At 44.7% G+C, this 71,279-nt stretch overlaps 3 protein-coding genes across 3 annotated transcripts; 2 read left to right on the top strand and 1 right to left on the bottom strand.

The window, feature by feature from the left end:
- Positions 1-321: 321 nt before the first annotated feature.
- LOC131281718 (trafficking protein particle complex subunit 8) lies at positions 322-5,045 on the top strand. Its single transcript, XM_058311068.1, has 9 exons — positions 322-487; positions 562-1,015; positions 1,092-1,677; positions 1,748-2,710; positions 2,773-3,794; positions 3,865-4,082; positions 4,160-4,571; positions 4,659-4,799; positions 4,865-5,045. The coding sequence occupies exons 1-9, from the start codon at positions 322-324 to the stop codon at positions 4,923-4,925; spliced, it is 4,023 nt and encodes a 1,340-aa protein (XP_058167051.1). The 3' UTR covers positions 4,926-5,045.
- Positions 5,046-5,617: 572 nt separating this feature from the next.
- On the top strand, positions 5,618-9,273 carry LOC131285070 (4-aminobutyrate aminotransferase, mitochondrial). The gene is made up of 6 exons (XM_058313932.1): positions 5,618-5,909; positions 6,062-6,174; positions 7,145-7,316; positions 7,955-8,117; positions 8,190-9,040; positions 9,104-9,273. The coding sequence occupies exons 1-6, from the start codon at positions 5,837-5,839 to the stop codon at positions 9,223-9,225; spliced, it is 1,494 nt and encodes a 497-aa protein (XP_058169915.1). The 5' UTR covers positions 5,618-5,836; the 3' UTR covers positions 9,226-9,273.
- A 7,444-nt stretch (positions 9,274-16,717) lies between these two features.
- Positions 16,718-40,507, bottom strand: LOC131291167 (uncharacterized). The gene is made up of 3 exons (XM_058320361.1): positions 40,339-40,507; positions 22,724-22,882; positions 16,718-17,582 (listed from the first exon to the last, which is right to left on the bottom strand). Exons 1-3 carry the CDS (start codon positions 40,421-40,423, stop codon positions 16,801-16,803), a joined length of 1,026 nt encoding a protein of 341 aa, XP_058176344.1. The 5' UTR covers positions 40,424-40,507; the 3' UTR covers positions 16,718-16,800.
- Positions 40,508-71,279: the final 30,772 nt, after the last annotated feature.

The raw sequence follows: 71,279 nt of genomic DNA, 5'->3' as shown, positions 1-71,279 counted from the left end.
AACCGTCGACACGGGTTAGTAATTACTTTAGTCGGTACAAGGTAGGGTAATTTCTCGGATTGCAGTTCAAACCGCACCGTTGCAAAAAAGTACACACGAGAATTGATGGTAAAATATTCGTAGGCACCTTGGGCGTGATTCAAACTTCTTCGCCATGTGTCAAGTGCAATCAGCTGTCGTTCGTCAAAGGGCGGATGGTTTGTTTACGTAGAGCAAGAGAAATCGATTAATTTCTCGGACCGTGCTGAAATTCGTCTCTTGCCGCTAGTGGAACTTACTTATTTTAATGTGAAAAGTGCACCTCCGAAGAAAACCGTCACAATGATTCATTTAACTGGCCAAAATTACTCCTCGAAGGAGATACTGCAGAATATTTTCTCGCCGATGGTCGGTGCCATCGTTTCGCAGCAGGCGGAGGAATTGTGTCAGAAGAATAATCTCTCCTTTGTCGAAATGTTACAACCGTTCCTAAAGCTTTCCTCCGATGGTAAGATTTTCCACCATTTCAAACAATAATCGGTAATTTATTCTGACATCTTTATGATTTCGTGCTATCGACAGCTCATTTTCGCGATGTTGCTGGCACGAGCGTTTCTATCAAGGGGCTACGCATCAACGTGGTGGACGTTAACTGGCGCCCACCGCAAACGATACTGGCCAAAAAGATGTTGAATGAAGCAGTAACGTCCGCCGTTGGGGAGAAGATGAAACCGATCAAGCTGGACGATGGCACGTTCGTGGATATACCGGCCGCGGAACCTTGGTTCGAACAGTGGCGCGAAACGTTTCTAACGGTTCAGTTTCCGGCAGATCACGAGTTCACGCGCCACTTGCTATGCTCACTGATCGTAGTGTCTAGCATTGATCCGAACCCGATCGAGACGGCAAACCAGTTGACGAAGAAAATACAGATGATGCAAAGCATCACGCCTCCCCGGCTGCCGAAGTGGTTTTCCACTGATGCGCTGAACTGTTACGTTATGCTGCACGATGGATGCTCGGGAGATATCGGAAAGTGAGTTCAAAGAACCATTTGATCTTCATTTGTTGGAATTTAATTCTATTCGTTCAATCGCTCCATTGTTTTCCAGGGCACAACAAGCTTTCGATGGGCTCAAGTCGTCATACGGGGAACATAAATGCTTCCTGCTCCAAATAAATTCGCACAGTGGTGCGCCCGCGGATTGTCCCGACCCTTGGCTACGCTATCTGAAGAAACACCAGCGCTCGGAGGGAGCCACCACGAGCGACATCGACAGTGCACCGAAGACACCACAGGATATGGGCTCGGTGACGGGTATGCCATCGACCGTGGTGCAGTCGTCAAATTTGTTGGCCTCGCACGGTGGTGGTAGTGGTAGCAGTAGCACCTTGGACACACCACCATCCTCACAAGCCGGCGTTGTCCTGGGCGAAGTGATTGCACATCCGCTTAGTCCGGTGCAGGAAACGGGCATTGAGATACAGGAAACGTCGAGCCTAACGTCAAGCATCGATAGTCTGTCGCTGCAGACGATCAATCCGAACGTGTGGCCCATCGAGAGCGATATCGAGGTGGCGCACGGGTCATTCCTTACGGCCAGTGATTTGGATAACTTGAAGCACTTTGTGCAAGATTTTGCCGTGCGTGCATTGATTCCGTTTGTCGAGCGGTTGGTGGGAACTCTGAATGACTCTGTAAGTATAACTTAGAATGAATTCGTCGTTTAAGTCATTTGTTTTACGCTGTTTTCGATTCCATTTTTAGATATCGAACAAAAAAGGAGTCAGTCGATCGCTGCTGAGCGCCACCAAGCGCTGGTTCGTGACGAACAAACCGGGTGTAAACACGAACCAAAATGCCGTGGTGTACACGAACGAATCAACCGAGCTGCAGACGCGAAAGCTCGGCGATCTTTACTTCATGTTTGGCCACTACGCACTTGCCTTCCAGGCGTATCATCAAGCGAAGCGGGACTTTAACGCGGACTCCGCCTGGCAGTACTACGCCGGTGCCCTGGAGATGGCCGCCCTGGCTGCGCACATGCAAGGCACGGCCAACCGTAAAACGTACGACTACATGGAGGAAGCTATTTTGACCTACCTGAATAGCTGCAAGTTGCCACAGTTTGCTACCCGCGCTACCCTCCTCTCGATGGAGTGCCTACGGGCGGCGAAGCTATACAGCGAGGCGGCCAAGCAGTTGATTCGCATGACGAGCGAAGACTCGGACCTCCGGTCGGCACTCTTGCTCGAGCAGGCGTCCTATTGTTTCCTACTGGCCAACCCACCGCAGTATCGCAAGTATGCGCTACACTGTGTCCTCGCCGGACATCGGTTCTCGAAGGTCGGCCAGAGGAAGCACTCTTTCCGCACGTACAAACAGGCGTATCAGGTCTTCGATCGACGTGGCTGGAGCCTGGCGGAGGATCATATTCAGTACACGATCGGTCGGCAGGCGTCAAATCTGAAGAAGTTGGATGAGGCGGGCGCATGCCTGGCGCATTTGTTGCGCCCGTCGAGCATGCAAACGGCCGCTCAGCAAACCCTTTTCCTTCGCGAGTATCTCAGCACCAAGCGAGCGCTCCATGCGAAGGGAAGTGACGGAGCTAGCGACATTCCCTCAATTGCGCTCCCGAAGATTGTGCAGACGATGACGAAGGTTTTGGTGACCTCACCCCCGCCCGTCTCGAATCCTTTGCACGTAGCTGCGACAAACATCAGTATCACGGTAAGGTTTTGAAAATTTGCACAAATAACGTAATTAAAATGAAATTGTCTTTCGCTCCACAGTCCACACAAACTGGTGAACACATTTGGAACAAGATGGAGGAGATGCTGGTGCAGACGGCCTCCGAGCGGCCAGTGATGGTGTTCCGCCCATCCAGATCCTTGTTCTCCGTCGAAGCACCAGCCACCGAGAACCCTCGCTCGGTGCACGGAGAACCGATCGAGGTAGCGTTCAACCTGGAGAACACGATCAAGCCGGCGGTACTGTTTGAGAACATCAACCTGCTGTGGGAGTTCCGTAAGGAGGCGACGGGAGAAATCTTCACCAATCGATCCCTGTTTTTGGGCGAACTGAACCTGGAGGAGCGGTCCGAGATCGAGAATGTCGTCGCCACGAGCTTCGTCGGGCTGGTCGCTTTCGGCGAGCATGAAACGAAAACGCTGGTGCTGAAGCTAACACCGCGCTGTACCGGACAGCTGCGCATTCTGGGCATCGTTGGGAAGCTTTCGGCCGCACAGCCGACGTCGGGTGGCGCGCCGGGTGACGTACCCTCCCTGTGGGGCAAACAGTTGTTCGAAGCGCAACCGATCCGCGTTGCAAGCGCCAAAGACGGTTCGAAGGTGTTGCCGGTGGCACCGCAGCTGTTTGATCGTAAGCTCGAGATCGAAATTCTTCCCCCCGCACCGGCACTACATGTTAGCTTCAGTCGGGCACCGGCGGAGGTGCTGGCCGGAGAGGTGATTCCGTTGAAGATCAACATGACAAATGCGGGCGTCAGTGCCCTACGGGACATTTACGTGTGTATCGATAATCCCCGGTTCGTGCTGTTGAATCCGAGCGAGGGTGACATACCGCTATCGATCAGGCGCGATATGGCGGACCTGGCGATCGAAAGCGTGGGCCGTGATCGTGAGGCACGTAAACAGTACGTGTGCCGGGCATTCCGTGAAGCGGATGGTAACTTCATCGCGCCGAATGAGACGAAGACCGCCACCCTTTGGCTGCAGGCACCCTACACCAAGGGACAGAAGGATATAAGGATGATGATTTACTACGCCATGCCGCAGGATTATCCGAAGTTAAAGTGAGTATCTTATTGTATGTGCTTTTATGTTTGCTTTATTTTTCTCTCTTTTGTCATTATTCCTCAAAAGGCATCGGCTTGTACGGCATACGTGGAATTTCAACGTAAACGATTCGCTGCTTGTGGACGCCAACTGTAACATCAGCCATCCGGTGAAGCGTGAGCTTGGAGTTGATGTGAACGTAAGAAATCTGAACCAGGTGCATCATCCGCTCATGACAGAAATCACCGTCAACGATCTGTTCTTGTACTGTTCCACGTATGAATTATGCAAGAAAAAAGTGGTTTGTATGTATCGGAAAAGAAAGTTTTATCTGAAATGAAGTAGAGTGAAGTTAAAAATTACCGTTCTTCCATCCGGACAGATATTAAAACGCCCGGTCACACAAAGCTGCAATCTGGTGCCGGTTTGCGCACGAACGACACGCTCAGCTTGCGCTGCAATCTACAAAAACGCCCGCTGGACGTGGCGTTCGATGGAAACTTTCAGCGTTACGTAGAGCAAAAGCTGTCCTCCATTTCGGTCCGTGAATCGGATGCGGAAGCGAACGCTACCCTGCCACCGCTCGATGCGGTCGGCAGTTTTCTGATCAAGCACGAGACGAAATACATACGCGTGTACGAACCGAGCAGCAACGAGGAGTTCAATCAGATGTTGAATCAGCGCGATCGGCACATGACGCTGTGCGTGAACTGGTCGGCTACGATCAACGATAATGGAGCAACGCGGAAGGCGTACGGGCAGCATATGGTGCAGCTGCGAAATCTGTACGATTCGTAAGTTGCTCTCTTTTCAATATTTTTCATCCATCAAATGATCATGCCTGAGTGCTTCTATTGGTTGGCTCCCTTATTTGTTTGTAGTGTATTTTGTCCACCTTCTGAACGCCTGCAACAGATCACGTTCAGTGGCCAGTCGGATCTGCACGGAATTTTCGCCGATTTGGAGAAGGTATTTCCAGCGGAAAACAATGATATCGATAGTGGATGGGGTACAAATACTAGGTAAATGGTCAAGTGCGATATACTTTGATATGCAAGCTGCTTACTCTTTCCCATATACTTTTTAGCTACGTGGCGCAGAGATGTTTCCTGGAGGAAGGCTTCCAGTCTGTTGAACTAAGAGCATAAGAACACCCGCACTTATCCACGTATTCCAGAGTTTCGCTACAATAATATCTGTTTTTCATTGATATAGCTTGGCGGCGAATAATATTTAAGATAGTCAATAAATCATTTTAACTAAAGTTTGTGGTACTAAAACAAAACCCTGTCCGTTTTACTGAAACTCATGTAAAACTGAGTGTAATTTATTTTTGAATTACTGAAATTACTGTTATCAAGAACTGCTTTATTTTACTTTATATCCTGTACTGCATTCACGCTAAACGAACTAATGCCAAAACCGTTAGGGAACTAAAAAACATCGACATACAAGAAGCATTTTAATTTAACTTAATTTCATGACTATCGTAAACGTTATGAGGTAAGCTAATTAATCGAATATATTTTACAGTCCATCTTAGCTAATATGTTCTTTACCTACTTATCTAATTGTCCTTCGATTGCACAGAATACTACCGAGTGTTCATAGTGCACGGTGCAATTTAAGTGTCTACTCTCTTTTACTCTCCGTCTCTCTATTTTCAGATCGCTCTCTCAGTATTTCAAGATCTTTAATTTTTCTCATACCGTTCTAGTTCGAACCAGATGGAGTTTGCGTCTCTTTTCTGTACTCCCGCGCCGTCTACTAAACGCCGGTCGGGGAAGGATAAATTCAACATTTGCTCTTCCGGCGGCGCTCATACAGGAATCTGTTCCGACGGCGAACGGACGTGTGGCTTCGAAAGCGTGCCTGTGTATACGCGCCGGTCGCACTTGCAGGAGAGTATTGTGTGTGAAGTACCCCAGGTCGGGGTTCGCGCATGAGCGTTTAAACATCGGTTTGAAGTTTGTGCCGATTTGGGATTTCCGATCGATTTTTGAATCGAAAGTTTTCGTACAATTGCTGAAAGTGTATCACCTGCGGGGTTTGTGAAATAATGTTGCTCAAACAGCTTGGCGATGTGCTCCGGCGCACCGACAGCCAACGGTGCCACCGTGGGATGGTGCAGTGTAAGTGCAGAGTGTCAAAGGGCTAAGCGACCCTGTTTTTTTTTCTCCAAAAGGGTCCACCGAGTCTGTTCCACACACTTTTTGACCGAGGCACTGCAAAGCTGTGCTAATTAACGGCGTGTTGTTTACGTGTTGTTCGCTTTATTTTACAGTGAGTCGTCACTTTGCCGCCGTTCCGCAGGCCGAACCGGTTGCACCGTCGCTCAAAACAGAAGTACCCGGACCGAAGTCGAAGGCTTTGCTGCAGCAGCTGAATCAACTGCAGGTACGAAGATTATCAAAGGATGCTGTGTGCATATCGTTTTCAAAGAAGACGCAGTTCTGGAACAATCGCCCCGCAACCATCCGGATCGGTTTCGACCAGCACGAGCGATCGGTCCGTCTATTGCCCTGCAACACCCTTCGCATGAACCTTACCCAATTGAAACCAATTGAAGGGAATTGGTTTCAATCAGTTGTACGCTACTCGCCGGAACAAATCTGCGTCCGGATTCTGGTGGGGGCCCGTATCATGGTGTCAATGGACGACGGTTGCATCGCGAGAAACATATCTCTCGAGCGTTGCATCTCCGGAACGGCAATCGGAGGACGTAGTAATGTCAAGCACCAGAAAAAGGGAAAATTTAAAAGACCGTCTCCCATGCGAAGAAGATGAAACCAAAATTCAGTACCAAACGCCGACGATGAGGGTGTGTGCGCTGCCTCCAATTACGGTGGAGATCAAAAATGATATAAATAACTCTGGTACTATTTTTTTTGGTAGGTTCGTTCTTGACTCTTGCACGCGCCGGCTAATGACGATGGTTTGCGTTCCCTGACCTCTAGACATTAAGATGGAATTTATTGTGCCGCCACGAGCTTCGTCGACATCGTCATTTACCATAATGACGACGTTCTTTACACGCGTTTTTCTTCCTCTTCACGCACCGGTCTTGAACTTGAAAATGCGTTTCGTTACGATTTTTCCCGGTTCTCGAACGGTTTCCCGCCCGAACGCACCTAATATCTCCACACGGCGTTTTCATTCACCGCGTGGTAACTGACCACGTTTCACGCTGAGCTATTTTTAACGAACAATAACGCTTGTTTATATTGTCGCGAACTGATGAAATTTTTGGTGCTCTTGCATTGAGGAGACAATTTAAAGATATTGATGCCCGAGTAGATACAAAAAAATTTCTGAAGGACTTCAAGACATTAATAAGAATTTCAATCAAAATCACCTTTTATTCCAGAATGCCGGTTCGGTGCAGATGTTTGTCGATTACGACAAATCGTTCGGCAACTATGTGCAGGACGTCGATGGGAATGTACTGCTGGACATCTACACCCAAATTTCTTCCATTCCACTTGGCTACAATCACAAGGAGCTGCTGAAAGTGTTCCAGAACGATCACAATCTTTCCAGTAAGTACTTCATCGAACCCTTTCTGGTTAAAAGTAGTCAAACATTTCTCTTGTAAAGTTGTTAAGATTAGATAATCAACAAAGTTTTATCAAGTTTTATCAAGTTTAATCAACCCGCACTCCATCTGACCACCCGGTGTTGTTGTTTTGCAAAGCACTTATGTTACCAAGCTTTATGAAAGCAACAAAAATCTTATCAACGCATGGCCGGGACTGATGCATTTATTGTGCATTTCGCGCGGCACCACCAACCGTTCCTTATCAAACGTATTTTTATCAGTAAAACTGCGTGGCGCGTGGCAAGGGTGGTGTGATATGATAATTTGGCGTTGCCGTCAGCGCACATTGGTTAACTGCTTCGCTGTCTGGGCCTGGCATAATGAATGATGGCCTAAAATGGGTGGCCGGAGCGGAGGGAGGGATGGTCTGGTACAATGTGGAAATTGTTGCTCGTGGTTAGGGTTCATTGAGTGTCTGATTAGGTTGATTCAGTTTACCGAGTGAAGGTTGATGACTTTATTTGTAGTCATGTTATTATTTAATTTAAATTATATCCACCCCCCTTTTTTAATCTCATCGGGGGTTTAATACTATACAAACTTATTTATAATCGGGTTTTCTTTCTTTCCATTTCTTAGCGCTTATTAATCGCCCGGCTTTGGGCGTTTTCCCGGGCGAGGACTGGCCCAATCGGCTGCAGAGTGTATTGATGTCGGTAGCGCCTGTTGGGTTGGATCACGTGACGACGATGATGTGCGGTTCCTGTTCCAACGAAAATGCGTTCAAGAATATTTTTATTTGGTAAGGCATGTTTGTAGTATATTGTATTTGCCAGGTTTCTGTACTTATTATATCCTTCGCGTACGTTTGCAGGTACCAGAAGAAGCAACGTGGAGATGCGACCCCGTTCTCCGAGGCGGAAATTCAATCGTGCATGATTAACCAGGCTCCCGGTGCTCCGAAACTGAGCATCCTCAGCTTCCACGGTGCCTTCCATGGGCGCACACTCGGTTGCCTGTCGACGACGCACTCGAAGTATATCCACAAGATCGATGTGCCCTCGTTCGACTGGCCGATCGCCCCGTTTCCGCAGTATCGCTATCCGCTGGAGGAGAATGTACGCGAGAATGCACAAGAGGATGCCCGTTGTTTGGCCGAGGTGGAGCGATTGATCGAACAGTACGGCAAGCGTGGCGTTCCGGTGGCCGGCATCATAGTCGAGCCAATCCAGAGCGAGGGAGGTGATAATGAGGCATCGCCCGAGTTCTTCCAGCAACTGCAGCGCATCGCCAAGGCACACGGAAGCGCCCTGCTGATCGATGAGGTGCAGACGGGTGGCGGTCCGACCGGTAAGATCTGGTGCCACGAACATTTCAATCTGCCCAGCCCACCGGACGTGGTGACGTTCAGCAAGAAGATGCAGCTCGGTGGATACTACCATGGGGCACACATGAAACCGCCACAGCCGTACCGCGTGTTCAACACCTGGATGGGCGATCCGGGCAAGCTGCTGCTGCTCGAGGCGATCCTTCGTGTGATCAAGCAAGAGTCGCTGCTGGAGAACGTTCGCCGTACGGGTGACAAGCTGAAGCAGGGTCTGGTGCAAGCGGAACGCGACTTCCCACATTTGCTGAGTGCGACTCGCGGACGGGGCACTTTCTTGGCGATCAACTGTGCCACACCGAAGCTTCGTGACGACATCGTTGGCGCGCTGAAGCAGAAAGGTACTCTTGTTTAGTTGAAAACTCTATCATGCACCTATCACTGAACGATCCCTCTTTCCGCAGGTGTTCTGTCCGGTGGTTGCGGTGACCTGAGCATCCGTTTTCGGCCGGCTTTAATCTTCGGCGAGAAGCACGTGGACATCTTCCTGGACAAGTTCAACCAGGTGCTGAAGGAGGTGAAATAAACAACTACCGCTGCTGGGAAGATGAAGCGCACAAATTTTCGATATTTTTGGGATACACAAAAAAAACATCAGCACAAACGGAAGAAACAAGGAATGAACGAAAACTGCCATGGAGTAGCAGCGAGGCGTACAAACGGCTAGGCCATAACAAAATACAGGCGAATGACTGTGCGGGGCAAAAGTAAAGACACCATTTGTCATTCATTAGCATTCGCTATGCTTCGTACAAAAACTGAATGCACGTAAATCCCTACCCCCTTTGCACGCTCGCTATACCTGCCAGCTTAAAGGAGCTTGGAAATGAAAAACAAATTATCTAAAGCAGATGTTAATAATTATCTCGAAGCGTTAAACACACTTATTAACAAAAAAACCATATAAAACACACCAACACGTACCTTTAGCTACGTGCAATGAGAGAACATTTGTCTTCCATCGAAACAACAAGCAAGTGATGATTCCAATAATCGGTGTACAACGGGTCCCCAATCATTCCTTGCGGAGGATTGGTCCGTTTAAAAATAGTAAAATAGATAAATGTTGTCGCATAAAGTGAACGAACTGGTGTTTGATTTATCTTAAGTTGCATTCATACAGATGTTGGATTTATAAAATTTAAATTAAAAAATACACAATTAATTTATTTTTTCCTATATTGTATACAACCGTTTAAAACGTTTTCAATTTATTTGAAGTTTTATTCTATTATTTGTTTTGATTAATGCATTTAATACATGATATTATCGATTTATCATGTTAATAACGTATAGAAATGTCCACTACGTTTATAATACAAAGGTGAACAATTTTTTTTCTTAAAAAAATATACTTTTTTTTGAGGTTTTTAAATTATGTTAATCATCTCAATCTAATTTAAATAATTTTAAAAGTATCCGAAGCATGTACTTACACTAACAGTCTGTGAAGATACTTTCTATTTGTTCTCCTTGAAATTCGACGGTTTGCATAACATACAAATGGATGCGCCTTTTTTACAATCGAAACGTGCAAACCATCGAAGAAAAATACGGAGACTCCGGCGATGTTAACGATGACAAGTAACGAACCGTGACTTTGGTAAAAGGGATTCGCAAAGGGTCGGCCCTTTCAACTCTGGTCCACTTCAATTGCACCATCTTCTCTTGTTCCGGGTCTTGTTAGCATCTTGTTCGGGCTCCGTTTTCTATCTTTTCTTTTGCCTTTCATTGACTTGACCACCGTTGCCGTTGGCGAAAGGCAGCCAGGTCTGCGCAAATGGAGATGGGAGGAAAAACTAGGGCGTAGCGCAGAACTTAACGAATTTAGCCTAACGATGGCGGGCTCGATGATGATCTATGCAAATTTAGATTTTCTCAATTTGCAAATCCGGCCAGACTTGGAAGCAATGCCGGCGGAAAAGGTATACACCGAGATCAAATCTTTCAACGGGAAGAAATAAACAACGCACAGAAAGCGTGGAAGTGGAAGGGATTCTTGGATGGACGTGAAGCGGTACACGGCCAAATATGGCTTGTTAACCATTTCCGTATGCTAATGTATTCGAAGGAAACTTTGGGGAATGAAAGGAAAAAGAATGGGTAGACCAAGGCAAGGTAAACGAGTAAACATATTTAGAGCAATTGTGTTCCTTGCTTCCTTCACCTTCCGGGGGAAAGATTTCGATGGAGGTACAGTGCGGGAGTTTTGCCCTCTGGAGTAGCAGAAATAAGTTTTTTTTTTTATGATTTAACCATTTTTTTTCGTGTCTATTTATGCATATTTATTCACACCAAGGTTCTGAAAATATGGATATTTAGATACCATGTTTAAAATTTAAGAAAGCATTATTGTATTCGACGCATTTTCGTGAAGATCCTTTAGAAAATAACTTTTTACTCATTCTAGCAATCATCAAAACATTGAACCTACCTTAACGTGTCCGTCATTGCACTGTCCTAAGACCACTGTGCACTGAGTTTCTGATTTGTTGAACAAAGCAGGCCGTACTGGAAAGCGAAAGCCTATAGTGGCATCGTAAACCTTTGCCCCATTGCTTGTGGTGTTGAAGAAAATATACAAAATAAAGCTTGTTATCACCGAACTCACCATCAACATATTTATGAAAACAAACCGGCTACGCAACAGACCTTGCTTCGTGTGTGTTCAACAGCAAGCCCTTTCCCCCTCCTGGAGAAAGCGTACACATATGGCCGCTCATTATTGAAGGTCGGGGAAAACGGAACGAAAAACCAGAATGGGAAAAACTAACGCTAGAAAAAGTTTTCCTTCACGGTCGTCTACGGTAGCCGTTTAACCGTTTCGCCTTTCATTCGCCCGGAAGTACGTGGTAAAGTTGGCATGGGAAGTCTACTAGGATTATTTCTCTGCCCATTTTCTAGCGTGCGAACGTGTGTGTGTGTGAGAGAGAGAAAAAGGAAAAGTAGAAACGACGCACAGGGCGTTCGTCTCTTCGAAGGGTGAGGTATTTTTTAAACATGGTAATTTGCATTTGAAAAGCATGTCAGCATTGCGGTTAAATTTTGCCAACTTCATGCCAATAGAAGGCTGCTCGGATGGTTGAGACAAACTGTGGCGAAAAGCGGTGATGGAACGATGTTAACAGAACTAATTCTACCGATGGCCACAAGAAAGGAGAATAGTAGAGATAGAGTTTGGAGTTGTATGTTTTCGTAAGTTTTCGATTGTTTTTTTCTGTTTTCGTCAAGCAATGTGTCTTCTACCACTGAACAAGAACATAGGAGAATAGTTGCTGATGTTATGTAGCAGATTGACCCGATTAAAAAGCATATTGTGTCATAGGCAATGTATGTAAAAGAGCCACATGTCATGGCAAAATCACCTGTGAAGAAAAAGACAATCATTTCCACCGAAAAACGAACACGGCAAGTAAACACATTAAAATCCTAGCGGAAAACAACCAAACAATTCTGAAAAATAGTGTTATTTTTCAGTCGTCCCTCACTCGAAGAAACACAAACGAAAAGGTGTCGTGAAGGGTTGTTTTCGTGGTGCGATTAGCGTGCTGATGGATGACCATTTTTGCAGCGTTTTACAAAACCCCGGTGAGTATGAACCGTATCTTTTCCTATTGTTTTTCTTCCGTGCAAAGAAACGTCGTGCAGGACCTCAGCATAAGTATTGCCTTAAATGTTCCACCCAGTGCCATTGTTTTGGATGAAAAATGTTTTCTAATTTGTGGACCACTTCACGTTTTATAGCGCACCGTAATTAGCATGTGTAAGGGTTAAGGAAAACAAAGGTTGTATGCAGGAATATAAGGATCGGGTGAAAAAGGTCTCTGGAGAATGAACATTAACAATTTAAAATGTCGTGCTCAAAGTAACGCTAGGGATGGAAACTTTTTGGATTGATTGGAGAATATTTATGGTAAGGTGTTTTTCTTTGCAAACCTATTTCATCTTTGCATTTGCACATCTGGTGGAAATTTGTACATCTGGTGGAACTGAATTCCATTGTCTTAAACAATTGGATTTGAAAACTAGGAATGTTTAAAATTTTCAAAGATGCTATTTCAAAGATAATCACTATTTAGCTTCGTTACGCATATTTGCGCCATGAAAATGCAAAAATGAAATGCATTTGATTACAGCAAATGCTCAATTTTCGTTCTTTTCTTTTATATTTACTTCGATCTGATCATTCTAACCATTATCTACTATCAGCTCATGTTCCTGATTAAAGAGTATGGCAGCGCTCTGTGAACAGTCCAACAAACACGACAAACACGACACTGTCGGAGAGGTGCTCTGCGACTTGTCGTGAAGAACTGTCACTCATCCAAGCAGCAAGGTAGCAGAATACACAAGGTATAACAGTTTCACAGTGGGATACAGCCCTGCACGACAAAATCAAACTGTTTTGTTCTGTGTCGTGTTTGTCTGACATGTTCGATGCAGGTTGACAGAGCACCTCCATATGATTGCATGGGTTTGATCGTTTTTTTTTTGTCGTGTTTGTCGTGTTTGTCTTGTTCGATAGCTCACAGAGCGCTGCCTATATTGGAAAACCATTGTGTCTATGTTTCGATAAGTTTTTTTTTTCTTGAACTCGTGATAGTACTTTTAATGTAAATTAAAAACAAGCCAATAGTCAAACTTGAGCTCCTTTTCTATGAGCAAGAACGCTCTGAACACGTGCATAAAGACACTGTTTCCCTATTACATTAAACCGCTTTGACTACAACACTTTCACGTTTTAACTTGCCAAATCTCCCTCGCTGGAGACTTTCCCGACGAACAGTACCGAAAGGTTAATAGATCGTTTGTTCATCCATTTGTTCCTTTTCTTATTCCAGCTGGCCATTTAGCCACCGTTTGGGCCTTTGGTTGTTATGGAGAGTTGGTGCGGGAAAAAGTCTATTCACCCCATCAATACAGATGCCGTTCCGGTACTAGTTTTTCGCAGGAGCACAACTTTTGCCCTTGCGAAAAACCGATGAAACCGAACCAGACCCATCGTGGGGCTCGGAAGTTCGTTTATGGGCGAACTATTCTCAAGCTTGCAGGTGTGGCCACATCCTGTTTTGTGGAAATGTGTTTTCCCTCTTTTCCGCCCTTGGAACAGTGGAAGACGGTTGGCAGCAGTGTGGGACAAATAACCGAGGACCGAATAATACCTTGATTACAACTTTACACCACATCATTTCCGACATTCGGCCAAAGGGAAGGAAAATAATTCGCTCCCACCAGTTTTAACTTTGTTTACACGGTATAGTATATTTTATTGGTAACTTTTGGTAACAACACTTTCTTATTCTTTTAATTTCAAAATGATATTTTTACATTTTATATTTAATTTTGTTTGTCAAACACAGGTTGACGGCGAGAAGGTGAAATTATGTTCTTTTATTTGTTTCCAATACTGCCCATTATTTTAAACTCGTTTATTCCATCTGTTTCTCTTTGTTTTCACCCAATTTTTCTTCGTTTTGTACAACTCTATGGTCGATGTTGTTCGGGTGTGGCAATCCTCCGTTACCTTGTCCATGTGTGAGTTACTTGTTCTGGCAAACATAAGACACATCCTCGGAAGACCAGCCCACCAACATCAGGATGCCTTTCGCGTCCATTTTTCACTGTCGGCAAAACAGGAAATCATTTCTCTCCCGCCCGGTACGTTGCGGTACGATGTAAATTTCCTTCCATCTTCATCAAACCGTTTCAGGAGTTCCTCTAGAGGACACGATGGTGGACGGGATTGTAAGCCCGGCGTGGCCGAGGAACTGCTGTCCCCCTTTGGGTGGAGTGCATTTTCATTTCAAACTTTACCAACAAACCTCTTCGACCGTAAAGGAAAGCTGGAAAGTTTAATGAAAAGCATAGTTATGTTTTCCACAATGGCCGGGTGTCCACACTCTGTCCGGGTTGGATGACCACCACTCCAACTCCGGGTTGGGTGAGGACTAAATTATGAGTGACTCGATGCCAAAGCGGTCCTGGTGCGGAAAGAAAAACAAACAAATAACGGTGGGTGGAACCGCCGGGAACGTTTGCGCTAAAATAGTTTCGCCAGTCGAGGAGGATTCCTCGGTTCCTTTTTTTCTTCGGTCGCGGATGCATTCCTTCTGCATCGAAGGGGAGGCCGAAAAACGTGGCCGAACCGGCCGGAATGTCTCGAGCACACGGCGGCTCTGATGGACCCGATGTATTGCAATCGGAAAACTTTTAATTAATTCCAGCAGACAATTTTCGATTAAGTTGACGTACGACTCGGAACATCGCCCGGTTCTGGGCGGTACCGTGGGTGGGGAGAATGGGTAGTTGAATTGCGAAAGGGGGGGGACGGGGTAAAGTTTTTCGCCACTCCATCGTACTGCGGTACACCATCGCCCTTCGGGAGGTCCGAAGGGAACCGTCGGTAACGGTATGATGGAAAGTTGTGTCTAGCAAAAATGGCACAAATACCGCGTCACGAAACCGAAATGGATTTATTTCCCCTCCTTCATATGGGGAAGCGGTGGCACGGGGTGGGGTTGTTTTACCAGACACACGGCACGGGTTTTCTCGACTTGACCTCTGCCTCCCTCGGTTTTGGGGGGAAATGTTTATTGCGCCTAAGAGAACAAATAAAACTCTACATGCAGGAATGGATGCGAAATGCGGGAATAGGGAAAAAAGTGGAAATGTAGCTACAGAAACAGGCAAATATTTCCCCCCTTATCGGGCGTGTACCTGAGGGCGCTTTCCTTTTGACCTGATTCTGGTTGGTTGTTTGTTCTCTCCCCTACGAGTGCATGAAGAAAAGAATCATCTACAACAACATTGTCCAGCAGTTGAAAGTTTGTAAACTGCTTGAGGGAGGTGTTTTGGTTTTTATTTCGGCATGGGCAGCCCTCTACTTACCTAGGAGAGGTCGACGATGGCCAGAAGCGGGAGCAGCATGATGATGAGTAATTTGTTGACCTGTTCGTTTTGTGTGAGGTTGCAAGTTTTTAATTGACTTTTTTTCTGCTATGGGATTGTTAGTCACTGTATCAACAGTGTTTTTCCCCATTATATTCTGATTTGTTTCAAATGATCGATTAATTTTGTAAATCAATTCAAGAATAATGTTCTTTCCATTGGGTTATTTACTTCCTCTGATTTGTGAAGTACCGGGCGCCTCCATTTATTAAAAGAAGTAAATTAAAAGCATGATGGTGATATACCACGAGTTAGGAAATGTGCTTAGAAATAGTACAGGTTTCATGGTTGATGGTTCAATTGGCCAACTTACGAGCCAAAATAAAGTAATTACTAACGGACGGTCACTATGGTTTTAGTAAAAACCTACACTGTTGCAAATCAGAATGTTTTTTTTAATCATTTCAGTGACTTAAGATCACTTTCAATTCCCTCTTCGTTTCATTTTCGTTTTCATTTTTCAAGTCAAGTGTACTTGTTTTTACTCCATTTCGATGCCGCTTTCGAAACAGTTTTGTATTTTTTCTTAAAGCACCAGGCGCCTCCATCGAAAAAATATTGGTACAATAAAAATAAGATATTTGGTAGACATTTAAAAACAAATGGCAGACATTTAAAATAACAAATGTACCAAACTGGAAATATGCGAGTTAGTTTTGTATGTTTTGAAAAATTTGAAACATGTTACTTACCATTTCTTTTCTTCTTTCGATAAGTAAAATATTTTTGACACAAACATTACTGGAAACTTGAAGTTGCCAAACACGGTGCACAAATTAGTTTATTTTACCCATTCAGTGCTTTTGTGTTTTATTTTGTTTGATTAGTCACAGTTAAAGTATATAGATGCACAGAAAAACAATAGTTGTTGTAAAGAGCGATGCATTACCCGCTTCGAAAAATTGCTTAAAAACACACACAAAATTAGCGTGGAATGTTCCACCCGAATGAATTCTAGCCGAGGCAAGTGGCACTTTTACGCTATTGGAAGGCGGAGGACATTGTCGAGTGGAAATGGTTTGGCATGTTGTGTATACACTCGTTTGTTTCTTCATGTAGTGCCAAGTAATATCATATATGGAGGTTATAGGGTACGATATATAGCTGCCCTTGCGGTGGCGTTGGTGCGAGGTGAGTATTGGTGTGGGTAGAGTTAGTTCCACCCGTAGCCTGGGCGTGCCGTCGTACGGGTGCCGGCGTTGTACTGGCCGTACGATTGTTGCGGCTGGGCGTAGTAGTTCGAGGCCGACGTACGCTGATCGACGGTCACCGGATATCCGCCCGGTCCGGCAACGGGCGTACCACCGGAAGCTTGGCCACCACCGGCCGGTTTGTTCTCCGAGAACAGGCCACCAAATTTCTTGTTGTCGATGAGGTTGCGTGCGTCGAACAGGCCACCGAGTCCACCGGCTCCACCCGCGGCACCACCGGCCGCCGGTCCAATGCCGAGTCGCTGGTTGATGTACGTTCCGACCTGCTGCTTGACCGCGTTCGAGACGGCATTCTGGACACCGCTCAGGATTCCGCCGAAGAAGCCTCCGCTCGAGGCGGGCGGTTTCTGCGTCGGCACGACGATGTTTCCACCGGCGCCATCGAATTGTCCCGGTCGAGATCCACCACCACCACCTCCTCCGTAACCTCCACCACCTCCGTTGTAACTGTTTCCTCCAGAGCCTCCGTTATAGCCGTTGTTTCCTCCACCACCTCCGTTATAGCCGTTGTTTCCGCCACCGTAGCGATTGCCCGGATTGTTGTCGGTCGGAAGCAACGGATAAAGTCCACCGGACGAAGCTGGACGGGTTGGGGCCGGTGTCGGCCGCTGGCCGTACGGATTGTTCGGGTTGAGACCGAGCGTTCCAAGGACATCATCGTCCCCACCATTTCCGACCGGAGCCGACGGACGTGGACCGTTGTTGTACACGTTGCTTGCTCCCGCTGCAAGGAAGATCGGCCGGACATAGCAAAGGACGAGGAAGGGGTGATCGAAAAGCGTGAAGTTGAGGTTCAACATTAAAATATAAAAAATAAAATAAAATTTGGATCAAAGACTCACGAAATGAGGAGCTTAAAAAAATACAATGATACAAAAGCACAGAAACGAAACATTGCGACAGAAAGCGGGTACAAAGAAAGAAACAACACATACGGGTAAAAAGCAACAACGGAATCGGAATACAAACAAAAAACCTGCACTTGAAAACCAATTAAATGCGGGAAGGTTTTCCGAGCGCATTTCCAGTTTTAGATTTTCGCCAAAATGATTCATTGGTTTTTGATGATTTTTGAATGTTTGTGTGTGTGTGTGTGTGTGTTTGTGTTCCACCAATCGGTTTGTACTTAGCAACTACTGATTGACACACGCCAGAAGATGATTGTATTTTTGATTTTTGCGCACGAATAGTTCCGGGGGGCTAAAGATTTTAATAATAATTTCTTACAAAATGGAGCTCCAAGCTCGGGTGTTTTTTCCGTGCAGACAGATCCAAAAATACATCCCAACGAGGTGGCATTTCCAGGTTGTTTTTAGAACTTAAAAAACTACAAGAAATGAAACTGGACGTTCACAATGTGCAACATAGACGTAAACACAAAAGAAACATAAATATGAACAAGTCTTAAATAGTAGAGTATAAAGTACGATTCCCCTCTTAGAGACTATGTAAACAAGGAAACAGACAGGAAACGGGTGATTTCTTATGGTCAAATAATGAAAAACGCGTACGCTAGAATAATGACTGCAATGAAAATGTTTATGCATTTATGATTTCGTTTCTCTAACATTCTTCACATCGGTGCGCTCCGCTGTTTTATCGCTCTACGAAGGATTTATTTACATGATCGTTGCATTCGGTTGGATTTCTGGTTCACTCCGGGTAAAAGGAATATACTGGAACTGCGCCTGCTGTGTTTTCGGCCAATATTGTTTATGTTTCGACTGAATTTTTACATGATTCGATCGCTAGTTTGCATTGTGACCATGGATACTAAATTTAAACAGTCAATAATAATCCCAATTTAACCTTGCTTGTGGTTACGAACGAAGTTACGAACATTTCTTGCTTATACAGTATCAGAAAAGAAAAACGTTAATGACCGTATTTTCAATGATAACTGAGATAATCGTTTCTTCAATAATTCAGACTGAAAAACAACTTAGCAAGGGATATTGCTTCACGATATGAAGCTTAAAAAAGAAGGGCAAAAATTTACGGTTGGATTTACCTTTCGAAAGGAAGACACTACTCGTCCTAAAAAGGAAAAAAAGGGGCAAGAAAAAGCACACTGCTAGTATTTTGCTACCAACCGTCCGCCCGGGTTAACCGTTCTAACCCGGTCCTGCCAGTAAGTTAATTCACCGTGTTTACAGAGGACTTACGGAATTATGTCATCTGAACATCGGGGCCACAACCTGCCTCCCGGGCGCTCCGCACGGCTTTGATTCTCGACACGATGATCCTTTAGCATTAGGTTCCCATTCTGGTTTTTGGCCGTCGGCGCGGGATTATCGTCCTCCACGCTGGGGCAGCTTTTCCCGGAAACTCACCGTCGGATAAAACCGCACCATAAAGCATCGGTTTCGGTTCGGGGTGCACCTCGGTACGTGTGCCTGTCTGCGTTTGTGTTCCATTCTTGACCTACTCTCGGAGAAAGGTTATTCCTTCGGGGGGGTTTTTCCCTTCTTTGCTGCAACATCCGAAGCCATTCACCTGGAGCGACCAGAATTCCAACCGTGTTTGTTTCTTTTTCTATCAGTTCAGGTTTTTCGCTAGATTTCTTTTTTTTTCTTTAGTTTTGCTGTTGTCTGTTTTATTCATTCTTACTTTTCTCTCTCTTTTTCTCTTTCCATTGCTTTGCTTTATCGTTTTGTGTGCCTTGTGTTGCTTGTTTTTACTTTTCACATCCTCTTCTCTGTGCTGTGCTGGCTTGGCCATTTTTTCCTCCCTCTAGCTTTCTACTCCAAACCGATCAGATTCTATTTTCGTCAGCATTTGGCCCAGCCTGCGGCCTTGTTGCTTACTTTTTTCTACCTTTTTTCACACATTCACGATACGTTAGTTTTTTTGTCGGCCAGATACAGTATTTTTCTAGTTGCACCAGAAAATTGCTCACTTCAAATATTCCACATTCCTTTTCCGGTATTACTTTAGCCGTACACGGATCCCTTCTACATACTTGACACATATTTTCGCCCGTGATTCTCAGCGAAATTCGGATTGTGAAACTATGTGCTTTTCGTTGATCGGCCAGTCCGGGTTTGTGTCCGGTAGATTCCGGTCTACATAATCAGGTATAAGGCTGTTGGCGCTGCGCTCATTTGTTTTGCTGTTGCTGCTTGAGTTGCATATATTTCGGGGTTTGTTTCTTCAATGTTCCGTTCACTGGAGACAATTCTGCTTAACAATCGTTCTTGTTGCATTTTTCTCTGTTCTATTTCTATGGACACAAAGTTCTGTTTCGGGTTTTCACTTCACTTTTCTCCGACTGATTATTCTGATTCTAGAAGATAGTTTAGTTTATGGGCCATCGATTTTTCCATTTTTTTTTTCTATATACCTGCCAGCTGCAAATGTTTTTTTAAAGTATTCCTGTATTCCATTAATGTAAGTCACACCGTGGTGACCGTCTGTTGTGTTGTGTAGTGTCGAAGTACGTTCTGAATATGTTCGGTAATTTGAACTTTAGCTTCACGGTTTAGTGGAAGATATAATAGCTGTTTTGTTAAAGTTTTCCTCTTTCCTCCTTTTCTTACCATCAGTGTTAAATTCATCTGGTGTTTGTTTTTTTTCTTGTGTAAATTTTCTCCATTTTTTAATTAGAGTTTTCTACATTCTAACATTTTCCCTTCACCATTTATCTTAGTTAGTCACTGGGTTTTAGTAAAGTAATTTACCCTTTCTTCGTTCAATCGTCGGTTTTTTTTTGCAAATTTTATGGCATTGACTTGCTAAAATGGATTCATTTACGGATTTCCATCGGCTTGTGTTTATTTTGTGGTGTATGCTACAATTGGTGTTAGTTTATTTTGCTGTTTTTGTTTCTTTTTTTCTCCATTTCCTATGCTTCAGTGCTCTTACAATGTACCATTTTACTTGGTTTGCCGTTGGGCCACCTGGGGTTTGCTTGACGCAAAGTAACGATTGCAGTTTGTTTTTTTTTTTGCTTGTTTTTCAATTTTCCCTTACAGTGTTAAGATTGGTTCGGTGCGCTGATCAACTGTTGTTAGGACTCGGTGTGTGTGTTTTTTTTATTTTAAAGACAGTATATTTTCATATTTTTACAAATTTGCCACCCTAAACCCTCTCGCTGGTGAGATGCTCAGCGGCTTTAGTAGTAAGCTTCCACAAGCCGCTCCTCGTTCGTTGATTGCTAACAGATACGCTGCTTTTGGCCATACACGTCGGTTTTTCGTCCACCATGGGATGGGATGTGCTTCGTGATTAGACGGTGCCGTGTTACACACTGACCGGAAGTGCATCCTTTTTTTTTGTTCTGTGCTGTGTTTTAATAACATATGTTTTTTTCGCATTTCGTACCACTTTCGGTGCGAGTTTTCCCCCACTGCCGTGTACCGAATTTAGTTTCCACAGTCTAATAAATTGCTAGAGGGCTCTTTCCTGTATGTTAGAAAATGTACAAAAATGATGCAACGATAAAACAACGACTCCCGCGGTTTGGGAGCGGGTTTCGGTTTTTTTTGGTTACTCCACGGTTATTCACAAGATGAAGTTAATAATGGGCAGTGAACGGAGTGTGGTGTGGACGAGAAGAGAGCTGCAGTACGCAAACGGAAACGGGAGGGGAAGGGTGCCACGGAGGGAGAGGGAATTATAAGGCTCCAGGAGCGATCCTCTGCGTGCTAAGCCGCCAGAGGCTCCTCCCGGGGAGCAGCGGAAGGACGGTGGACAGGGTGGCCAACAGTAGAAGCAGCAGAGGACTGTGCGGTGCGCCGGCGGCTCGCGGGGAACCACTGCGCGGTCGCTTGTCCGGCTGCTTGTTGTAGAGGAACTGATTCCAGAGGCTCGGTTCGGTCGAGGTGGGATTCGGGTTGGGATTGTGCGGATAGAAGGGGTTGTGGGGCGACGCGCCGAAGTTGAACGGGGCCTGCGGGATGACCGGGGGCTGGTTGAGCGGGGGGTAGAGTGGCTGGAAGACGGCCGGACTGCCAGCGCCCGGCTGCGGGTAGTTGCTCATGAAGGGCGATCGCGTCGTCTGGACGCTGCCGAAGATGTAGTTCGGGTCGATCGGCATGTTCGGGTAGTTCGGGTCCTTGCCGCCCACCACCCGGGTGTTGTCCGGGGCCGGGTTGAGACTGAGCACGCCTGCAAGAGAAGGAAGGTCGGTGGGAAGGCCAGGGGAGTAGAGAAAGAGACGCTTGAGACACTGGTTCGGGAGTTCGCTTGGGGAAGAGGTAGAAACTCAGGGAACTTGGAAGGATACACCGTCGGTGACAATATTTACAACACTATTTAATGCCCTGTGATTAAGAAATTCCCCATCAGTTGCATGTGACTTAAGTAGTAGACCTAGAGATCATGCATGATTGGAGCAAGGAAAGACTCGTAACTCAATCCAGTTCCTTACTATCCCCAAACAAACCAGTCCTTAGGACACTGGTTCCATGTTTAATGTAAAGCATTCCATAAATTGCCTAAACTTTAAGACGACACATGAACTCTTATAAAGTATTTTTGGAACCATAAAAATATTAAATTCCATGCAATGCTATGGTGGTGAGAATGGCAACCATGAAAAACATGAAACCATGAAGAAATGTTTTCTCGAAATTGTGGCAAGGTTTCTTTCTTTCAGCTCGTGCCTTCGATCTTTGCCAAAACATTCTACCTTTCGTACGGTTTCTTTTGTTCCGCTTTCTGTCCTCAGTTTTGTTTCACGTTTTCCATGAGTTTTCTTTCGCGTTTCATCAACGACTCAGTGACGATCCTGTGGGACCGCCGTTCTACCTGCAGTCGAGATTTTCTTTTGAAGAGAAACACTCTTTTAAAGGGGGCTTTAGAAGAGAGAAGTGGATAGAACGAAGAGGAGCAGGAAAAAACAACAACGAAGTGTTCAATTACCACTCGGTCCGGCATTGACGCTGGGATCGGTGTTCTTTTTGCAGGTCGGGTACCGGCCACAATCGTTACCCTCGCGTTGCCCAAGCGAGCACGAGTCGTGGACCATCACGCACACCTGGCTGGACAGGCAACCGATATCGCTGCAGGTACGGCCATACTCTGGAAAAAGAATGATGCAAAAAACGCACGGGAAAGAAAGAAAGAAAGAAAATGCAAAATCAGGATACATGGAGGTGGTTATTTTCTTGCTGTTTTTTTCTCTTTTGTGGGGAGGGTGCATGAGGAATTGGCATGGGGAAGGCGGGAAGTGCAAGTGGATACAATATACGGGAGGGAGTGGGGGTGTGGAAACAATAAAATCTATGCACAGCGGATAAGCGGAAAGAACAAAAAAAAAACAAAACACAAAACGAAACAAAACGAAAAATCTGGGGTTTATGATACGGCCGTTTATGAAATGCAGTTCCGTCCGGCAGTTGGTTCAGGCGGTCAGTCACCTAAATCACCGAGGTCTGGCGTAACGGTGCGTAACGGTATAAATATTCACGTGATTAGCATTTCCACCGGGAGGGGCGGGAATTTTCGTCCGTCTGTCCGGTGCGTGGCCGAAGCGAAATAGAGACGGTGGCCATTATGTAAATGGCACTCTCGATGATTCATGTTTGAGGTACCCCAGTGCACATGGATAAAATTGTTTAACATGTGTTTCAATTGACTTGGAAATTACCACAGAAAGTTCCAACGAAATGGTAACATTTCATTTCAATGTTTAATGAAGCTATAGGTCGGTGAAACTTTGTAGCACGTTTGAATGATTCATAGTGTGAGTGTTATTTATTGTACCAAACCGTAAACAATTTCCACAGAACACAAACGATCGTTCTGTTTTTTTTTCACGGGTAAAATACACTTTTCGCAAAAAAACTACCCAAAGAACGAAAATAATTGATGTTAATTAATTATGTTCAAGTAAATATTGCCATGGAGGGCGGCGTTTGCGGCGGGAAGGAAAGGACCCTCAATTTGTAGCCAAAGTAAATTTATGCTAATGGATTTAAAATGGTGTGTCAATTGTCATAATTATGCCCCGGGGTAGGTCTTTTTTGCTTTTCATCCATTCCACCCAATTGGTTCGATTGGTTCGAACTATAAAGGGTTTTTATCGGATTTTTGTTAACCGCATCTGTCTGTTTATTTTATTCATTAGCAGCTCATCATAATTACCCGCATAGGATAGTGCTTCCGAGTTTGTGTCGGTCAATTTGTTGAAGGCCACTGAAGAAGTACCGATCAATTGCACTAATTGATACACCGTTTCCAACATGGCGTCCGGTACGTTTTTGGAGTAACGAGGGAGGTAAAGCAAGCTAGTAGAAAGAACAAGGACAGCTCTACAACGTTGTTGTTAACGTTGATTGTGGCGCTGTTTTTGGGAGCTTCGCCTGGCCCACTTTTCGGTTCGGTTCCGTTCCGCCATCGATCGTGGGCAATTAGTACGGAATGCAATGCCGGGGGCCGATGCAATGGCCGGTCGCAAAACCACACCAACGTCCGATGTCGATGAATTTTAATTCAATTATCCGACCGAAGAAACAACATCCTGTATCGATCCGAATGCACCCAAGCCCGCTTTTGATGCCCGGAGAACGCCTGCTTGTGGGCAGTTAAGATAAAGCCAAGGGAAGACCGGTTGGGAGGAGGCTGAAACAAACGTACACAAACTCGGTGGAATGCTTTCCCGTTCAGGGTGACCTCACCCGATGGTCGAAATTCGGTCGGCCATTTTTAAGGGCACGTTTTTTAATCACAAACACGACCGAGCGTCGAGCTACGAGAGCAAAAAAAGGGAAGGATGAAAAAGGATGAAGGATGTGGAAAAAATGTGTCCGGTAAAGTGGATCACGGGAACTCATAACGAAAACACGGTGACACAGAGGTCCGGAAAGGGGGATTTTCCGCCACCAGCGGCCATACTATTTGCTTCGGAGGAAAATTCCGATGGCAAAAGACAGCGGCGTTATTTGGCAATGTTTTTTTTTCGAACGTTGTTTTTACGCTGGCAGGAGGAAAAAAAACTTGGTAGGCCGTGTGTATGTGTGCGGTTTTGCTTTTGATGTGTGTTTGTTGATGTGATGTTTTTTTTCCCCACAGCCTCCTCTTTTGCACGAAAAACTTCCACATGAAAAATCCATCTTTCGGTAATCAATCAAACCAGATGAATTCGGGATCGCTGATTTGCTGCGCGCATAGAAAACATAGATCCTGCACCGAATTGGGGTCGCGAAAGAGAACAGTAAAAACGAATACATTTTCCCTAATACTGAGCTAAAAACCTTCCCCCACCAAAACCTAGTGGTTGGCCAATTTTTGTGTGTTTTCACTTGTTCTCGTTCGTGGTAAAGGTCGCCTGCGATGGGGAAGGAAAAGCCTGCCACAATTCTGCACCGGCACGGGACGCGGATGATGTGCGATGAATAATGAGCAGCATAATGTCGGTCCCAGGCGGAATTGAATTCTTCTGCGGGATGGATCGTTGAAATTTAAATTCATCCACGTACAACGCTGATTTGGGGTGGACTAATTTAATGTCAAAGAGTTGAGATTTTGATGAACAAATCCATTCTACGGGAAGAATTTTCTTTACAAAAAAGTATGTGGGAAAATTTTTAACGAAATTTCCTTTAATGTCATTCCAAAGATAATACTTCAATCTGTTAAAACTCTTCTTCTATCTACCGTTTTTGGTTCCGTAGTGAGTCGACCGAATCTACCTTGACACAAATATGACTGGACTTTTGTTCCGGCACGTTCGGATGCACATCGCCGGAAGCTCGAATACCCGGCAACTGTCGGACAATCACGGACCGTATTAAAGTCATCGAAGCGGCACACGAACGCCACGATGCACACGAAGGTGCGATGCTCGGCAGGTCAGCAGCTTTTGTTTATCATTGGCAAGTCAGCAAATGTTTCGGCAAATGACTTTTTTTTCGACGGAGGAAGGGAGATGCTATCCAATTGGGGAAGCTCCACTGAACCGAGCACAATAACACGCAGCCCAACCAATTCCTCCCCCGGGAGACAAGGGAGTGAAAATTTGTGGAAGTGGAAGTCCTTCCGTTTGAATTCAAATTATAACCCGCAACCCATGTACGTGGTCAGAGTAACTAATCAACTGCGGAAAATCCCATCGACTTCTATCCCTTTGGAAGCGAGGAGGCAATCGAGAGAGAGAAAGAGAGGAAGAGAAGATGTACTGTTTCTTGGTCTTTCTTCTCCAATCGGAACAAATTCGTTAAGGCTTCCAGTTCGAATGGAACACACACGAGCAAATTGGAAAGGCGTCACGGTGCATGCGACGTGTCGGCACGTACGGAATGTACTCCCGTGGAAGCATATTTCCACGTGATTCGACCGGCTGGCTCGATGGCCATATGGAAAGGTCAGATGTGCTTCTTTTGCGAAGGAGTTTGCATTAAAAATAATTTCACAATTTATCTGTTTCAAAAATCAAAAACTCTATAAACAAAAAGGAACAAGAGTGCTGTAACATTTAAAATATGCTTTTGCGCTTTAAATCTTCCATACTGGCGTTGTTTAAAATGATTGGAAAACTAAGCCAAAAACGAAATAGGGTTTTTCTTGCCCCGGTGGACCGAAAGGTCACGCTAATTCACGTACAACCTCGGCTGGCTCTCACCGGTACGTAATCGATTGCGATGCAATTTTATTTACCGCTCACCGGGGAATTTCACGAGCTGAACGAAAATTATTATGTTCTCGCACATGCCTGTGCGGAAAATAGGCATGAAAGAAAAAAAGGCAAATTCCGATGCGATGCGAAAAATGGAAAAGACCAGCCAGTGGAAGTGATGAATATTTATTTTCTCCTGCCCCCTCCAATCCAGGTGCAAAGATGCTGCATCATGCCGGTGGCGCGCCAAGAAGTTGATCGACCGGAGAAGTTTTTCATCCGTTCACCGTTCGTCTCCAGTGAACCGGAAGTGCCCAATATCCCATTCGGGACGGGAACAACGTTCCATTCCCCCCCCTCCCAAAATCCCGGGGATTGATGTCGGAATGGTTTGGTGCGGTATGATATCTGTTTCACCTTTTGGTTTTGGGATTGGAAAGAATGATGTGGGTTTCCTTTGCACATCGAAAAAAACATGGGAAAACTATAGACCTTACACCTGTGACTGGAAGGGGCATCAAAGGGGTTAGGAACTCAAAAAACCCCTCTTACCAACACAAACACCCGTAGGATGGAATCAGTTTTTATTCGATTATAAACTTCCTCCACGGGCAGGTGGAAAGTAATTTAAGCGGGCATTATTAATTTTTAAGTGAAAATTTAAACCACTCCGCGATAGCCGGGAAAAGCCTCCTGTCTGATGGGCAGAAGGAGGAGGAGGAGGAAGGACATTTTATCGAAAACGGTTATTGCTTCATCCGCTAAGCCTTAAGTGGCTGTCCCGCACCGTGTGGAAGTGGCTTCGAACGATAACTTCATTCCGGGGACCGTACGATGATGGTGCTTTCGGAAAATACGCGCGTGTTTCCTTTCGTTGTCGTGGAAGGGCAACAGAAATAACCTGCTTGGTCGGGAAAATTTGTCGTCGAATGAAGTCCTTGTGGTGCGGTTAGTAAGAAGCCGGTGGCCGAGCGGTAAGTCCTAGGTGAACTTACGAGTCCGTATTTCTCAGCCCGAGGGGGAAATTCGTCGAACAGCACCGGAAGTCGTATTGTCCACAAGCGTGTGGCCTTTTCCCTCACTCCGGGTTTCCTTCCTTCACAGCAAGTGTGCTTGAGATTATGATTGCCTTATTATTATTAGCTTGCATTAGCATATCAATTTGTAGGTCGTTCCTCTTACGCTACCCCACAACGGACGGCTCCCCAACTCCTAGTGGGAGTTTGTCCCCGGGACAAACGGAAAAGCCATTGCATTCTTTGCTATTAGAAATAGCTCAAACCGAGCCATCGGGATGGGGCAGGGAAACGTCGGCAGGTGCCGATGGCAAAGCAAGAACCACAAACAGATTCAAGCAGACACACGCACACAAAAGACGGGAAAGTTCCAAATATCTGTGTGGCGTGTTTGGTAGGGAAAATGGATGAAAAAGATCTCTCATCCCCCCCTCTTTTGGTCGTTCCACGAGGCATCTCGGTTTTCTTGCTTTCAGTGTCGGTTGGCGTCGTGATCCGATTAAGAAATGGAATCTATGGAATGTTTGTTAAACCACTCGAGCATCCTGTTCGGTGCCCCCCTCCCTCCTCTCCCCATCTGCCTGTTGGCTTTCCCTACGAGGGGACGCAACACGCAAGACTCTTGCCAACGCTCTCCTAGCGTGCCAAGTACGAGCCAGTGCGTACTACCTCGCAAAAGGCGAATAAAAGAACGGAAGAGAAAAATCATTTTCCAAAGTTTGATAGAAAAGAAGAAAAAAAAATTAGATGTCGTCTGCGCCATCGTGTAGGAGTGGAGCAGTTTTTCACGACGGATACCGTGCCCTAAAGTGGTTTTGTCACAGTGCGGGGGTGAGATGAATCAATTTTAATAACCAGCAGGTGCTTCGGTTAGGGAATGAAAGGCTGGCGCCTCAAGTGGGTGGAAAATTGACTTAGCAATTAATTCCAGCGTGAAGTTAATCAACTTTTTCCTTACCCTCGTTGGTTGATGGCGTGATTGTTGAATTTTAATTCTTTTTCAATCCATCCGAACGCGGAAGTTCGTTTCTTTTTATAAGGTTTAATTTACATACCAAAAAGGTCGAAAGTGAAAGCCCGTAAAATATGAACGTTATTTAAATGGGAAATCGGGCGGCGGGGACGAAATCAACGGAATCAAATTAAGATCCCTTTATCTGCCTCCTGTATGGAGCTTTTTGTTTTTCCGGCTCGCTTACGTTGTTCGCTAGAGGAAAAGGAAAAATGACGATGGAAAACAAAACAAAACTCTACAAACACTCCATCATCGGGCACCGGGGAAAATCTTCGGGCAAATCTTCCATTCGGTAGCACATATTTTCCCGCGAGCAGCTTTCCGTCCTCCCCCTTCCATCCCTCCACCCGCCACTCCTTTCGTTTTGTCGGATCGTTTTAAGAAGTCGTGAGTTAAACCAATGATGGTGCGAGAAGCCAAAGCCCCGCAGAAGGGGGAGGAGGCGAAATGTTTTGTCGTTAATTGGTTGAATCAATCAAAATCACACTTTTGCCGTTGCTCGTTAGCAGTAAACGCTTTTCGCGCCGATGTTAGGCGCCGTGCGGCGGTAGATTGATGGCATTTTACTCGGAAGGGATGTCTTTAAATAATGGCCCTACACGATCCATGGCGGATAATGTCCTGCGGCGTGTGACGGTAGAAGGCAGTTCATAAAATGCGCTCTTTTGGGGGAAACGTTATTTTTATGGAAGGTTTGTAATATTTAATACGAACGGGATTATTTGGAATAAATACATGTTTTAATTATTTATTCAATATAGGTTAACCTAGGTCTTTTTTGATCGTTGTTATATTTTCGAAAACCATCTAACCAACCATTTAATCAGTTTATGGCAATTGTGTTGAATCTTTTGCTTCCGCGTATCCAGGGAAACAGTAGTTAAACTTTCCTATAAAATTAATTTCACACCCCCAAACTGTCTAATTACAATATTAATTAAAGTTTAGTGTGAATTGTTTCACAGCAACGCTCCATTGTCGTACGTGAAGCCAAACTTTTTCCCTTTTCCACCAGAGATTTGCCTTTCGGTAGGAATTTTCCTCGAGCAACTTTTCACAAAATGTGGCCATGCACAAAATTTAAAACAAATTAACCCTAATGATTATATGCGCGCCCGAAACCATTCGCCAACCAAACAGTTCGTTCCGCCAGCACGAGCATGTGATAGTCCGCAGCAGGGAAAATTGCATTAGCCGCTTTTCTGGCTGGCGTTGGCGGTTGCGATGTATGGATGCCGGAGTATAATGTGCACCCACTTCGGGCTGCCGGAGCTAAATAAAAGGTTAAAAACTATGCACTAACCATAATCGCACACGCTTCGCCGTGTCCTCAGATGTGGGAGAAAACCCTGGAAAATATACACAAGGGAAGGGGAAAAAAGAACTAAACCCAGTGAAGCCGGTTTGGAGAGCCGGAAAAATTTAAAACACTTCCCTTCAGGATGCACAAACCCGCACCGTGGCCACTGGCTTCGTATTGACAAAAGCTCGAACTTAAGCGAAGGGAAGGAGCATTTCCCTCTTGGTCGGTGTGGCGAAACTTTCAAGACGTTTTTTTTTTCGTCCGCAAGCCTCCAGGCAAGACAGTATAACCTTGGCCGGCCGGTTCTCTTTGGCGCATGTGGCGCCGTTCCCCGGCCAATACACGTATGATCTTCACCGCCGAGGCCGAGTGGAGGAGTGTTTCTTGTTGTTGAATAATCGTTTGCTTCCTCATTTTATTTGCACAAACATGTGCACTCGCACGTGAGATTTGGAGTGCCGGAACCAAATGGATGCCCGCCGAGGCAACTTTTTGGGTAAATACTACTCAATTTCTTTGCGCGAGTGCTACGTGTGCCGCTTAGGTATACCCCCGGAACAGCTGTGTCCTTCGTACGTGGGTTGTTGCTTGCGATTGCCGATGGGTGTGGGGGTTTGTGTTTCAATCCCGAAAGCCACTGTACTAACATAATCTGACCCATTTCTTCAAGCAAGGACAAATTCTGCAGAAGTTTTCCATGATGGAGAGTAGGACAGGTTAGTTTGGAAGGGCTTGGAAAATACTCGGTGTTTAATAAAGTTATACTAAAAGCAAACTGCAATGCATGTGTTCGAATAAACATGGAAAAAAATATTTAACTTTGCCATGACAAAAGTACAACTTTTAGAAGTAGTATGTGTTTGATTACAAGTACTTATAACAAACTACTGTAGTTGTAATTCTACTTTTGAAATTATAATTTCTACTTAAAATGTATAATTTTTCGTTATTTTATGATGAATTGAATCTTAGGAGGAGAACTTTTTGAAAAGAATCCAATTAAAAGTTCTGCTAGGAATCAATCAAAGTATGCAAAAATAAGACTGAAGACAACTGTTTATTTCTAAAATTATAAAAAAAAGTTAACAGGTAGTTTTTCGTGAAATTTTTATGTAATAGTCTACCATTTGCTCAAAAATGGATAATAACAGGCCACAAAATCTTAAAAAAAGCATTTTTATTGATGATTGAGTAGTTTGAGCACTGTATCATCATTTCATTCATTTTTAAGACACGATAAATGAACTGTTTAGAGTCTTAAGCCTTTAAAAGAGTTGCCAACATTATTTGCAATAAATGTCGTTTATAAATGTCAGCAAAATGCATGACGCTTCTTTTTATACTCCGGAAAATCCTTACAAAATAAGGAAATTTAGCATTAATGCACATTCTTTACAAATTAAGTTTGCTCGAAAATGTATCATCAAATAGCTGTTTTGCATTAACTCCTACCTTGATTTCTGCCCGCTATGAATGAACAGTCTTTAAATAGAGTTTCACCGAGAAAGGCACTACACCGCATCCGGAAGCAAAAAAAAAGGGTCAAAGGGAAATTTAGTACTCCTAGATGAACCTAGTTTATTTGCACCCGAAACCAGATACGTCCTTCGCTTTTGCTACCCTTCAACCAACTACAAATCTCGCTTGTTGACCTTAGGACCTATTTCCATCCTCCCACTTCCACCATGCTCAAAACCACATTTAAGGAAAAGTGCCTCAACCGGGCCTGTCGGTAGCGCATCACCTTCATTACCGGCGCCGTCGGCGTAGCATCCGGCCTGGCTGCCGTTATTAATGTTGATTCAGGTTAGTTAGGCGACCGTGTTTGCTAGTGGGCTAAGCCGTTTTAAAAGCTGAAACTACATCAGATAGCGCGAACAAATGGGCTCCACTTTCGTGGTACCACGGAACCACGGAACGTCACACGAAGCCGGGTCGGTTTTGGGGGAGGGAAGTGGGACATTTGAGGCCACTAATGGCCGGCGGGCGAGTGACTTCCGTGACACGCCATCATCGCGTCGGCTAAAGAGTCGTGCGAGTGGACGGTTCGGATTTGGATTGACTCGAGCTGACCGACTGTTTGTGGAGGTGTGTGTGTGTGTGTGTGTGTGGTTTGTGGTGTCAGTTTAGTGGGTTACCAGAGGAACCACTTCCTGGTGGAAAAAAAACTAATAAAGCCCTGCAAATTAAATGCTATAAAATATTTGGTCTTTCAAGTGATATTCCCTGTTCTGCATCGTGGGAATTTTGAGTCCGACAGCGATGTTTTCCACGCCAAAATAATAATGTGTTCGTTGCAAGGTTGTGTTCGGTTCGGGTTCGGATTTTCGGGTTTCCTTTCAAACAGTTCAGAAAAACCTTTCCCACAAAACGATCGACAAGCTAAGCTCGGAGAATGTCCCGAAAGGTGCGAGGCTAGATTAGGGGGCAATATTTTATAATTGTACTGCACGTGGTCGCTGTGGCTTCGGTGGTGCTATCTAAATTGAAATCTTACCGAGCCATGGGCGAAAACCTAAAAAAAAATAACATACACTCCCTTTTCACCCAACGCTACGAGACCGCAAACACCGCAAGCGAAGGAAAAGCTAGACTAATGGTTGACGGGCACCGCAGCGGAGTTCGGCGGGATGATCCTTTTTCACTCCGGCTTGTGGCGAACGGTGATGGAACGTAGGATAATTCGATAGTTTAGAGGTTATGTAAGAGATCCTAGATATATGGGCTCGGCGTTTTTCGTCCCGTCTCGTACGTGCAGTGACTGGCCGGAAAAAAGGGGCCCACGTACGTTCGTCTTTGGGTAAAACACTGTGCACACGATACACGAGGAGTCCGTTGTTTCGGTTTGGAGCCTGCTTTTTTTAACATCAACCCAACGTACATGACGTTGCCTTTGGCCAAAAAATTGATGCAGTACATCAAGTAAAACATGCACGAGCGTAGTAATAATGACCCTGTGCTTGGGCGTTGGAAAAATGGCGCCCACAAACGTGCTCTCAGGGGGAAACTGGAAGAAAACAAAAAGAACACTGCACACGGGAGGCAAACTAAACTGAAGAGGCCGTAATCGACGAGAAAAGTGTCCGTGTCGGTAACTACTGCATCAATCTACCTAGAGGCCAGTTTAGGCCACACACACACACATACCACTACGATAGGGGCATCTGCAAGGGATATTTATGTTGGGGCTTGTACAACATTTTTGGGAAGACGAGAGAAGGTGTGTATCGTAATGGGAAGGGAACGATAAATTGTGCTGCATTATCGGAACGCTCGGGAAGCTTCTTTCGCTCATCAATTTGTCCGTGTCTTGCCGAAAAACCTCGTCATCGGGACGAGCAAGCTATAGTGGACGGTGGAAAAATGTGAGAAAATTAACGATGTGCAGATAGGAAGGTATTTTTATCGAACAGATTTACTTAACTGATCTTCATTGGAGATACTATAACAATAGTTTTGCAAAATAATACTTGAAAAAAGTATTTGTCAAAACGACACTCTTTCAATCTGATTTTGATAAAAACAAACTTTTTAATATGAAATTGAAATAACAATGGTATCTCAAATTAATGTTGTTCCTTTTCGACAGATTATTTTGTTGAAAAATGTTCAAATAAAAATGTAATAGCTTTTGAATTCCCAGGATTCCTAGAAAACACGAAAGCAACCCATTTTCGGTTGGGTGTTCATGCTGCAAATCAAAGTTCGACAACTTTCCCAACGGTCTTAAACACACAAACACACACAAGCACAAAGATAGAGGTGGATAATAGTACCCTGGAAGGTGTTCGGGTGGCAAAAAAACCCCCGGAGGTGGTGTGAATAAGTGATGGCGTGTTGAAGACGTAACGGGTGTTACAAAATGTAACAAAATGGTTGAAAGGGTTTCCATCGGTGCGACCCTTGGGAGGCCCGGTACCACCATCGTCTATTTGGTCGGAAATAGTGCTAAGTGCTAAGAGATAATGTGAATAAGTGACGAAGGGGAAGAAGGATACGGTTGGATGAGTCGGAAGGATGAAAGTTTTCCTTACGTCACCCGAAATCGGGAACGGTAGTTACATTTTCCTCCCTTGCGGGGAAAAAGTTTGACGTAACTAACGAGCGATGGTAGTGTTCTCAATCGTGTGAATTCATGTGCGTGCATTGGTTTGGAGGGGTGGAAAAGTTGGCGTTTCTGTCGCTAAGCCGACAGTCACATGAAGAGCCGGTGAAAAATAACGATTCTCCAGCGAACAATCGCATCACACGTGCCGATGCATCGGGAAAATCCACGCCTACCCGGTTTTCCCTCCGGCGTGAGCATAATGTGAACAACTTTTACCGACACTCTCCCCTCTTCCTGCACAAACCACTCCAACTTTCGGCATTCGCCCAGCGGTGGAAGAGTTTCGTGGAACATTTTCGTGAGTGAAAAAGTTTCGACGTTTCGCACAAGCTTTTCGGCCGCGCGTTCGTGAGAAAGTTGGTGTACGAAACAGAAAAAAAAAAATACAAGCCCATTCTCTCCGTAACGGAAAGTCCCAGACCCCAGTAGCATCCCGGAACATTAAGCACGGCACACACACACGCAGACACACAAAATGCAGGAGGAAAACTGCAACCAAAGCCATCTGGCTGGAAGGATGAAGCGTTACGGCGAAAGGGGAATGCGAACAAGATACCAGACGAAGGTAAGGTGGGAAGGGGAAGGGTCGGTGACGACGGACAGATAAGCTGAAATTTAAATTTACGAACATTAAACATATTTTCCATCCAAGCAACCTCGGCCGTCGAAGCAAGCAACCCTTCGGTAGCAATGGCTTCTGTTTTGGTTCGGTGAGACTTTTTTTGGGCGTTGGAAAACCATCTGTTTGCTTGGATTGGTAGATTTAAGATTTTTTCACATGTCTGTTGGATGCACTAACAGAAAAAATATTTTTTCATATTTTCAGAAGGACAGTCTGTTATTTTTACCACAAAGTATTTACTTCAATTACTTCAGGTAAACCAGAAAAATTCCCTCTCAAATTCCAAAAAATTCTCAAAAAAAACAGATAGCCTTCTGTTAAATTTTTTTTCTTTTTTAGGCAAAGAAAGCAAATAGCTAAAAATTTACTACTACCACTTCAAGGGTTGGGCAGTATTTTGTATAATGACGAGCCAACGAAGAAACAATGTATCTAGGACAAAGGCACAACAAAACAGCCACGTTTCTTTCGCCGGACGCTTTTCTCATTTAGTACAAATTGCAACCACATCCAGTTGAGATGTTTCTTTTTGCCGCTCGAGCTGGTTTTCTTTCGGGCAGGTTTTTGGGGCTCCCAAAAAAAACAAGGAGAAGTGTGTACTGGTTCGTCAAATCGATTTAAGATTGCACGACTGATCTTGAGACGAGTGCCAGTGAGCGTTCTGTTTGTCTTGTTTGAGCGGTCCTGTATGTAATTCTGTATGTGTGTTTGTGTGTGTGTGTTAATCTTTTTTCCAGAACGTTTTTCTTTCCTTTTTGCGGTAGCACTTTGGTGCAGAGTCGACACTGCAGGGATGCTGTGGATGAAACGTGCTCCAATTTCTTGTTGCAATCCGAGCATTGTTTTGTCGTGTAAAAATGCCGGCGCTCAACATTGGTGAGGGACGGGCGGGGTTTGCACCGTCCGGTCACGTTTTCTTGTGTGTTCTTTTTCCACATCCCCACCCAAACTGGACTGCGTTTAAATATTCCACTTGGACAATTCTGTGTGGAACACAATTTCTTGAGAAATTGTAAAGCACGTGCGCGGCTAAGTGAGAAGAAAGTTTCCACTTACAGTTCCGAAGCACGTTTCCGCTCAACTGAATTCGGATAGTACGGTATTTTTTTCTTCAAATCTTTTTTTAACCTACTCCACGTAGCGAAGGTGCGGGGCAATATCGAATCGAGAAAAGAATTAATTACTTAACGGTCTTGAGCTTGTGGGGGGATTTAGTTAATGCTAATTAAGTAACGAATCTACGCGAAAGAATGATTCACCGTGGCTCTTAAAGCCACTGTCTCAAATAGACCTAAATTTTAATGTCAAGATTGAAAATATTTAATTATTTAAAAGGATACATAATTGAAGACTTACTTTATCAATGACTCATATACCCTTACCAATGAAACAACCTACATTCGTGTTTGTACGAGTTTATCGTAAATACTTTTTACCACAACAAACAGGCCAAAGCGTTGCAATATGTAGAGACGAGCTTGACGTCCCCAAAAAGGGCAGGAGATAAACTTTGACAGTGCGTGGTAAATAAAAAAAAACACTCTTTTCCACTCATCCAATATTCAGCAACATCCCGCACATATTATCCGAGCGGAAATGAGTCAACCGGACGAAAAATCCACCAGTACGGAGCGAAATTAATTATAAGTAGCGCGATTTTTATTCGCTTTTATTTTAACCGGCGACAGTAGGAATTTTCACGTGATGCACAAATTCCTTCGGGTCACGCAGCTTTTTTTCGTTCACTTCGAAAAAAAAGGACACAGAGAGATGGTTTAATTTAAATTTTTCATTTGCAAGCTCATTGGGGGGTAAATTATTCCCGAACGAGCAACGCAGCATTGGGCCGGCTTTGTGCGATGAGGATTAAATATTTGACGAATAGGCCGGCTGAAAAAAGGGCCTCCGTTGCGAAGGGCGGGAAAGCAAATATTATGACGGTTTGGGTTTGGCTTTTCAATGTATGTTTTGTTCAATTATGCAAAAGTAACACAAATCGCCATAAAGAGAACATTGTATGCTTCGTTTTGCATAAAATTTTGTGCTGCATTGGTATTAGATGGAGGCTTTAATTTTGGTTTTCCACGTTTCAGATTTCGATATATCTTAATAGAGAAGCTTAGGACAATTATAAAATGGGAAAAAATGATATGTCATCGTAAAATCCTGCATCAGCTAGAAATATTGGCTCGTATGCAAAAACACATCTATTGTGATTTGCAAATTGCCAGGGCTTTACGAGCGCCTTCGAACGCCATTAAGTGGGATTGAAGAGGATCTTACGGTGGTCGTGCTCCAATTTAGAATGTACCAGCAATTACGGCACTGACCGGACGATCAGCAATGCTATCTACCCCGGCATGGCAGCACACTTCTCTATTTCTTTGCACGACCAGCAATTTGCGTTACAATGTGTTTTCTTCCAGGGCGTACGTGAGCTGCTGTGGTGTGTCCGTCTGTGTGCTGCTAATGGAATAGATAATTTTCATGTATAGCATCCCCGTGCCGAGACCGGAACCGGATATGAAACTCCTTCTGCTAACGGGGAGGGAGAGGTGGAGTAGATTACAAAAACCCCAATCGACAGCATCGAAGGGAAATTTAAACCGAACCGGACTTCCCGATTGGACCGCACTCCGATCGCTTCAGAGAGTCGTAGCGTAGTGTGCCCTCCGAGGCTGACCGCAGCACTTTCTGGCAGGAACGTTAAATGAAAACGAACTCCCCTCTCAAGCTTTGCGAAGGGATTACGGAAGTGTTGTTTGTTGTCAACGATGCTGCTGACCAACTGCTAGCTTCCGCCAGTTCGGATGAACTGGTTCCGATCGATGTGACAAGCTTATGGTTTGGGAATGGAGGAGGAGAACTGGTGCTGATTTCGCATTTTATCAGCGGTGGCTCTTGGCTGCACCATGACGCTCTCAGTAACGATGAGCAATTTCGAGCAGACTGGTTTTCTAATGAAGCTTAGAAAAACGATACCGCCAGTGCGTGCGGGAAGATAAGCGTTGCAGGAAGTGCCAATTTAAATTTACATTTTGACAGAAAGTCTAAATAATGGCAGAACTGGAAGTATCTGAAAATTTAATTCTATTCAATGGGATTAAAGCTTGTAGTTTATTGTTTCATTGTGCGATTTTTGAATGGACAAATTTCCGTGTGTTTGTTAAGTTTAATTTTATTTTTCCTTCTCTATTTTGTCAAAACTTTGGTGTTAAATCTTTTATTTTTCCAACTAATGCACTTTTTGGTATCAGTTTTGTTTGAGAAATGTGTTTTTTCGAAGTTGATTAAAATTCTTCACACATCTCAAACTCCTTCCTTCGCTTTCAAATTGTATGCTGTCGGCTCACTCCATGATTACCCTTTTTCCTCCCAATAACGCACATCTTTTCCTTGTTTCGAGCTCATTTTAATTTCAATTCAAATCCATAGCCGCTCTGGGATCCATGCAAAGTCCGCCGGATTCCATTGGCACAAATAAACCCAACGGTTTGTGTTCCGCCCCCCAGTTTGGTGGTGTTGGTGGCAGCAGCACAAACAGATGTCATGTCAAAAGCCATAACCGTAAATTATCACTTGTCCACGGGTTTCGGTGGATACATTCTCCGACCCCCTTCTCCGTCGTCCTCCAAAGCGAGTGGATAACCGAAGCGTCGGTTGTTTTCGGGAGGGCCGAAAAAGAAAATGTATGCCATTGTATCTCCATACTTAATTATACAGCAGCGCGCACTCGGCATGTGTTGGCCAAAACGAATGGCTCGAAGAGACCCCTACACCAACGCGCTATATATATTTACGAGGGCACATCGTTGTCCGCTACTCGGAAGCCGCCGAAAGCCTGGACGGCCAGGGGATAAAAAGGCCAATTCTTTCCACCACCAGCAGGTTCGCAGAACGCAACAACACCACATGCACACTTACAACAGTTCTCTAGCCCAATCCGAAGCTATTCAAAGCTACCGAAAAAAACCCAACTAGGAACCAGCATTCCTTCCAATCTTAAACGGTTCGTAACGATCCCGGTCTGGCTGAACCTTCCTTGTTGTGGCTGTGTGTGAGTTGATACCCAAGCGACCCGCTGTTTCGGAACTAAAGATCCTATTGCTTTCACTGACTATGTGTGTGTGTGTGTGTGTGTCACCCTGTTGCACATCGATGTGCATACAAATTTTGGCCACATATTTCTGGTTGCTTTTTCTTCGGCATTTCCTTCCGAGCTGAATGTCGATTTCCTATTTGAATCCTTTGCATTCTCGGATTTGCTCCTTCCGTTCACTGGCAATTTTGGGTCGGGCTTTGAGCCAACGTTTGCGATTGCTTCCCACGAACACACACACACACACACACACACACACACACACAGACACACTAAACGCCTGTCAGTCAGTCTACCCAGTCCCGCTGTCCCCTCGATGCCGGTCCGTACTCTCGTGGGTGATCGTTAGCCGACCGGCTTTGGCTGGTTGTAACCACTAGGATATTCCTTTGCAATTTTTGCCTCCATCGAAAACGACGATACGGAAGGCGAATATTGGCTGGCAAACCGTACGTACAGACCGTACTTTCCTCCATGCTGCACGATCATGGGTGTGGGAAAAAGCACAAATAGATGCCATTGACGCTCAATTGCGGCTCGAGAGTGCGTTGCCAAATATTCTAGGAATGCTATTTTGTGCTACAGCAACTAATTGACACTGGCATCATCGCCCGCTTGGAAGGGGAAGATGACAGAAAGTTGGTCAAATGTAATTAAACATTCCAGTGGAAAACAATCGTCCATTAGTTGGTTATTTTTATGAGAGCTTCTAGATAAAGCAATACAAGCTAGTTGATTTGTTGACTACTCAGTTACATTATATTATATTCATTGTGTGTAAAATTATATGTTTGAGCTTAATATTTTGTGGATTCACATTTATCAATAGAACTATCATTGGTTTTAAAACATAAAAGAGGGGTAATTTGAACTCTTTTCAATCATCAAATATTGTTTAGAATAAATAACTTACTGTAAATTAAATTAAATTTCTTTGTTCAAATTTAAATTTGTTCATTATTTACTCATTTTTTATCGTTATGTTTACTGGTTTGAAATTCATCAGTAGAGTTATGATGGGTTTTCAAACATAAACGAGGGATGATATAAATTACTTTCAATTCAAGAATTAATAACGGAACCTTGCGTTCATCAAATTTCTACTTAAATTATAACAACATTCAATTCACCACGTGAGTTTTCCCACAAATAAACCAACACAACTCTGCTGGGTGCCTCATTTTCGTGCTATAAAAATCAAGAAACCCCCTCTCTTCCGGATATGACCTCCGACCGATCACGGAAATGGATCAAACTGGGCCGTCCGATTGTCTGCTATGCCAATGGAGGGGAGGGAGGCGAAAAACTCCCCTCCACCCCCAACCCCAACCCGCCCGTCTCGCTCACACGAAAAGCTCATTTCATGGATCATTAGAAGGCAATAAATAAAAGTGGCAAATTTCTGTCAACCTTCCGGCCACGCGAGGTAAATCGTGTTACAAAGTAACTTTCACAACGCTTCCCCAAGGAATTTCACTTCTACCGCCGTTTGTAGTTCCTTTTTCCTCATTTTTGTTGTTTTCCGCACGTGGAAAATTGTTCATTCGTGTTTTTCGTGGTTGTGGAACGGGAATGTTCGGTATCGGTTTGGATCGGTTGCTGGTGGGTTCAATCAATCAACCGACACGTAGGGAGGATTGGGATTTTTGTGTTCTGGTCTGCTTTCTGATAAGCAACCGGAAAAGTAGTTCAGTTGGAGGAGAAAGGAATGGGAAGGAACACAGGCAAACAGACAGACAGACCGAGGGCGATACTCACTTGTGTAGGGCAGCGGTAGAGCGAGGGTAAACAGCAGCTGAAATATGATGCCACAGTAAAGGGCTTTTATCCGCGAGAGTTCCATCCTTCCCGGGGGGTCGTGAGGGGGTGACAGGGCCGCAGTCACCTGGTGTTGGTGGTATTTCGGGAAATGCTTTTCGGCGGCTAGGAAACCGGGAAAAAAAAAGTACGAACTGATCCCCTAACGGAGCGGTTTTTCTGATTGACGCCGCTGTTGGGTTTAAGGGACGAGAGTTTTCAAAGTCCCGGTCTTTTTTATGTCTCAAATCACTGTGTTTCTCTTTGACGAGTCCTTGACGGTGTGCCACTGGATTACGAAACGCACGTGGAACTGTGGAAGAGAAGAAACGGAAGAACAGAGAGATAAAAAAACACGTCCATTAGAAGAGCAAGAAAGAAAAAGCTTCCTTCCCATAGCAAGAAGAGCGGGCTAAGAGTAATAAAATATAATTAATTAAATTATGTCGGAAATCCGGCCCGTTTTTATGGCGCACTAGCTGGCGGGCGCGTTGTTTGCTGTACGAGCCGGCGTGATTCCGGGCGGGGTCGGATGTATCGTAAAGCATACGAGAGCCACCAAGAAGAGCAGCGGCGTTATTATCCGTGCCACGCGAGTCAAACGTCGAAGTTTTAGTAACGTTCGGTTGGACGGTTGACTGGAGGGACCCACTGTCACTTGCTGGCCAGCTCGTTTTTCAACAAGTTGATACAAAAGTTCTAGCGAAAAGATTGGCTTGATTTCTTTTATCGATCTGACCCGTGATGTGTGTGTGTATATATGTTTTACGTTGTGATTTTTTCTTCTTCCTTCCACTTGCATGATAAAGTTTGGGATAGCACATTTTGCAACAGCTATTCCGGAAGATTTATGATGAACTTTTAACAATGCAGCAACAGCGCTGATGATGTATAGATTTTTGCTGTCGAGTTGGTTTTATGTGATAGCTTGTGAACCCGGCTAGCTGTTACTCGGTTCAGAAAGCATGCAACTTTTTTCGTGAAGTTTTCTTTTAGTGCAGGATTTTTTATTTTTATACAAACGAAATGCTTTTTTTTATTAGAAAAAAATTGGTTATGGTTAATGACAGCTAAAATTTAACATTCGTTTCGCAAAGTTGTTTTTAAATAAAGACGATCGTCGTAATTCAATCATACCTTAGGCTCGTAAACCCAAAGCGACTCCCAATTGAAGGTAATTGGGCAAACATTGAGCACATCAAAGGGATACGAAGAAATTCCTTCCGACAAGTAGGGGTTGAGTATTGTGATGATTTGTTTTGTTTCTCCATTGTCTTCCAGTTCACCTCGTTATGGTTTAGCGCGGTTAGGGTTTCGTTATATTTTATTCCTGATAAATACGAGACAATGTCCCAGGACGGTACGCGGTGACGGAAACGCTCGGGCCCGGAAAGTTTACGATTTCAAATGCGGTTTTATGCGCAGAAGAGGAACAATGCGGTCCGCGGACAAAAGGACGTGACAAAGTTATGATCATGAGTTATGGCGGTGTGTTTTTTATTTTTGTTAGCCGTTTTCCTTCGCCCTTTTGGGAGACACGACTTTTTTCTACACTTGGTAGGGAAAATTCGAGGGTTGAGAAAAAAATATACTGCGAGAAGGTAAAGAGTGGTCGACAATTGAATAGTAATTGTAAATTATCCGCATTATCCTCTTACATGTTAAGTTGTGAAAGGCAAATAAATAATAAGCGAGAAACCCGGGTAGAAGAACGTTTCCTAGATTTATTTTTCCCCTGACATCGAAAACTATTATGAAACCCGTTACACGAGCAGGGAGACTTCTATTTTCGTTAACTAATTTTTATGATCAAACGATACCACTGAAACCGGGTGCCGCAAATGGGAATCGATAACATTATGGCGATGACTAAATGGGACACCATGCACCATCGTTCGCCTGTCACGTCATAGTTTTCTTCCCGCGGTGCTACCACGATTTTGGGGTGGTGATGGTATTTCGGAGATTGATGCGTCACGATTCGATTCGTCCGATCCCCCTTCCGAAGGGTGGACATAATTGATATTTGATAAGAAATAATTTGTGCCACCGCGGAATGGCGCAGACGCCTCCCATCTGGTGGCCATTTTCCGACACCCTACGATGGAAAGAGCATATTTTGTGATCGTGATAGAAAAAAGAATCGTGATGAGCTGCGGTTTCTGGCTGTGTCATCGTCCTGCGGGCGTAAAACGTGTTCGATCGGTTTCGCATTCTTTCTTTCCCTCCAGCTCGTTTTCCACAAACACCACTGATTCCTTCCCCATAAAAGTTGGTGGCCAGGGTATACCTTGATTGTATTGGTGGTTTTCTTACTGTTTTATTGCAACCAACACGATCAAATGCACGCCTCCCTATCCGGGTGCCCCGTTTGGACAAGGAACAGGGAAAAGAAACCCCACAAAAATGGCGTAATAAAAGCGATTACTTTGTCCGGGGTATTATGTTTAGGGATGCTATATTTTCTGCCTGCCGCTGATCGATGAGTGATATCGTTTTATCCAAACCTTCTGGCTCGAGGACGAACGAGGAAAAAAGTTACCTATAAAAACCGCGCATCAGTCACACGATGTACCTTTTTTTCCGCCTGCCGATGGAGACGCCTGGTCTTTGTTTCGATTCGATTTGGCTGCGGTAGCCAAGTGAAAGAAAGGTGACACGTTTCCATGCGGCATGCGTGCGTTATGTCTCATTTTTCACTAAAAGGTCTTAAACAAGACTCCGTGCGGCACGTTGGAAAGGGTAGAGTTGGAACGGTGGACGGACGACAAACCCCTTTTAGTGCCACGATGTTCGGTGGCGTTACTTCTTTCCGCGTTTCCGCGAAGAATCGAAACGAGCGAGCGTGGAATTGATTTCCTGCCGACCGGACCGAGGGAACCGATTTGCGATCGAATTCGGAAGCCTAATGACCGGAATTGGCAGGATTCGACGGGGTTTCACGTACGGTCGCGTACGGGTTGCCCCGAGCTCGCTGGTGGGCTGTCCCGCTCGCAGTGATTTGTGCTAGCTCGACCGGAAATTGGTGGTAATAATTTTTGCCCGCTGACAAAAGGGAAACGATCGGAGGCCCAAGTTGGTGGCCGCCGGTCGGAAAAGGGACGTGTTTCTTTTACGAGACCACGCGCGGTACAAGCGCTAGGTCTTTGTGTTTTGTGAGCTTCTAGGAGCGGTAAAGCGACCCCGCACTGTCCCTTCGTGCGGAGGGTAAAGTGCATGTATATTGAGAGCTCGCGCCGGGCTCGTTGCGTGCCACCAGTTGTAGCGCCTATTGATAAGCTGTTTTATGGGGTCCATAAATTGATAAAGAATTTTATTAAGCACGCAGCTGGCAGTTTCTTTGGCCGGTCCATTCGTTAGCGTCGGATGGAAATACGACAACGTACAGAAAATGGATGTGCGATTAAAATGGGAATGCAGCAACAAATGAGAGACTTCGGGTTATTTATGTAATTAATCTACGCAATCGATATGTGGCTAGTTTGGGAATTCATTCGATTTCGGAGCGGGCGATAGTGGGAAGAAGTGAACATGTGTAGTAATTTGCTACCTTTTATGTTGTTTGAATCGTGTTTAGTATGGAGGATAGTGGAAGATTCATGAAAGTTTTGATGATGATATAAAATTATTAAAATTGTTCACTTTCTGTTGTATGACGGTCAATAATTTATCTAGTTTTTATAACCTTATTATTGTGTATGAACAAGTGCTCGTTTTCATCCTTCAAAAAGATAATGACTTAAATTACATTTTGATAAGCGCCATTCTACAAGAAATTAGTTCAAATGTATCCTCTTCGTCCCATTTCCTCCTGAGCGGATTATATTTTAACGCAAAGTCTGCAATTTATTGACTGTCCACAATTCGCACACCATTGAAGACGCTCAAATCGAAATACAATTTCCACCATTTGACCGGTAGGACGCTTCCCGATCCGATTGTGCACTTTTCATTTCACAAATTTTCCGACACCGAATGCCACCGAGCGACCACGTACGCCACGTAGCATGCATATTTTATCCGACCCACAATCAAACTGTCCGAATTCTGCACAAATAGTATTAACTGTAGTCAGCTGAAAACGGGTTTCGAACTGGGGCTTCCTCCCCATTCCTCGCCATTCCTGCCCGATGCGTTTCATGCGAGTGAAATATTTGTCACCACTGGTTCGGGTCATCTCGATGGGAAAATAATGAAATTAGTGCAGTATAATGGAGCAGCGGTCGTGGTGTAGGATTTCACATCGAACTAAAAAAACACACCCAAACCCATACTATTTCAATTGAACTGTAAAATTGTAAATTGAACCAGGGGAACGGGATCCGAAGCGAAACGTGATGATCGATTTTTGTTAGAGTATGTGTGTGTGTATGTTTGTATGTGTCCGGACGTGGTGAGTAAAATCCATCACACGGCTAGCCCGAGGCTGGACCGAGTCAATGGAGGCGCCCGGTTGTTGACAAATGAGGCCGAAAGTTCGGCAAAAGGGAGGCCGAAGCGGATGAAGTTGATAAATTGGAAAATTATGCTTCCGTTGCCGCCGATGCGGGTGAGAGGGGGGGGGGGGGGGGGCAGATAAGGGACGACCACAACTGGTTACGGAACGGTTTCTTACGGGACAGAGTTTTACGAAAAGCTGTCACGTTTAGAGCGGTTGGTTAGCTGTCTGTGGTGATTTTGAGGCGTAAATAGGAAGCTGAGAAGAATTTCATTATTGTCAATATTTCTTGTATGGAAGACAAAAATTGATTGATTTTTTCTTTTAACTAGTTTACTGAAATATATTAATTTATGCTAAAAAAATAATTATTTAGAAGCCCGTTAGCAAACCGTTTTTTACATGAGATTAAACAATTTGTTTTCGAATGTTTGAGCTATAAAAATTCTCTTTCTCCGTTCATATTAGATGACGAAGCAAAGTTTTTGTTTAGAGCTTTTATGTATTGAAATTAAGTCATCTTTAAGTGGCTCTAAAACGAGTTAAAGGATTAAAGCAAATAATTAACAACAGTGTATAATTTTATTGGAGTTTTTATCTCTTCTCACCCGCTTATTTTTTCCCTTCCTATTTAATGCTTTTTACGCGAGGTGTCTTTTTGGTATTTGCCAAACACTATTCTTCACGCCGCTCTGGTCGTTGAATCTGATTAATTAATCAAGTGCCTCGCCACAAAACTAGTCTTCTTTAGTGCCGTGCGAAAAAGCGCCACAGTTTCTGAATGGACACAGCATTCGTGCTGTATACAATCCATTTGGCCGCTATAGCGTTAGCGAACGTGATAAAACGAAACCACAGCCAGAGTTCGAGGTACGTTGGAAAGTTGGGGGGCACTATGGATTATTTATTTTCCAACTGTCAAACGTCAACTGACACTCCTTCCAGGCCGTTACCCCCGGTACGCGAGGGCATTCATTTTAATTCGGTTCCATCGGTAGACTCGGTCGGCGCGTGCAATTGTCTCTCTGTCCGAGGATACCCGACCGCCCCGGAGGGGAGGGTTTTTGTCGTGATAGTTTTTCCGGGGTTTTTTTTTGACATTTTCATGTCCCCTTTTTCTTCCGCTCAAATTTGCCGCAAGCGTTCGATGGCAATTGTGTCTCGCGGTTTTGTGACACCATTGGCGCTACTAGATCATTGTTCGCCGTTCCCTTTTTCCCCTCTCTTTCGCTATCAAACACTAGCGAACTGATGTGCTCATTTGCAAAGGAAAAAAAAGGAAGCGATTTCCGTGAAACCACATAGTTTTTCAGGACAGAATACAGGGCCGTGGGCTGGCACATCGTGGTGACATCGTGTGACATTCGACGACTGCACATTGTTCATTCATCTTTCGTGTGCCAAAGAGTTGAAGAAAGGACGAATAAAAAAACCCAGTGATAGTGGTTTAGGACAGATAAGAAAAAATGCTCTCATAATATTTAGTTCAACACTCAACGGCCTGTGCTTGAGTGGGGTTCTCTTTTCGCCCCACACCCCACCACCACTTTCGCGGGATGACTGCTCCACAAATTTCCCAAATATTAATGTCATTATTTCCGCCAACACTTCTCGGGATGGGACATTCTTGCAGTGCCATTGTGCGCACGGAACAAAGCGATGGCGATCAATGTCTTTTTCCCCCCTCCCTCAGACGGAAGCTATGAGAAGCATAAAAATATATATTATGATGACCGAAAGGATGAGGCATGTTTTATTGTTCCAGTGAGTGGCCGTTGGAATTTTTAGAGAGCAGCCATTCGTTTTTCGGGAAGGGAATGTTTATGGCGATGTAATTTGGGGAAATTTTGACCTCCGAAACTGGTTTAAGTATGGATATTAAAGTTAAAATGAACGGTTTAAGTGCGTTATAAATCAAAAAGTAAAACAAAGTAGATATAATTACCTTGAAGAATTGTTTATTGGAATTGAAAAATTGTCAAAACAATTATGTGAGACGATAAAAATGAAACCAAACAGTTTTAACTTACCAAACAAGCTTAGAAAAAACTCTTTCATGAAATAAGTAAATAAATCAACTAAGTGTATAAAATACGCCTTCAAAACACTTCCGGGTACGAAGAATTTTATTCAAAATAATGCATGACCATCCAGGGAAACTTCTTGGAGACAGTTTCGACCTCGGTGTGGCCTTTCAAGTTTACCACCAGAGAAGCACTAAGTTTACCTAAGAAGCTAACGAGCTTAGCTCAGCTTACCGTCTCAACGGTAGCTCGATGGCACGGTAGTAAAATGGTGCACAGAAGAAAACTTGGTCGGACACACGGAACGGTAAACCGGCAGGAATCTGCCACAGGAAGGTGAAAGTTGGAACGCCGAACGACGCTGGCCGGTGGTAACTTTTACGCTTCCTCAACAATGAAACCGTAACGGAGCGTAAAATCCTAAACAAATAGTGTACCACCGTGGCGCGTGGTGGAACGCAAGGCGAGCGAGTTTTTCCGGGTATAATTTTTTCCTTAAGGCGCTAGGTAACGGTTCATCAGTTCTTCGGGCGTCTTGGCGACCAAACAAAAACCCTGTGCTCCCGAAGATTTTGCAGCCGGCGAAAAACTTTCACCACCGGCGCTGGGAAATTTCGGTAGCCGAGGAAAAATGGGAATTTCTGCCTTTCCTTTTCCTCATTACGTTCGAGTGCGTCGCATTATTCTTACTCGGGTGGAATTTTCCTTTGTTCCGGAGTGGCGTTCTCGTGCGGTGTCATCCTTCCCGCTGGCGCTTGGTGGTGTTTGTGTGTTTGCGTCTGTGTTTGCGTGCGGATTTTCTATGCCATTTTCCCGTTCGGTCATCATGCACGCACCACCACCACAATCATGCGCAGTCTTGTTTCGGCCAAGCGGGGTTTTTTGTTTTCTCATGTTTTTCATCGAAGAAAAGCCGGACGGACGGGACACCGGGAGTGAAAGTTTTTGCTCGAGTGAAGGATTTGATCGTTCGATTCGTTTGTGTGAGTGTCGAATGTCGACTAAATGAACCGGAGGAAAATATGGAATTTCATTTCGTTCTCCCTTTCGTTCCTTCGTATCGCGCCACTCCGATGGAAAGTGGAGGGTTTTTGATAAATTCATATCTTTACTCCGGTACCTTTTCCTCCACGCTGTTTCCGAAACGTCCCGGTCACGGTGGGGAAAGTTTTTATCTCTGGTTAAGCGACAAAACCCCCCGGTGTTGTCCCGCTGCTCGGTGTGGCTTTTTACTTCCCGGAGCTTTGTCCGAGCGAACGCAGTTGAGGCGCCTTTCTTGTGGGTAATTCTCTTTTGCCGCTCGAGAAGACGAAATTTAACCGAACGACTTTATTCGGGTATTAGCTTTACGTGTGCTTTTCATAAAAGCAGTCAACCGACCCCGAGGTGATCCCCAGGACGTTGAAGCCGCAGGTATCGCATCCTGCCCGAGGCCAAGGATAAAGGAATGGCGACGACTTTACCGTACCGGGTGACGTTTCTTCTCGCTTTTGCCTTACTCAGTACGTCCGACCAACTGATACGGATAAACGATACTTTATCTCCGGGCGCTCCGGCGGAACGATGGGAAGATCCTTTCGATGAAAATTCGTTCTCCAAACCGGCAAACCGGCCCCAAGATAAACCGTTGCATCTGCACGATAAAGCCCACCACCGGTGGATTGTGGCAGTACGCTTTCCTTCCAGTCGGTTGAATGACATTCGATGCGACGGAGGGAAGGAAAATTTCCTCCGAAACTACGCCAGCTGCTGCGAGACCGGGCTGACTTTTCACAGGCAGGATTTCCGAACCCACAAACTTCTCCAAGCCGGTTTGTTGGATCAGAGACATTTGCTTCTTGTCGAGCTGAGTCATGGCGGGGGGGAAAAAGAAGAAGCTGACAGCGATTTGAAGCAGTTCCCCGTGGTGTATATATTTCGCACGATAGCTGCCACGAAGCTCTCGAACATGTTGTCATTAGCTGTCGACGGCAGATATGCCCAAAACCGCCGGGGGAAAGTTTTCCGTCGCGGGATCGAAAAGAAAGCAAGTGATTCCTTCGAACTTCAACGGAGCGATGATCTGGACGGGTTGGAAAATCAATCATCACACATGCATATCACATCGTCCGCTCGATGAGTCAAACGAAATCGCTTGTCGTATCCCCCTAACATCCCATTTTCCCCACACCGTCCCCCGGTTCGGGTCGCTTTTCCTCGACATCTATACAAGCATAAGGGAGCGCGGCAGAAAATATTGGATAATTGGGTCAGAATAAAATCGATACTCTACAACTGGCTCTTCTTTGTTCGGCCAGCGGTTCTTTGCGCTTCTGCCGTTTCGGTTTGGATGGTGTTTTTCCCGTTTCCCGTTCGATTTTGCCTTTCTTTCGCATGGGTTGAAATGTATGCATCCCGTTGAGTATGGGGTTGGGAAGTTCGATGAAGAAATATATGAGTTTGTTTCGGTTCCATTGTATGAAGTTTGGTCCATGAGATAAAGGAAATCCAGGCGATTATTTGGCAGTAGCGCTAACATAATAATAGTTTCTTTTTGTATGGTTATGCGAGCGCTTTGCTGGAAAAGATGAATGTGACTTGGGTCGTTTGTTCTATGTATTGTTTTTTAACGGATGTATTCGAATACAACTGTTTTTTTTTATTTATTTAAAACAATGCATCTAATGAATCTGTGAAAGTTTTTAGTATACGTTGTATCGGAGACGTATTAAGCGTTCTGAGGGCCTCAAGCAGCTTTAAGTTGAAGGCCCCAAAAACATACAAAACATTCACCATTTCAGTTTTATGTTTCATTATTTAGACCCTTTTTTCAAGCGAAACCATTAATAACTTTTCAAGTAATTTATTTTGTTATTTTTTATTTCAACATTTTTTTAGATGTTTTAAAATAGACCTTGACGGTGGTCTGTTTGAAAAAAGGACCAATAATGTCAAGCAAAATATTTCATTTGGAAATGTTCTGAACATTACTTTTTCTAATCAATGTCCATTATCCTTAAACTGTTCTGAATATTTTTCTTTTCTTTAATCAAATCTTTACAGCGATCTCTTTAATTTATATTTGTGCATCAATGTAATATTTTAACCCAAAACCAAATTACGCATTTGATAAATCAAGCAACTTTGATGCAAAATAATAAAAATAATTCCAATATTAAATAAAAAATAACTCGAGACCCCAATCAGCTGCTTAGTTTGCTTACCCTATGGTCCCCCTCTGCGTTGTATGTTATTTAATTGAAAAGAGCTATGATAAGTAAAACTTATTATTTCCCTTTACACACATTGTCGGAAAAGCAAGTCCAGTTGTTGATAGAACAAATTTGATCCAGGCAATAACAATTTTTGCTGCCAAACAAAAGGAAAACAACAAAAAACTACCGGATTAAGCATCGAATGAATATTTTATACCCGACACTTTAACCTTCCGCAACAATGCCGGCGGAATATGAAATGACCGTGGGAAAATCTCCATAATGCGTCTTAGCGATGGACAGGCCAGCGCGACGCGCTGGAAGGATGATGACGATTGTGCGAAGAACCGAACTTTTCTTCATTTGTTTTCTATACACTCTTCCACTTTGAATTGCTTTTTTCCCCTCATCTCTCCGACAGATTCGCGCGATAGTGGTGCCATTATTCTGAAGTGTCATTTTTTCAATTAAACAGCCGAGGAAAGAACGAAGCGGCCAAGCTTATCTGCATTTTTGCTATTGTGTGTCGCCCTGGCAGGGTCGGGCTGGGAGTGCCGACAGCCGTGGCATGATGTACGGTCATGCAGATTGTGGGCAAATTGGTTCGGTCGGGAAATTGTATTCAAATGGAGCCGAGCGGGAGCGAGTGCTAAGACAAGGCGGGCTTGTTTTCCGTAAAGTGAAAAATCGCATCATGGGTTTGTTAGTTGTTTTATTTGTGACTGAAAAAATTGAATATTTGTGTTTATAGTTCGAATAACGTATTTTAACATTAGAGACAGGGTATCAGTTTTGACAACGAGTATTATATGAATTTAATTAACTAAGATGATCACAAAGATAGCACTTCGGTCCATGGAACTTCAATTTAAGTTTAATCTTTTCATCAAAAATGCGACCCGCTTCTGTCGCGCTTCGGAACTCCGATTTCCCATTCCGTTGCATGAAACATGACATGTCAGGTGTTGACAAGGGAAAACCATTTCCATATTAAAGAGAGTGCCACGTGAAAGATAACCGAAACGGTACACACTCTTACTCCTTTGATTGCATTCCGCTCCGCTGCAAGATATGCGGGTTGAAGAAAAGGAAAATAAGCGCCGAGCGAAAGTAAGCCACAGATTTGTTTTCTTTTCTTCTCGGAATTAATGTTACGCTGGTTGGTTTCTGCGGAAAGATCGAGGTCGTGGTCAGTCCGGGCGTATGGGTTCGTTTGTGAAAGCTTTGCCATATCTTTGCTTACCTATCTTTTTATTCGTTCGCTTTTTCTCCCCCCGCACCATGAACCGTTTCCTGCTCGACCTTCCGGATGAAAAACGATCCACTATTTTGCGGCATGCAGGTATGAGCAGTGGCGTGAAAAAAAGGCGACCACTCTTTATTCGTTCTTTTCCCCCGCTTTTCCCTACACTTTGCTTTACCTTTTGCCCAATTTTCCGTACGTGGACTAAGGTCCTTCAGGCAGGTTGCTTGTAACGGACAACGACGCGTTACGAAACGATTTCGGCCCCCACATATGCAAAACAGTTGCATTCTGCATGTCGAAAGATAAGTAGCGGTAGCATAAATTGCATTCCCTTCGCACCCCACATACCCGCCCACCTTCCCCGATCCCGCGAGTGGACAGCGGTGCATTTGTGCAGCGCATTACGTTGTCCGCAAGGTGGAAAATGTGTATGCGGGTCCCGGTGAGTTAAGGTTCCGGATGGTGGGATCTTATTTATAGTTCAATGGTCAATTTTCCACCGTCACCGTCGTTGCCTCCCAGCAGGAGAAAATGGCGCAGTTAACTGCTGACCCGGGCAGAGTGCAGGGCAAAACCGATTTCGTACGATCTACAAAATGGAATGGAAAAATGTTTGGGCGTTATTCGGTCACGTGGAAAAACCGTGGCATTTGCTGGATGAAAACATTTTAAAACTTTTATTTAAAATTGGTATTTAACTTTAAATTGTCGAGAGTCATTTAAACAACGTATGAACGCTTGACCTCGTCAGCCCCGAATGATCCCACATAAAGCACCCAAAAGACCTCAAATTCGACCCTTGCCCTCGTTCACGTTCCACTTCCTTTTTTTTACCTGTACCCTCTTATCATTCTCAACTTTCCTTTTCCTTTTCACGTTTCCTTCCTACCTCTCAGAAGTGCCCATCAAACCGCGCGCAAAAACATGACCCACGCTAGCAGCCGAATATGCTAACGACCGGAAGGTCCTGCTGAACGGGGATTTATGTTTCCGCTTTTCGTTTTCGGTCCGGTACGATGTGTGTATTCATTCCGTTCCGCCCACCTGGCTGGTGGGAAGGTGAAAGTGTACTTCAATCAAGCGTGTTTCTCGCCAGCTTCGGACGGTTGCATCATCATAATCACCGCTACCCTCCCTCCTCCCATTTTGGTAAGGTCAGGGTCAATTGTTGTGGCCTGGTTTTATTGTAGCGTGGCGTGGCGCAAAACACTTCCCTCAACAAACAAACAACAACAAAAAAAACCCCATCCTTCGGTTGTAGTTAGGGAAAGGTCGGTCCGTCTATTTATGCTACTCTGCGGATGCACTTTATTTTTCCTTTCGTTGCATTTCCCGCGCGCTTGGAATGCATGCTCGTTCCTTTTGCAAGTTCACGTGCGGAATAAATTATTCTCCACTCGCTTCGCAATTAGGTCGTTAAAGTGAATCCCCCCCACGCGGGTGGCGATAAATCGGACCGTCGATCGAAAGCGGGCGAAAGAGAGGTTCATTTCATGCACCGCAAAGTGTTACTGCAATGGAAAATCTAATCCAAGAAAACTAGCACAATCTCGCCCCGCACACCCTTTTCGGGCGCACATTCCCCCGTGCCCTTTGAAGCTGGAAGGATGTAAGTCGGTGGCACAAGCTGTAGAGCATATTTCACTTTTCACGTGTGACCTTATCTTCGCGAAAAGTGGGAGCTATCAGAAGGATCCTAGTGTTTTTTTTCCCAACTTTAACTTCTTCGTGTCTAAAGTATGGATTTTTTTTCATGTTTTGTGTGTTTCACTCCAATCTCGCTTATCTTGGCGCATGAATTGCCGCAAAGTGCCATCCGTTTGGCATTGTGGAGTGGCGCCGCTGGAGTACCACTTCGGTGGTATTCAAGCTCACGCTCGTGGTATTGAAATACTTTACGCTTCCTTTCTTCTTGTATTTTTTGCAGCCCCTTTTTTACTCTGATTTTCGCCCGCTCGTGGGTTCGTCTTGCATTATCCAAGCGCATGGTCCCGATGATTTCCACTCGGCGCCACTTCTCCGGCTGCATGCATGTTAAACTCCCCTTTGTCTACCCGTCAGCTGGCATTAATAACGTTCCTCTGGTGCATGCAAGAGTGTGCACCAACCTCATTTCAGGACTTTTTTTTCTCCTCGTTTTCTTCATTTTCATCCTCCTTTTTTCCAGCGCTCTCCACACGCTCTGGCATGTCCGTCTTCACTTGCATTCTTTTTTTCTAACTTTTAATTTTGCACCCCCACTTTGCTTCCTTCGCTCATGAAGAGGGCACACTCTTTACGACGTTAATCGTGCGCAAAAGGGGACAAAAAAAAGAGCATTCCCCAGGCTTGTACAGGCGAATGCTACCACTGCTGTACTTTTGGATCAGGAGGAGATTTTTTGCCTTTACCTTTTTTTCTGAAGCGAAACAAGCGAAATGCCAACCTTTGGTGATGAGTGAAGTAGTTAGGCGCAAAGAGTGGAAGCATGAAGTTCCCACTTGACATGAGAATTCTGGAAATGTTGCCATTGTCGAGAGGCGTTTAGGGCTCGAGATAAATGAGTAATTGTTACGTAATTTATGGCTCGCTGGTTTAAGATATTTGAGTTTCACTTGAAGCGAAAAGTTGAAGTGAAAAATCTTTTTTTTTTTTTAAAGTTCATGCTAAACTTCCTTATGTTCTTTAATGTAATCAATGATGGTCAGACACTTTCAAGAGATTCGTATCCTTTGGAAAAAGTTTTAAGTTTTGTTTGAATCAATAAATTCCAGTTCTATAATTATGCCTTTCTTTGCATGCTCTAGCGAAACTAGGACACCCGGCCTGCAAGGAAGGTGAACAAACCTTGCCAAATTTGCTCATAGTTTCCGCCGTCTTCTATTTGATTTTTCTACTTTCATCATCAGAAAGGTAACGATACAATCACGCAACGCGAATTGTGAATGAAATTTGCCTCCGATTGAATTACGTACTTCGCTCGAACGTTTCATTTCTTTTCCCTCGTCACTCGGAAAATGCACCCGATTGGGCGAACAAACCCCCCGTGTCGTGAGTATTGATTTCCTCGGACCGGAAAAGGAGAGGTTCCCCCTCCCCCCTCCGCCCCTGGTGAGTTCGCAAACGTTGACACTATCGCGTTTTCACCCGGTTTCGCGCGACGTACAATCAAATTATCGATGCCGCCGATGTTTCGGCCGGCAAATTAGAATCGCTGCCAAAAATGTGCCGAAACGGTGCCGGTGTGTTTTTCCGGGCAAACCGGGTACCGGTCCGAGGGCAGGAAACCGTGGCCTGGAGAGTGGTTAATTCCTGCCGGCAGAGTGTAAACATGCAATCGAACGAAATTGGGAACACCGCTTCCGGTCGCTAACTGTCGTGGCCGGGAATCTGGAAAGCCCTTTTTTCTTCATTATCCTTCGAGGTTCGGTTCGGTCGGAACGGTGTTTGCATGATTCGGTGGCTCACGGTGTCGTGCGAAATGCAACGGTTTGCTTCGCCCGTTTCCCTGCGAGTGAGCTTCAACCTTCCCCGGCGGGCCTTCCCTCTTAATGGTGATAGAAAACGCTTAGCGTAATGGAAACTGCGGCAGAAACACACAGCTCCAATGGAACGGAACCGAGCGAAAGGAACAAAGGGGGGCAAGAATCTGTGGAGGCAGGGACGACACTAATCCAATCACAGAGAACGGGTGCATAAAGTCTCTTACTGGTGCGCGCGAATGCGCTAAGTAAATTGATTTCTGGCGGTACGCTGCACCGGTCGGATACATTCCGCTTTCCACCGGTGGGGTGATGTGACCTGATTCTGGTCCAACCTGCCTCCACTCTGGGCACCTATCAGGGGGACACGGCCGATGCGGAGACGGCAATCCCCGTAAGGATATCCACTCCAATCAGGTTTCGTTGACGAATGTCGAACGGTTGGCACACAGATTGTACATTTTAATTATAACCTTCCGGCTGCCAACAGAAACGAGCGTACCGAGGATTTGAGAGGCTTGGCAGTAGGTAAATTAAACTGTTCAATCAGAAAGACTTTCTACTTCGCGCCAAATCCAATAACGGTGAGGCAGGAGGCATAAATTTCGGTACAAAGCTGGTCGAATGCGCCAATTCCTGATAATTAACTGAATGCTCGATAAGTACTTAAACCTGGTTATACAGGCAGTAGTAAGGATAATACTTATCAATTCCATAATACAATATTTCTTTTCCAAAAACCAATATTCTGGTTAGTTTTACAGTCTCTGCATGTAAAACTCATTTCTACATAAGATTTTTTATCGTCAATTTGCTAAATTTTCTTCTTTATACCCTTATAAGACGAGGAATGTATCTGTCATATTTTTCCAGAAGTTTTCTGCCAAACGCGTTTGACAGATACATTCCTTCCTCAAAATCGGAACTGGGCACGACCGGTTCCGATTTTCTTTCGACTGAAATTTATATGTCAAAGTGGCGATTTGTTTATTTTTTGCTCTGTTGTTTGCAACAGATTTTGTTCATTACTCTAGAACAGTGGTGTCAAACTCGTTTCACCTCGCGGGCCGCATTTCCGCCCAAAATAGGTTCGCGGGCCAAACCATATAATTGATTGGATTGATGAAAATATGTTCTTATCAGTGTGGTTTGATCCAAACATTCAATCGTGTTTAACACCTTCAAATTTTTTAAATATTATATTACTTTTTATAAAATTTACAACTTTCAGTAAAAGATAAGGTTGCTTTAACACTATTGTGCATTTTGATTTTTAGTAAATTTAAGATATCAAATAAGTAAATGTGCATTATTATCACAGCTAACTTATTGCTCCACATCTGTTATTTTATTTAAAATGCTCTTGTAGGTCATGACGTTTGTTTTGTATTTATTATATCACTATTTATTCGCTTGTCTCGAAAATCTATGTGAATGTTTTGCTCTTGTCAAACGCAATATATCGGCGTGTTGTGTATCAAAGTTGTATATCACTTTCTTAAAGAAATTGTTTGAATTGAAGTTCATTCAGTTCTTTTGCAATTCATTCAATTCACCAAAAAACATTTGGCTATTCATACAAAAGCTAATACTCAAAGATCCAAACATTCGATGTATTGCTTCAAAGGGGCCGCGGGCCGGATCCGATGTTCTTGCGGGCCGGATGTGGCCCGCGGGCCGTATGTTTGACATCCCTGCTCTAGAACAAACAAAACGTTAAATTCAAACATGAAAATGATCAAATAACTCCATTTTGTGGAACTTTGCGTTATTACACGAGCGGATATCATTTTTATGTCAAACACCCTGCCAGAGCCTACTTTGGCAGTAAAAGTCTGGGCAAAGATGACAGATAAAATCCTCGTCTGATAAGGGCATTAAAACCCGTTGAAGTGGTCAAAAGAACTTGGTGTGTTTTTAAATTAGAAATCGAAATAAGTAGGATTTTTAATTCAACAATTGAAGTTGTCATCAAAGATCTAACGTTTTTGGAAACATTTGAAAATTTTCCTAAGGCTTCTATTAGATTTATTTGCTGAGCTATACTCGTAAAGCATTTAAAACTAGCCGTGATATTTCTTGTTGGAAACCAAAATTGTATTACCTTTCTTGTATGAAGCTGTATTATATGATAGTCCTTACTCTGATTTTAATAAAGTTAGTTTTTGAAAAATATTTAAGCAATCGTAGGAATGGCAAAGATACATGAATCCTGACACGCAAATAATCAGTTCAACTACTTCCTGTTAAGCGTTTTCCGCGCTATAAGCTGTCTGATATATTTCATGCTGATTAGGAAGAACCTTATGTTGTTACGTTGCTTACGGTCAGTGTCTACATATAGAGATTAGATTGATTACGCGAAAAGCACCGTGAAACCCCCATAAGACCATGAACAAGCGAAGTTTCGATGCACATGGATGCTTTCGATGGTTTGGAATTTGAGACAACTAATGTCAATTCGCACACACACACTTGCATCGGTTGCCCTTTTTTTTCAACGATCCCAGTGAAACTAATCCCAGTCCCCTTGACAACCTCCCCGGCTAAGGTTTAATCAATTTCGCAATCCGATCATCTCGTGTACGAATCTCCCGAATCTCGCCGGCGCTGAATCGAGGTATTCAATTTCCAACCCACAACACTCCACACGTTCCCACGGAACGAAGCCTCCCCACTCTCCGTACAATCTCGGGTACAATCTGTCTGGACGAAGCAAATGCGCATTTTCCATCCACTCGCACTTAGCGATGATGATAACATATGTAGGTTTATTACGCCGTTGCGATGTAGGGTTTTGGGGTATAAATTCGGGCGCATTCAAACCATCCCTTCCTCTCGAGTTCCCCCACCGCCCAAGGCGGGCACATCCCCCTCCTCGGGAGCATTGGATTTTCCTCCTCCGAACCATGTGGCCGGTATTGTCGGTACATCGATGTCCTGCGAGCGGCTCTCATTATCAGCGCAGTCTGATCTTTGGCTACACTTTGTCCGACAAACCGGAACGTCCGCCGGATGATGATGACGGTCGGTTGATAAGCCTTCCCCTCCGCCTTTCGCCTTTGCTGTTTGGACATCCTAATTTAGGCAACCAAACCAAAGACTTCGAATCCTTGTTGGGGTGGCCCCGGCAAACGTTCCCTCACTTTCCGTACCGTGAGCACAGGATCGATCATAAAGGTTGGCCTCGCGAATGCGACGAATCTCGTCAGAATGACATTTTGTTGCGTGGAGCCCGCCGCGCCAGTTATCGACCGGTTAAGTTATGCCCCGCTCCATTTACGACGCTCCATCCTGTCGGGTCGTTGTCGATGGCAAATGGACAGGAAACGCGCGCACAACGGCATGAAACTGTAAATGGTAATGGACAAGACCGGGAGAACCACTCCCGGTTCCCCAGGTTTCGTCGGTTTTCCTTCGCTTTTACCCTCGCCCCTTCGGACGAACCAGTAAATCTGGGCTTCAACATACATCGCCCTCCCTCCGAAATAAGGACATTGTCTTGCGTTGGCACCCGCTCGTGCTCTTGTTCTTCCCCGCAGTCGGTTCTAGGCCTGGCAAAAACTAGTTCACCCGATGTTTACAACCCACCGAGGGTGCAATGGGTGGTGCGGGCGGAAATATAAGAGCGCGAGCTCGAGTGAATATCTGGCCGAATGACATCATCGAAACGGCTCATCAGAATAGCACCCTCCAGGCTGCCGGCTAGATGGCGTACGGATGGCGCACAGCATGATTCGAATCTTCCCAAAAACCGCTCCCCCAAATCAGAGAAGGGGAGTGAAACCCACCTTGGGTGGGAGAGAGGGTGGAGCAAATAGAATCGCTTGCGATAAAATAATGATGTGTGCTATTAGTTGTGGTTTCGTTTTACGCTGGGAGGGTGCGAGAAGGGGTGCAGGGGGGGGGGAGGACCCGAAAAGTGGATCCAAGGTCCCTCCCCTCCCTCCGCCCCAGGCACCCCAAGGTGGAAGGTTGGAGAAGGTTAGGTGAGGGTCATAGATGCAGTGGATGATGGATTTTCGATTTTCCGGAAACAGCCGCTTCCGTTTGGCGATGGCGGACGAGGTTGATGGTGGGGGGAAAGCGCCAGTCGCAGAGCTTTGCGGTTACTTGCGGCACAAAACAAGCCGACAGCCGATCCTTGAACCGCTCCCCTGGCAGGGGAGGGGGGGGGGGTTTGCTAATGCCGGAGTTCTCGTTCTCGCATGTCGGCGTGTGGTGAGTGTCTAGTGTTTCATATAAAATATAGCACAATACCGGCTCGAGGAAGCTGGCCCTTGGGGGTTGGTCGAGGTGGGTGGGAAGCACATCACAAACATCAGCACGCCGTGCCTCAAAACCTCAGACCACCGGCACCAACCGGCACCAACGGAGCTGCTAATGTTTGCGAAACGAAGCGGAAGTTCTAAATCGGATATCGCGCCCGGATTATGACGATCGCAAATGAAAGAACTGTCACGGGCAAGGTCTCTGGCGTGGGAAACGTGCACGCCGAGCGCACACAATTTGGGTCAATGAATTGCGGTGTGGCGTGTGCGGAGCGCAAACACGGCGGCCGAACCTCGACAGCGTTGGCGGAAAACCCCCCCCTAGAACCTCGGGAAAGCGCCATATCATCGTGCATTTCGCAATCGGTCGGGGCAGATTTGTACGATGTTGCAACGGCGAATCGAGCCGAGGGTGAATCATAATTAGGCAAGAAGTAGCAGCCCGATAGTTCTGTCATGACATTTCGGTCCGCTTCCCATGAAAGTAGGAATTCCGGGGAAAAACGAGACGAGCGAATGGAAAAATAAATAAAGACACATTCCGGAACACACAGTCACAGCGGGAAAACGGCGACATGCCGGGGCAATAAAAATGTACTTTGTGGATGGTTTGCATCCCGCATCCCTCACCGCAGGGATGCGCCTTTGTCCATGGGGCCGAGCTATCGTTGTCATGATTGTCATGAACACCGGGCACCAGCTGCGTACGGGTTGGAAAATTTCAAAACCGCAAACCACCATTGTGTTCGTGCCTTCACCTCCCTTCTCCGAGACGAGGAACTGTAGCTTTGGGGCATGCAAAAAGGCGCAGCAGGGATCCGTCCGATAGCGTATCGATGTGAAGCACGCACACGTTTTCACGCGTCCTTTCCAACGTTTTTTTCTTCCTTTCGAACGGACAAGAAAAGAATCACGTTCCACAATCAACCCCTGCCGAGTAAATCTCAACCCCTCGCATCCTCGCATATTCTTTGTCTGTCTGTCTCTGCCTTAGTGTGTGTGTGTCCGTTGTGCAAAAAAAAACTGATAAAGAACTCGACGGGGCTCGGCGGCGGAAAGAACAAAAAAAACTAAACATTCCGGGAACACTCGTTTTCAATGCCATAAAAAAGGGCTCCGAATACGTGCCCTGCTGGGCCAGGATAAAAATGGAGAAAAATGACACCGCTAGAGAATGATGACAGCCACACTCGCCCCGTGTGCGCACAGCGATGGTGTAATATGGGAAATCGAACATCGTTTTTCCACGACGACAATTCTTGAGGGTGCCTGCTCCTCATAAGGCGAACGGGGCGACGCAGAAAGACAAATGAACCCATTCGCTTGATGTGTTTGTCAAAACCGACCCGTGTTTGACCGTGACGGGTGGGAAAATGCTGTAGGAAAATTTTGAGCAGCGAAATTTTCTGTTCTTTTCCACATGAAAACGAAAACTCTCTTACATGGAAACGTGCGTGCCTTGCGATCGGAGGGATCACACTGGGATGGAAAAGAAAATTTGTGTGTGAAGATAAGGTTGAAGAGTGCTTGAAAAATCGAAAAAGTCAAACGACAATAAGAGATGCGCACGGTAGAGGACGAAAATTGATACATATTTTTCAGCATCACTCGTCAATCCTTCTTGAAAATAAATGGAGTTTGAGGAAAAAGAAACATTTTGATACCATTTAATAACATACAGACATATTTGGTATGTTTTCCCACGATGGAAAAAGGAAATATTTTTGACAACCCGGACACGGACAAACACACACATACTTCTTCCGCTTTCAAAAATGATGATTGGAAAAAGGAAAAAGGATCTAACTTCACCACTTTTGCGTACGAAAACTCTTCAAAGCCACGTCGGGAAAAGGGACGGATGAGGATAGAGTTATGTCACATTCGTCCATCGTACACCGAGGAAAGTCATTTTCTCCGGTGCCCTTTTGCCATCGGTCACGACCGAAAATTGGTGGGGGCCCTTTTTTGCTGAACAGCCCCTTCGAATTAACCCTACGACGACCCGACGACGGTGATCGATGACCCGCGGGCAAGAAGGCACGTGGGACACCAAGATGGTGGCGGGAAAAGATGGAATGGAAAAGAAAAATTTTCACAAAAAAAAGAAGGAAAAAAAAACATTTCCTGTTCATTCGAGCGGTGCTATCATGGAAAGGAAACCAGAAAGCGATTTAAAAAAAATGAAATGACGTCGGAAAAAGGTCAGGCCGAATAATCGATTGCTTTTAGCACTAATTGCAATCGGCACCGAGCGCCGACCGAATAGAGCGTGGGCCTGGTTGACGTTCGCTTCCGCCCACGGGCGGCGGAAAGGTGAATTTTTATTCACAGTGACTTGTCACTTGAAGCTTCCGGATTGACATACATTCTTTTCCACGGCGGAAGATACCGCGAATCGCATCACCTTGACTAGCGCACGTCAATCCTGCTCGCGGAGTTCTTCAAATGTCCTTTGTCGATGGCATGTTATTTTACACTAATGGAATGAACATGGTGATGATATTGCTTCCTTTTAAAAATGTCAATAATAGAATGTTAGGTTTGAAGTCTTCACATGTCAAAGTGACGTGAAAGAATTAAAATGAAGTACAGGATGAAAATGAAACATTGACTGTCTTCTACTCTAAATAAAAGAAACATTGATTAACCCCTTCTGCTAAGTTGAGAAAATGGCTCAAAAAATTGTCACACTGTTTTTTGCGTTTTTCTATAGTTTTTGATCTAGAAACGAAGAAAAAATTATATTTTTCGAAAAATTTAGCGATTTTTTTTTATCAAATGATGGTCAGTTTGCATATATTATTAATTATTTGTTATTGTGATCAACAATAAAACTACCGATAATAAGCAACACTTTGGTACAGTTGCATCGATTAGTGTTAAATATATGAATACAAGTTTACAAACACGTTAGATCGTGTTTTAGACGCAGGTACGCTCGAAATAAACGACGCGCAACGAAAGTAGAAACAAAACGTGCGACAAAAAACTGCCCGAACCAGGCTCGGGCAAAGTAGTACAAATTCCATCCGCTTGCCCGAGACAGGCTTGGGCAAAACTGTGAAGGGGTTAATAAAAGCCTATTTGAAATCTTGTACGATATTTATGTTGTCTATGTGAAAATATCATGTTTTCTTAAGAAGACTTAGTCATTTGACTAAAGTTTATTAGAGTATTTTAACTAATAGAGTTTTTATAGCTTATTTCTGTCCTTTTAAAATGCTTATTTTCTGTTCAATGATCGAATTGGTTACATAGTAATAACTAGTTTTAAAATTTTAATCTTAATATATTTAATCGACAGACAAAATTGTCTAGAAGCTACCACTCCAATATTCTACTCACAAACTTTTATTTTAACAACCACACTCCACTATAAACGCAAAACCGAGCGACCCTCCAACGTTTCGGACCTTTACACCGAAGGAATGCAATAAATTGTCGTCCTGCATGCGACCTGTCATGAGCTCGTGAACGCGCGGGACGAAGCCGAGGGTTGATTAACGAAACGGAAGGTGAACAAAAAATGAGTTGATTTACGATAAGATACGGAGCCGCTGCGAAACGGCCCCAACAACTCATTCGTTCGTCGTTCCGCAAGTTGTCAACACGAAATACACACCTGACACTGTGGGACGTCGGAAAGGCGGAGCGAAATTCGGTGCGAGACAAGCGGAAAAAGGGACATGCACAACCCTTGTAAGATGCCGGCTTCCAGTTTTCGTCTTTACTTGGCAAGGACTTGTCACGAGAGAGCGACCGTTCTGGTTCCGACTGTCAAAAGTTTGCGTTCAACTTTTCAACGATCTGACGATGGGACCCTATTCTTTATCGAAATTAGTATCTCGCTGTCCGTTGACCGCCGCCTGCGGGGACGGGTCTCTCGACGGGCTACGGAAAGGGACGCCTTGGCGTTAAGTTGCCCGAGAGTTTAACGACCGTCTTCCTCGCCTCCGTCAGTATCCTTCCTTTTTTTTTCGGTACACCCACTCGAGGGAACACATTGAAGGACAGAAATAATAAACAACTAACCAACTCTACTTCGGCCAACGTCGAGCCGACGGGAGGAAAAATGGGGCGTTGGATGGAAATCGCGCGCGGGGGGGAGGAGGGGATTTTGGGCCTCCCTGAAAAACTCGTCTCCAAAGCAGAACTGTGTGTGTTCGTCGGACCCGTGTGTTCGTGAAGACGTTACCGGCCGTACAGACCTTTGGGTTTTTCCGAGGGGTTTTTCGCTGAAGATGGCGGCTGTCGTAAAACACATATCTTTCAAGAAACATTCCCGAAAGTGATAAAATTTTATGCAGCACTGGGCTAAGCCCGGAGCCTGCGGCGAGACGGAGGCTGTTGTGTGTGGGCTTATTTTTCCAACCCATACGTATGCAGTTGTTTGGCTTGGGCTTGCGTTTCAGGTTGTTTCTCGGTTGAAGAAAGGAGCTCTGTGTAAAGTTTGATAGGACATGTTTCTCCGGGAGAAAATATAATATTTGACTGGAAAATGTATTCAAACATACTTGCCATAAATAGAGAACACCGAAGAAAAAAGCAAACATAGTAAAACTGTTTGTTACAACAACGAAGACATGGTTTGATAACATTTTTGTTTAAATAAGGAATATTTACTATAGACAAGCATATAGACAAACTAATAATGCTACACAACAGAGAGTTAACACAAACAGTTTATTATACCTTTGATTTCATGGAAACTATAAAATATCGATTTAAGCTTCTGTAAACCTTATGAATCGACATTTTGTTTCGAATTTATTACAGTCAACCTTCTTCTTTGCGATTTCAAGGAAGCTACATTTGACCATTCCGAATCCTTGAACTCTATTGCCTCGAAGGAAGGGACAATCGAAACAAAGACAAATCCATAAATGTCAACTTTTATTGAGCTTCTTGCGGGGTATCTTCTTGCGATGTCAGAAAAAAAAGTTAAGAAAAAAGAAAGGACCAAATATTAGGTTCTTGCTCAACGAAAGGGTATGTTTTCGAAAGGCATAACGGAAAACTACCCAAAAGTTGCCTCAAGGAAGCAAATGCAACTGTAAACAAAGTGTACGGCAAGTCGACTCTAAATCCGACTTTTCCACCGGGACCGTCTGTATAGAATGTTGTTCAGTTTCGAGATTAAATATTCCACATATTGGCTCTTGAAACTGAAACTAAAGAAAAAGTTTAGCCCAAATAACTCTCTTCCCGTCAAGACGTGCGCCTCCTACACATATGATCGTTTCAACTTTGTTATTGTTTTATGACTCTTTTTGACTTTGAAAATCTTCTTCGATCGAAAGTTTTGCAGGCCGAATATTTCCATCACGAGCTCAGCCGAAGGCGATGGGAAGTATAAATCTTTTTTTCTGGAAAGTGACGTAAGTGGTTTGATTAAAACATCATTCCCGAAGAGCAATTTGATTCGATTCTGATGCACCGCTTATGGCACACACTCTATCGGCAAATGTTGTGCCACGTGCAAACCTTTCGGAACCCATTCCGACGAGGGCAAGAATGTTGCATTAATTATTTCTGTTGTTTCAGTGTTTGGAAAATAACAACAAACACACACACACACGTGCCGGACGAGTATCGCCATCGTGCCATCGCAGCGGTAGGGCAAAACCCCACAGGCAGCCGGGCTGCTGCGAGCGACCGTGAAGCAGATAAGACGATTATGAGTTCCTCGGCACTGACGATGCTTTGAAAAGTTGCCCAACTTGCGTGCTTTCGTAGGTAACTTTCATCACTTCCCCGGTGGAAGGAGTGGTCTGGTATTGGTTTCTTTTCCTCTTTGATAGTCGAACGATGGTCCGCTGCAATCACGCTGTCGGGAGCCATCGAGGGCTTCTGGGGTGGGGTACAAAACAATAATGACCCACCGGTGGGAAGCAATAACGGTCCGCTCAAGCTTCCTTTCGAGACCATTCCGGTAGTGGTGGTGGTCGAAGAAATGAAAAAGTAAAGGTCAGTCGTCTTTGGGGACGAAGAAAAGCGCCTTCGGCCTCACGATGGAGCTTGCTGCCTGTCTCGATTGGTGGTTCGGTGAAGTTTAATTTGATTTCAGCACTTTTTACCGACGTGCGATGTGCTGCTCCGAGATCCCTTGGCACACCCCACCCTTCCACGTTCGGTCATACCCTTACTTGTACGCCGCTAAAGCAAAACGGCTCGAGCTGTGGCAATGTAATAACAGCAGTACACTTTTATGGCAGCGAATTAAAACCTCTCAAGTATCGTCGTTAATCGCGCGTCCCACCCTTTTGAGTGGGTATGTTTGTGTGCGTGGTAAGTACCTCGGTGGGGCGAGCGTGAGAACAGAAGCCAGTTTCATTCTTTCCCCTAGCTCGGTTAAGGGCGTTGTTATTTTGAAGCATTCAGCTACGATCTGATAAGCGAAAGAAATTAAGTCACTTTATTACCCAGCGTGCAGCGCCGTCCAGGAATGGTTTTTCCAGAAAATCGAGGTGACTCTTAAAGAAGCAGCGAAAGACAAAGGATCATTTTTGAAGATCCTTTCAAGCGAGTTTCAAGATTCTTTGCAAACCATTCAAATTTGGAAGAAAGTTCAAGCGGTTAAGTTTTTACGCCAAGCAGCTGCTACCTCGCCAAAGACCTTATGATGGATGATGAAGATGAAAAATTAGGGCATGTTCAGGTGGTTGTAAGTTTCCCCCCGACCATACTCACACAACTGTCCGTGGATTATTTATGTGCGATTTATGTGCAGGTGGGAAAGTGTTTCCCCAGAAGCGATGAATTTTTCGGGGCCCTCATGGTTCATAAATTTGGGTTGACTTCACGTGTTCTCGATCGTAAAGGAACGGTTTGTTTATGGAAAATATGAAGGAAAGCGGTGTATAATCGAGTGGATGAGTTTTTAATGCGTCAGAGGTCCATAACTCACCGAAAAGATTGCTCTCTTTGGCTTCGAGGTGTCCTTATTATTTGTTCAAAAGAACTAGGTTTAGGATCTATAAAAAGTCGGTTTTATATTATATTCTATTATTGAAGGTTAAAACAAAGCTCAAACTCAATTAAAAATCTAATTTATAGTAAAATAGATTGAAGAAAATGAGAAGCCCACAACTCTTCACTATAGCCTAATTAATCTAACCTTTTAAATCAAATTAGATTCCTTCTTTCAAGACAAATTAGATCGTCACCATGGAATCAATCTTTGTGCGGGATCGAAGGCCTTTTCTGTTGGCAGCTTTCTTCGGATAGAACGAAAGTTTCCCAACCGAAACCGTGCGAGGTTTTCACCGCTTTCAAGTTTTCACCGGTTCAACCAAGCCCCGAGCAACCACAAAACTGAAAAGTCGCGGCTTTGCTTCATCGATGCCGTAAATTGATCCGAAACGCCTGCGGGCCCACAGCTGGCTGGCACGGGATCGGTTGGTTCGGTCTTTTGGGGGAAAACTTTCAACATCCCGGTCGCCGGGATGCTTGCCGGGCATTTCCCTAAAGGTGGCCGCCTTGAAACTCCAATCATCTTGTCGTTACGAAGGGAAAAGAATATTCGGTCGAAGGCAAATTAACCCGTCAACCGCTTGTCAGCTCGCAGTTGTCTCCAGGCAACGCTTGGGTTTTACAAAGTTTCAAGAAGTGGAGGATGTGAGGGAAATAATGAGACGCTTTCAGCAACACGGGAAACAGAAGCTGTTCGCGAACCAAGTGGTTAAAAGTTTCAACTATCTATAGCACCATCAGGGACAAAGTTGGAGAGAGGTCTCGCGCAGACTTTGTCTTCGATGGTACAGATTTGATTTCTAAATTACATAAATTAATGGTCCAGTGACGCAAACCAGTTCTCGATCGAATCGTGACGGACTTTGGAAACGACTAATGAATGATGAATTATTTTTCATAAGTTGACTTTATTGATGAAGTGGCAAGAAATATTAAGATATTTTAAGGATATACGAAGAGGCATATTGCATGGTTTGAGAATTACATTTTCCACCTGCTTCATTTTCCCTTGAACCCATCAAACTTTGTCAAAGACCTTCCCTCTAATTTATAGTTTAAACTTTAAGTTTCCACATTTGTTTCGTATTGATCATAGCTTTAGGTCATTTTGCTTAGAAGTCACTACCAAATTCTGCTGTTCACATCCTATTTGGATATATTTTAGTTTCGTTATGATCTTTTTTCGTTTGAATCCCGATGCTACTATTAATTTTCATTAACCATGCAAGGCACTGTCACACAAGATCTTTGAAAAAATGGATTACTGTTTTCGGCGTTTTTGTAACAAACTAAGCTTTATTTATCTACTCATTCCACATGGATGTGTTTGTTTTTGACTTTGGTTTAGTAATTTATTCGATGATTAAATATTCTACTAATAAACGGTATGGCGTAACGACCGTCTCTGGCCATACCAAAATACTGAAGTTTGCGATGATCTTCCGAGCTTCGATAGGCAATTCCGTTGTTCAAGGCTTGGCGGTGAAATTGCTCAGCTGACCCGGCCTTCATTTGAAACTTAAAGTAACCAAAAAGGCACAATTTCCGAGTTAAGAACATCAAGTTTTAAGCGATTTTAAAAAACGCCCGGGAATCTAATCCTTGAAAAGAGACAAAATCCGTAGCGAACATAAAATGGATTTTCTATGTTGCGTGCGAAACTGCGTCCTGCTAATTTTATGGATGACCGTCCATTTTGCTAATGAATCCCTCTTCATCCACACACTAACAAACATATACGAACAACGCTGGGACCGCCGGAACTGGCGTGGGAATATTGCGTGTGTTCATTAAACGAAAGCGTATTTATTGCCCGGGAATGGGGTTGTTCCGGGACCACCACTCGGGAAACCGAAAACATTGGGTCGATCCTTTGGGCGACCTTTTCTCTTTTGGCGTTGGTTTGGTTGGTCGTCGTGGTTTGCAGTATGTTTTTGTATAACAATCTCTAGCGGGAGTTAAAACGATTGTCGCGTTGTGCAGCGTGCGCTTCGGTGGAAGCGATCTTCAATAAAGCAACGGTGAACGTTTGTTTTTCTCCGGGGGAATGAAACTAAAAAGCGGGCAGAGATGGTTCGCTTGGATCCATTTGGAAGTAGTCATTTAACCCAGGATATACGAGATTGTGTTGACGAAAATTTATTACATTGTGTTCACAACCTTTTGGTTGTTTCAACGGATAGAATACAATTTTATATTTCAGTTTGGGGGCTCCTCCTTCAAATGTTTGGTTTAGGTTCAATTTCAAATTTTCCAACTAATATTAAACGAACTACTCGTAGCAAAAGTATTGGAAGTAACACAAGACCAATCCGTTGCCACCAAAGGCAAGCGCGCAACCTCAATTGAGAAGATTATGTTTATGATTGTGTGCGACGCAACACAACCAAGGCTTCGACGCAATCAGGCCATGGATGCGTTTGCCAGCGAATCCGGCTTTGCGATTCCAAGCGGAGCGTTCGCACATCGTTTCGGTTCGGCCGAGATTTTAAGCTCATTTTCATATTTATCAATTTATGGGCTCGCACGACCGCTGCGGTAGCGGAACAGTCTCGCCCAGGCCCCGGATTAAATGGAACACGTGTAACACGAGCGGGAGCAAAAACTCACACACACGCAACCAGGCAGCCAAGATTGCTGTTGTTATTTTAAATTTTGAAGTCACCCAGAGACGCTCGAGGCGGCAAATGAAGTAAAGAACTTTGCGAAATCACAGCGGCGCGACACAAACGTGTGCACGGATGGAATCGTTTCTCGCCGGCACACGCGACCGGCGCAAACCCGCGGAGCAGATTTAGATGGCAATTTGAATAAATGGAATTATGAGAAAATAACGACGAGACCGGTCCCGACAGCGCGCGCCATTTGCACGAAGGGTTCGTTAGCGTAATCGTGCGCCTGTGCTGTGGCGATTGGAGCTTCGAGATTGACTCGCTCGAAATCGGTGTATATTCGTACCTAGCCTCTTCTCAAAACCCACTGGAAACACGCACCCTGAGCATGCATGCATGGATGGAGGCGCCTGGTGCCGAATTTCCTTCCGAATGGAGGCGCCTGGTGGCGCTGGAATGTTTGTTATTATGGAAACGTTATTACCGTCGTCGGGAAGAATCGCAATTCGGCATCGACGAGAAGGGATGATGAAGTCGCAAATTCCAATCCCAGCCCAGGCCGTTCTTAGGCTGAGTGACAGTTTGAGGGAAGATGACAATTTATTTTCCTCACAGGCTCGACGCTGCAAGTGACAGCAAGAGTTGGTGGGGGAAATTCTTACAACCATCGTACACGGATGAATGGAAGGAAGGATTTTCAGCACTTCAACCGGAAAATAATACATACCTGTAAAGATGAAAGAGAGAAAAATGGTTAGCCATAACTTAAGTGTGAAAATTTGGAGAGCTATACAATAGCATTAAATTTGAAAGCTAAATGGTATTTGGATAAATTTCCAAAATCACTACATAAAATGAATACCAAGTTCATTTTTTTAAATCAAGCGTAAGATGTTAAATTTTACAAAGGTTAACCAGAAAATGTTCTAATGAACGGCCGTAAATCGAGAGGTAGGTATAAATTTTAAAATCATTTGCTTAAAAGAAACTTCAATTTCCTTCCAAGTACTCAAAGTGCCAGCATAAAATGGGACCTTAAATCAATTCGCTCCCAAACCACGGAGCTGCGGAGCGTCGAATTTGTCAACCATAACCATTGCCACAACCGCGCACTCTCGAGGCGTAAAAATGCCAATCGTAGCGGAAAGTGGAGATTCCCGTAAAACATTCATCCAATTTCACAGTATTTACGATTATTGCACGCTTACCGCCACATGAAAAGCCGTCACTCCCGGGGGGCAATTCGCCGCAATAAAGTGGTATAGATCGGGCCGGGCATGCAGATCGCTGTGTTTGCCAATCCACCACCCTCCCCCACCCACCCCTTCCTTTCACACCACCCACTTGAAAATATGACGCGTGGAATAATTTTCCACACAATCGTCGTCATCAAAAGGCCCAAAAACGGCGTGGAACATTACTTGCGCCTTGACTTTCACATTATCATTGTTCACATCAAATGTATTTCTTGGGCGCGCGCGTGTGTATGTGTGCGTGTACGTCCTTCTGGTACCCGGGGACTCCATCGTTGCCGGTGGCACGTAAAACTGTCGAGTGCGATCCATCTTTATTTGCATGTTTGCGCTGTAAATTTACCGAGCGACAGGCGAAACGTCTTGGCCTACCAGCATCCGGCCGGCGGAATTTATCCTTCCACATTTCCCGCTTTCGGCTGGCTCCGAGATATCTGCCAGCCTGTGAGATGTGTGAATCTAGATAAAAATCGTACGAACATACGGCTTCTGTGGCAATGGGAGGCCTGTAGAATTTGTGGCCGCATTGGGCGAGAAAACGATCGCATATAAAATCGCCTCAGTTTGTTGCGCCGCTAGTAACGCGTGGAATGCGTAATAACGAAACCAAATATGCATTATTACGATGCTGATTTAGCTGATGTTTGCGAGAAATATTTGTCGTACGGATACATCCCACATGAAAAGAAAATAAACGTTAAGCAAAGAAAGATATTCGTTTGTGAAAAGCGTGACGTTGTACTCCACGTTCTGGAAACGAATAGGTTCTTCACTTGACTTCTTGCTTCACAACTCCATGAATAATGATCGTCATCAGCGCACGATGATACTCCTGCTGCCCTCGGCAACGACACCAAGGCCGAAAGGCACAACACCTTCGGGGCCCTTTCACACGGGACACCACCTCGAGATGATCTTTTATTAGTGGCCACCATGAAAAATGTATCTCGCACATCGTTTCCGGCGAGGCGTGCAGTTGCGTGGCGCGTAAAAATGGCGCTATAAAACTGGCCCCACACGGAACGCACGCATTCTCCTCATCACCCGCGAGGATACACGCACTCCAACCTGCGTGTGCTGATCCGGTCTGTTTGTTCTTCCATTTCCCTTTAGCACAGCCGCACTTTGGTCCGACCGAAACCTTCCCAAGCCAAGAAAAAGGGCCGGTGTAGGCGGGTTGATAATCCTCCCCGCTCCCCCACCCTGGGTGGAGTGGAAATCCTAGGGAAAATGTAAAATGATTCCATTACGTGCCGTTCCATTCGCCGGGAACGGTGGCATGACGCGCATGTCGGGGAGGGCGGAAAAACGCCCGGATGGGATGTAAATATTTTCACATGGAAAATGTTTGGATAAGAGAAATAAAACCATGCCGTAGCCGGGTGGTTTTGGGCGGGAAAATTCGATGCAAAACCGCTCCGCTTTGAT

The sequence above is a fragment of the Anopheles ziemanni genome, chromosome 2 (assembly GCF_943734765.1).
Source record: "Anopheles ziemanni chromosome 2, idAnoZiCoDA_A2_x.2, whole genome shotgun sequence".
NCBI lineage: Eukaryota > Metazoa > Arthropoda > Insecta > Diptera > Culicidae > Anopheles > Anopheles ziemanni.
Note: the sequence above shows the minus strand (reverse complement) of the source record. Positions and strands in the feature narration are given on the sequence as shown.

Coding starts and splice junctions, on each gene's coding strand:
- LOC131285070 (XM_058313932.1), top strand. CDS start 5,837: ATGTTGCTCAAACAGCTTGGCGATGTGCTCCGGCGCACCGACAGCCAA. Junction 7,317..7,954: donor GAACGATCACAATCTTTCCA/GTAAGTACTTCA, acceptor TCCATTTCTTAG/CGCTTATTAATCGCCCGGCT. Junction 9,041..9,103: donor TGGCGCGCTGAAGCAGAAAG/GTACTCTTGTTT, acceptor CTCTTTCCGCAG/GTGTTCTGTCCGGTGGTTGC.
- LOC131291167 (XM_058320361.1), bottom strand. CDS start 40,423: ATGGAACTCTCGCGGATAAAAGCCCTTTACTGTGGCATCATATTTCAG. Junction 22,883..40,338: donor TCTACCGCTGCCCTACACAA/GTGAGTATCGCC, acceptor TTCTTTTTCCAG/AGTATGGCCGTACCTGCAGC. Junction 17,583..22,723: donor CGTCAATGCCGGACCGAGTG/GTAATTGAACAC, acceptor TCTTCCTTGCAG/CGGGAGCAAGCAACGTGTAC.
- LOC131281718 (XM_058311068.1), top strand. CDS start 322: ATGATTCATTTAACTGGCCAAAATTACTCCTCGAAGGAGATACTGCAG. Junction 1,016..1,091: donor TGCTCGGGAGATATCGGAAA/GTGAGTTCAAAG, acceptor ATTGTTTTCCAG/GGCACAACAAGCTTTCGATG. Junction 4,083..4,159: donor ATGCAAGAAAAAAGTGGTTT/GTATGTATCGGA, acceptor CCATCCGGACAG/ATATTAAAACGCCCGGTCAC.